General features: G+C 39.9%; 1 protein-coding gene across 1 annotated transcript; it reads left to right on the forward strand.

Moving 5' to 3' along the window:
- Positions 1 to 14,046: 14,046 nt before the first annotated feature.
- Positions 14,047 to 60,445, forward strand: LOC124605994 (ribosomal RNA processing protein 1 homolog). Its single transcript, XM_047137957.1, has 8 exons — positions 14,047 to 14,291; positions 14,501 to 14,580; positions 14,712 to 14,855; positions 35,054 to 35,407; positions 52,199 to 52,467; positions 54,455 to 55,493; positions 55,729 to 55,993; positions 60,200 to 60,445. The coding sequence occupies exons 1-8, from the start codon at positions 14,138 to 14,140 to the stop codon at positions 60,346 to 60,348; spliced, it is 2,454 nt and encodes an 817-aa protein (XP_046993913.1). The 5' UTR covers positions 14,047 to 14,137; the 3' UTR covers positions 60,349 to 60,445.
- The last annotated feature ends 3,537 nt before the right edge of the window (positions 60,446 to 63,982 follow it).

Here is a 63,982-nt window from a genome sequence, read left to right on the forward strand (position 1 = left end):
TTAGTTTATCTGTATTTCTGAGCACCATCATTTCTGTTTTTACCACATTTATTTTGAGGTCATGTTTGATGCACCAATCTTCAATATCGTTTATTATTCCATGTAGCTTTGTAAAGCCTCTTGAGCTTATTACAGTATCATCTATATATGGTTATAAGGTTCATCCTCCCTTTAGGATAGTCTTACAATTTCTTCCACGGAAAGGATAAATAACAATGGACTTAAATTGGCTCCCTGAAGTACTCTTCTTGTTGGAGTATCAACTCTAATATTAGAGAGAGGTTGTCTGAGATCCTTATTTCGTTCTAGTGAAGTATTGCGCTTATGATTCATGTTCATATTTTGCTTTTGCTGAGGGTTTCCTCTAGTTCTTCTGTCAATAACGTTTTGTTTATAAGGTCAAAGGCTTTTCTGATGTCTATAAATATTAAATAAAACTTTTCTCTCTTTGTTCAAGGACTTCCCATATGCTATTCAGCAGGAGTTTTATTGCTGTCACAGTTGATCTCCCTTTCCTAAAACCCAAATGGATTTTTGGGAGGTGTTCATCGATTCTTTTGTTTAGTCATTCCATTACTATTTTTGTGAATGTTTTAAAAGGTACAATTTCTAATGCTGTGCCACTGTATTTTTTGGGGTCCTTGGGTCTCCTTTCCCCTTATACAGCACTTTTATTATTGATTCTCTGCACTGTCCTGGAATGGAGGTTGCTTTGTGCACTTGTAAAGTTTTGTCCACACTGTTGTTTGTATTTGGACTGTGTCTTTTATACATTTGTAAACAGGCTGTCAGAGCCCATAGTTTCTTTGTTCTTGGTGCTGTTAATGGTATCTTTGACCTCTTCTATAGCCATTGGCCCCATTCCATGACACTATCTCTTGTTTGCCCTCTAGTTTGAGTTGCCTCCCATTCTTTCATATCATTGTAAAGTCTTTCAACTCGTTTCCTGGAGGTAGCACAATGTATGATAATAATAATAATAATAATAATTTTATTGTCACTGGGCCATTACAGCAATAGACAATGTCGAGCATGTACACTTGATAATGTAAGAGAAACAGTAGGCCATTATTAGGATTATAGTGTAATATTACAATTGGTAAATTTTTTATGTTGTAGAATGGGTGGGCTAGTAACCAGTCATACAACGTTTGTTGGAATGCTTGTTATGATAAATCTTGTACAATTTGTGGAAGTTTATTAAATAATTTGTGCCCCATGAGTTCATAGCTGTTAAGTGTTTTTGACAGTCTGTGGTGTGGAGTGTACATACATCTATTGCTTTTTCTGTTCAAACAACAAACAATGTAAATTACTTGTGTGTTTTGCTTCTGGTATCTTCTTCTTTGTATAAAATAAAAATTTTGAGTGTGTATTTGTGTGTTTGTGTACAACATTATCACAATCAAGTTTTCTTGTTCAAAAAAACAAAGGTTCACAGTTTGCATTATGTGAAGAACCAGTAATTACTCTAATAACTTTCTCCTGTATTATTAAGATGTCATGCACACAACTAGCGTTACCCTATAAAATAATATATTTTATTATGCTTTGGTAAAATGAAAAATAGGATGTTTAATACATATTTCTGGTATACAATCCCCAAGTTGCCTTAACAAATAGATTACTCTTGACAACTTCAACTAATCTAATTTATTATCTAAATATACTCCTAAAACCTTAAAAATAACTTGGATCATGTGATGGAAGCTTGTCTTTTAGACTAAACACATTTGTTGTGTTTTGTTTTCACTTAGCAAGGATCCATTTGCCTTAAACGAAGAGGATGCTTGACCAATTGTCTTTGCAACACAAGTTTTAAAACTACTAAAATCTTAGCTAATACTTGGTTTAAGAATCATAAAAGAAGGCTGTATGTGTGGAAGAGACTTGGAAACACCAGAAGGTTTCAAATTGATTATGTAATGGTTAGGCAGAGGTTTAGGAACCAGGGCATTTCCAGGGACAGGTGTGTACCCTGACCAGAATTTACTGGTTATGAACTGTAGATTAAAATGGAAGAAATTAAGGAAAGGTAGAAAATTAAGGAGATGGGACCTGAATAAGTTGAAAGAATCAGAGATTGTTGAAAGTTTCAGAGGAAGCATTAGGCAATGGTTGACAAGAACATGGGAAAGGAATACAGTAGAACACGAATATGTAGCTTTAAGAGATGAAATAGTGAAGGCAGCAGTGGATCAAATAGAAAAATTACAAGGCCTAGTAGAAAACCTTGAATAATGGAAGATATACTGAATTTAGTTGATGAAAGGAGGAAATTTAGAAGTGCAACAAATGAAGCAGGCCAAAGGGAATATAAATGTTTAAGAACTGAGATTGACAAGAGGTATAAAATTGCTAAGCAGGAACGGCTAGAGAACAAATGTTAGTATTTAGAAGCATATTTCACAAGTGCAGAGATAGATTCCACCCGCAGGAAAATTAAAGAGGCCTTGGGGAAAAGACAAGCAGTTGTATGAATATCAAGAGCTCATGTGGTAAACCAGGCCTACGCAGAGAAGGAAAAGCAGAAAGGTGGAAGGAGTATACAGAGTGCCTACACAAGAGAAGAATTTGAAAGCAATGTTACAGAAAGGCAAGTGAATATAGATGAAGATGAGATTGGAGATATGATACTGCAAGGATAAGCTCTGAAAAATTTGTGTCGAAACAAGGCCCCAGGGGTAGATGACATTCTGCCAGAACTAATGATAGCCTTGGAAGAGCCAGCCATGACAAAACTCTTCCATCCAGTATGCAAGATGTATGAGACAGGCGAAATATCCTCAGACTTCAACAAGGATGTACTAATTCCAATTCCAACGAAAGCAGTTGCTGACAGGTATGAAAATTACTGAACAACCTGTTTAATAAGTCATGGTTGCAAAATACTAACATGAATTCTTTACAGAAGAATGGGAAAACTGGTAGAAACTGACCTCAGGGAAGAACAGTTTGGATTCCACAGAAATTTAGGTACACCTGAGGCAACACTCACGCTACAACTTATGTTAAAAGATAGGATAGCATTTGTAGATTTAGAGAAAGCTTTTGACAGTGTTGACTGGAATACTCCCTTTGAAATTTTTAAGGAAGCAGGGGTAATATACAGGGAGCAAAAGACTATTTACAATGTGAAGAGAAAGCAGATGGCAGTTATAACAGTGGAGGGGAATGAAAGGGAAGTGATGGTTGAAAAGGGAGTGAGACAGGGTTGTAGCCTATCCTTGATGTTATTCAATATGTACACTGAACAAGCAGTAAAGGAAACAAAAAATGGAGTTGGAATTAAAATTCAGGAAGAAGAAATGAAAACTTTGAGGTTTGCAGATGACACTGTAATTCTGTCAGAGACAGCAAAGGACTTGGAAGGGCAGATGTACAGAACGAATGAAGTCTTGAAAGGAGGATATAAGACAAACATCAACAAAAACAAAACAAAGATAATGGATAAAAGAATTTAGTGGAATTAAATCAGGTGATGTTAAGGGAATCAGGCTAGGAAATCAGACACTTAAAGTAGTAGATGAGTTTTGCTATTTGGGCAGCAAAATAACTGATGACGGCCAAAGTAGAGAGAATATCAAATGTAGAATGACAATAGCCAGAAAACTGTTCCTGAAGAAGAGAAATCTGTTAACATCAAATATAGATTTAAGTGTTAGGAAGTCTGTTCTGAAAATATTTATCTGGAGTATTGCTGTATATGGAACTGAAACAAGGTCGATAAATAGTTTACAATTGAAGGGAATAGAAGCTTTTGAAATGTGGTGCTACAGAAGAATGTTGAAGATTTGATAGGTAGGCCACATAACTGATGAGGAGGTGCTGAATAGAACTAGGGAGACAAGAAATTTGTGGCACAACTTGACCAAAAAATTGATCATTTCATAGGACACATTTTGAGATTTCAAGAGATCACCAGTTTAGTATTGGCTGGAAGAGTGGAAGGTAAAAATTGAAGAGGGAGACTAAGAGATGAATACCCTAAGCAGATTCAGAAGGATGTAAGTTGCAGTAGTTATTCAGAGATGATGAGGCTTGTACAGGATACAGCAGAATGGAGAGCTGCATCAAACCAGGCTTTTGACTGAAGACCACAACAATAACAACAATATCAACAATACTGTGAAGAAAAGTAGTATCATTTGCATATAGCTCTGTACTGGATTTAATAAATGATGACAGATCATTAATCATTATTAGGAACAGGAAAGCTCCCAGTACAGGACCTTGTGGAACATCTACCTTATCTTCCTCTATACTGTACATTTCTTTCCTAACACAGACAACTTGGTTATGATTCTGTAGATAATATTTTAATAATTTAAGGCTGCCAACTCTGATACTATAGAAGTCAATTTTGTCAAGAAGTTGTGTATGTCCTTCACTCTCAAAAGCCCAGCTTAGATCAGAAAAAGTGGCTTGAGCAAAGCCTTTGTCTTCAAACACTAGAAGAAGATATTTGAATACAGAGTCTACAGCATCAACCATTGACAAGTTTCTCCTAAAGCCATATTGTGATCCACTAATTATTCCTATATTTTCAAAGTAATCATATAACTGTTGGTAAGTAATACATTCAAATACTTTAGAAAAAGCTGGAGCTATGGAAATTGGCCTGTAACTTGAAAGGTGAGACTGTATCTCCCTTTTCATATGCTGAAACTGCCCTAGACACTTTCAGCTCATCATGAAAATATCCCTCAGATATACACTTACTTATACACTCTATTCAGTGGTACACAACACAGTCGATTACTTTCTTTAACGCATTGCAAGATATGTTATATACATCTATAATAAAAACACATAAGAAATTCCTGAAAATGTCACTGAAACTCTAGAAAACCTAGATGTTTGGTTCCATCTAAATGACCTAAAGCTTAATATTTCAAAAACACAACTGATACGATTTAAGACAAAACAGTCTCGAATAAATGATGTTCACATTACACACAGAAACCAGGAGCGAAATGAAGCAGAGCATGTTAAATTCTTAGGAATGTAATTGGACAGAAACCTATCATGGTGCTCCTACATATACACTCCTGGAAATGGAAAGAAGAACACATTGACACCGGTGTGTCAGACCCACCATACTTGCTCCGGACACTGCGAGAGGGCTGTACAAGCAATGATCACACGCACGGCACAGCGGACACACCAGGAACCGCGGTGTTGGCCGTCGAATGGCGCTAGCTGCGCAGCATTTGTGCACCGCCGCCATCAGTGTCAGCCAGTTTGCCGTGGCATATGGAGCTCCTTCGCAGTCTTTAACACTGGTAGCATGCCGCGACAGCGGGGACGTGAACCATATGTGCAGTTGACGGACTTTGAGCGAGGGCGTATAGTGGGCATGCGGGAGGCTGGGTGGACGTACCGCCGAATTGCTCAACACGTGGGGCGTGAGGTCTCCACAGTACATCGATGTTGTCGCCAGTGGTCGGCGGAAGGTGCACGTGCCCGTCGACCTGGGACCGGACCGCAGCGACGCACGGATGCACGCCAAGACCGTAGGATCCTACGCAGTGCCGTAGGGGACCGCACCGCCACTTCCCAGCAAATTAGGGACACTGTTGCTCCTGGGGTATCGGCGAGGACCATTCGCAACCGTCTCCATGAAGCTGGGCTATGGTCCCGCACACCGTTAGGCCGTCTTCCGCTCACGCCCCAACATCGTGCAGCCCGCCTCCAGTGGTGTCGCGACAGGCGTGAATGGAGGGACGAATGGAGACGTGTCGTCTTCAGCGATGAGAGTCGCTTCTGCCTTGGTGCCAATGATGGTCGTATGCGTGTTTGGCGCCGTGCAGGTGAGCGCCACAATCAGGACTGCATACGACCGAGGCACACAGGCCCAACACCCGGCATCATGGTGTGGGGAGCGATCTCCTACACTGGCCGTACACCACTGGTGATCGTCGAGGGGACACTGAATAGTGCACGGTACATCCAAACCTTCATCGAACCCATCGTTCTACCATTCCTAGACCGGCAAGGGAACTTGCTGTTCCAACAGGACAATGCACGTCCGCATGTATCCAATGCCACCCAACGTGCTCTAGAAGGTGTAAGTCAACTACCCTGGCCAGCAAGATCTCTGGATCTGTCCCCCATTGAGCATGTTTGGGACTGGATGAAGCGTCGTCTCACGCGGTCTGCACGTCCAGCACGAACGCTGGTCCAACTGAGGCGCCAGGTGGAAATGGCATGGCAAGCCGTTCCACAGGACTACATCCAGCATCTCTACGATCGTCTCCATGGGAGAATAGCAGCCTGCATTGCTGCGAAAGGTGGATGTACACTGTACTAGTGCCGACATTGTGCATGCTCTGTTGCCTGTGTCTATGTGCCTGTGGTTCTGTCAGTGTGATCATGTGATGTATCTGACCCCAGGAATGTGTCAATAAAGTTTCCCCTTCCTGGGACAATGAATTCACGGTGTTCTTATTTCAATTTCCAGGAGTGTATTATCTAAAAAAATTAAAATGCCTAGCGTTTGTTACGACAATCTTAGACAATGTCATTAGTATAGACACAAAAAAGTAGTATACCATAGTTACTTTGAGTCAGTAGTGAGATAGGGTATTGTCTTCTGGGGGAATGCTAACAACATGACAAAAATATTAACTTTGCAGAAAAAAATTATCAGAAACATATGCAGTGCATAGCCAAGAGATTCTTGTCGTCCATTATTAAGAGATCTTAAGATACTAAGCGTTCCCTCATTGTATCTGTATGAAATAATTCTTTTTACAAGTAATAAGCCTTAACTCTTTTCGTCAAATTGTTTCCAGCATAGTTACGAAACTAGAAGCAAAGAAAGCTTCATGCTGCCTACACACTGGCTTAATCTTTTTGCACAGACTCCACAATATATGGGAATGTGAATATACAATGAACTGAAAGACACAAATTTTAGAAAGGTCCAAACTGGGGCAGTAAAAAGAGAAATGTATAGCACCCTAGTGCAGAAATGTTAATCTGAGCAGGATAAAATAATAACAATAACTAATATTCAGATTTTATTGTTATTATATAAAAATATAGTATTCCATGTATAATTTATCATAGTTATAAGGTGACGAGTCTCCTGTACATAAAATCAACGATTTTACTTGTATTTTATGAAACAATAAAATTCTGATTCTAAACTGTCTGATGATTCCAATTTTTTATTACTTTTATAACGCAACTAAGTGAGATCACAGTGAAGGTAAATATACTTGTATTTGTTGATGATCTACAAAAAATTTTTGAAAGTAACTGTGATGAACTGATATCATGTTTGGTGTTATTCTTTCGTTCTTCTTCAACTGATTTAATAAAGAAGCATCATTGAGTTTTTGGGAGCAGATATCAATCTTTTGTTTCTTGGATTTTTGCAACAACTTTTATTAGTTTCCTTGCAGCTTTGCACTTATTGGAGGAATTCTCCATACTGCTGCAACTGTGTGCTTTTTTGGCTTCCACAATCGCTTTTTTATACTTATTGCTACATGCAACATAGGCTAATCTGGAACAGTCAGTCTTCAGACTATTAAATCTATTGTACAACGACATAGCCTGATATTTCAAATTTGTCAGCTGCTTAGTGTAGCATGGATTTTGTTTGCTTGGAACTTTGGTTTTGAAACCATTGTCAATTAATTTGCATTTATTTATGAGGATGCTGTCATTAAAATGAATCAAAAATGCTTTAAAAATCCTATCAAATACTACCTCTGCTGACAGATCATTACTTAAAATATATTGTGTGTCATCATAACATTCTCCAAACCAGTCTCTGTTAGCAAGACTCTTACAAAGCCTTTTTCATCAGTGACAGGCCTGGTGATGACAACTTTTGAGATAGGCCCTGATACATTATTGTTGTTCTGTAAATTAAAGAGACAGAATTATGACCATAAAATGGAAACACTGTCACATCACATGATTCTTCAGTTGTTTTAAAATGGACAGAACTATTGTCAAGACAGGCTTGGTCTCTTGTTGGCTATTCTTAACAGAGTGTAAATTACACTACCTTAGTCGCTTTTTTCAGTTCTGTAACACTACATTTACGTACTGTTACATTAAAATCGGCATTGAGATCTCCACCTATTACAATGTATAATGCATCCATCTTGTCCTTCTAAAGCCATCTAACAACACATCCAATTTTTTCTAAAAATAAACTGTTGATAACCTTAAGTGATTTGTAGACGGATGTTATTGCTAATTTAAAACTGTCCATAACTATACCAGCACCCTCAAAGTTTTTCAAAAAAGATATTTTGATCCAATTTAATAACAGAGCCATGGAGAGACTGAATAACATAACTTGCCACACCACCTCTTACTGGAATTTTCTACAGTAACTCTTGACTATACTATAGTTACCAAATTTAACAACTGTAAGTTCACTCTCAGTAACACAATTTTCACTCAACCAAAAAATATCAACTTATTCTCAAGTGCAAAATTATTGACACTAAACTGTTTATCATTTACTCCTTGAATGTTCAAATAGCATTTTCTTAGATCAAAACTGTTATTCTTTTTAAGTTTAACACTTTGTTGAGGGGCTATAAAATTTTTTACACTACTATTACTTATCTTATGGGCTTCTTCTACCTGCTTCCTTCAATAAAAAAATCATTTAGATAGAGAGGAGGCATTGTTATTCATTTATCCACAACATTTGGCACTGTTTCGTCTACCTTGGATCTCTTCCTTCTGTTTGATGGTATTGCTGTTGCTGTTACTGTTGCTGCTACACTGCTGTTGTTGGCACTGCTTCTGCCACTGTTGTTGATGTTTTTACTGGAGTTAGCGCAAATGCTGCAAGTTTTGTCAGTGCTGGAATTAATGTTGATATTAATATTGATGATGTAGCCATTGGAGTCTGGTGTATCCCCAGATGATTCTCCATATGTCTCTAAGGTGGATGGTGATGTATCAGCTGCCAGATTTTGAAAGGGATGTTCTTCATTTGGATCCAATGATGATGCTGCAGGTGAGTCTGATGTTTGGTGATAATGTTGCTGTCAGTACTGCCCTTGGCATAGCTGCTTTAACTGTTTTGTAACAATATTCACAATTTGTTTGGCTATCAGTTGCTTATCTGTCTGTTGAGATGCAAGCTGTGAGCAGTATGAAACCTGTGACCAATGGAGTAGGTCATTTGAGCCCCCGCCCCTCCAGCCTATTAAAATAACAAAACCATGTTGGTTTATACTGGCACAGTCTGCAAATTTTACCAGCTTCCATACTTCTGACAATGGGGCACTTGGTTCCATAATACTGCTTGCTTTCAGCAGTGTTGACTGGTTAATAATTTTAGTAAGTCCACGCCCAAGGCCGTCTGATAACACTAGTATTTTACTTAAATGTTTTGTAACGCTAGTCCAGCGCTGTTTCGAAGTTTGTTCACGTTGGTTAACTAACAGATTTTTACCACTGTGCACTTGGGCTCTGTTGAGACGTGAAACTGAAAGACTTTCCACATTTTTTTATCTTATCACTATATGATTCACTGTTGCAGTTACTGGTTGCGTGCTTGTATTGGTAATATTTATATTTTAAAGCACGTATCTCTTGTAAAAGCACTGTAATGATTACATCTTTATGGTTCTTTTTCCTCCAGTTTTTGGCCCAGCTCAGCACATTTTGCACAAAGCCACACTTTTCTTTTCGAATGTATGCTAACATAGTTGAAGTGATTCTGCAATATAAGAACATTATATCTTGATACCATGTTCCTTACAGGAATAGGCATTTGTGTTCAGAGATTTTCATGGTTCGTTGTAAAATTGTGTATTGGGTCTAGATGTGTTCTTTTATAGACACTTTCGACATCACTGCTGCTTCTGTTTGCTACTTTTTCGATAACATAACATGCTTTGAACATGTTTTCACAGCATACATCGTCGTCTTATCGAGATGAACACTTTTGTCTGGTTTCCATATGTTCATTTTCAGACCCTACACATTCCTGAACTACAGTAGGCGCTCTCCTGAGTTTCTGTTGAGCTGTTTGCATAGTCATACGACTTTCTTCGATTTTGTTATGTTGTAGGATACTGGTAATTCAATTTTCTTTTGTTTATTTATATATTCCATATTCCATATTCCATTAATCCGTATTGTCATAAATCACAAGGATGTGGAACGAGTCATAATTGCATAACACAGATATAATACATGTATATAAAATGACAAAAATGCCCCATAAAATGATTAGTAAACTTGACAGTTAAAAACAAATCAAAGGTATAGCTCAAGTAATATAAAACAATTACTGAAAAAGAAAATATAGTACTTTGTTCACCTTAAACAGTTAAGATGAGTTACTGCAAAATACATTTAAACAAAGTTTTAAGAACATAAACACCAATCACAATATAATTTACAAAAAACATTCATTGCTTTATCTGCAGGTACTCTTCAACAGAGTAGAAGGAATTTCCCATTAGGTATTCTCTTAATTTATGTTTAAAAGTAGGTAAGACATTAATGTGAACTTTAATATCTGAAGGATGAAAGTTGAAAATTTTTGTGGTAGAACAATGGACACATCTTCTTACAAGACTTAAACGTTTCAGATCCCTATGTAAATTATTTTTTGACCTAGTATCATGATCATGACATTCACTATTGGTTTTATAAGAGACTGGTTATTAGAAACATAAATCATCAAAGAAAATATGTATTGAGAGGTGACTGTTAATATTTGTAACTTACGGAACAGATTTCTGCAAAAATATCGTAGATAAACACCACTCATAATTCTCTCAGCTCTCTTCTGTGCAGTAAATATTTTTTGGATAAAGGATGGTTACCCCAAAAAGGATGGTAACATGATAGAATGTAAATAACCAAAGTAGGCAGCTTTGATAGCGTCCACGCCACCAATGGGAGTGATTACACACAGAGCATAAGTTGCCACACCAAGCCTTCTATGTAGATCTAGGATATGAACAGACCAGTTCAACTTGCCATCAATTAGAATGCCCAAGAACTTAGATGATACATGGAGTAATATATTTAGTTTACCACAGTGTAACTGGCATACTTCATTCTCTTGCTGAGATGTATGAAATTGCATACACTGAGTTTTTCAATACTTACAGTAAGTCCATTGCACTTAAACCAGTGTAGGATGTCAACAAGTACAGCATTATATTTATTTTCTAGGTCATTGTTTGTTCGACTTTCAAGCTGAATAGTGGTGTCATCAGCAAAAAGAGTAAATTTACACTCGGTGTCTGTACTAAGTGAGACACCATTGATGAAGATAAGAAAAAGTAAAGGTCCCAAAATGGACCCTTGAGGCACTCCACACTTTAATATGTCCCAATCAGATGAGACGGGACTATCATCAGCACCATTAATTATCAATTTCTGTTTTCTTTTTGTAGATATGATTCTATCCACTGACCAAAGCTACCTCTCAAGGTATAAGAATTTGCCTTCTGTAAGAGAATGTTGTGGTCTACACAGTCAAAGGCCTTTGACAAGTCACACAAGATTCCAATAGGCGACATTTTAGTATTTATTGACCTCAAAATTTCATTTGTGAAAAAAAAAAATAACCTGATCATAAATCGGTAGCTAAGGTAGAATATTCAAAATTTCTAGGTGTATGCATTGATGAGGGGCTGAACTGGAAAAAACGCACTGAAGATCTGCTGAAACGTTTGAGTTCAGCTACTTATGCTATTAGGGTCATTGCAAAGTTTGGCGATATACATCTCAGTAAACTAGTTTACCATGCCTATTTTCATTCTCTGCTTTGGTATGGCATCATATTCTGGGGTCACTCATCATTAAGTAAAAGAGTGTTCATTGCACAAATGTGTGTAATCAGAATAATTGCTGGAGCTCATCCAAGTTCATCCTGCAGACACTTATTTAAAGAGCTACAGATCTTAACTGTAGCCTCACAATACATATATTCGCTTATGAAATTTGTTATTAACAATCCGAACGAATTCAACAGTAATAGCAGTGTACATGGCTACAACACTAGGCGAAAGGATGATCTTCACTACTCAAGGTTAAATCTAACTTTGGCTCAGAAGGGGGTACATTATGCTGCCAACAAAGTCTTTGGTCACTTACCTAATATCATCAAAAGTCTGACAGATATCCATATAGCATTTAAAAGGAAATTAAAAGAATTTCTTAATGGCAACTCCTTCTACTCATTAGATGAATTTTTGGATATAGTAACATCTACATCTACATTTATACTCCGCAAGCCACCCAACGGTGTGTGGCGGAGGGCACTTTACGTACCACTGTCATTACCTCCCTTTCCTGTTCCAGTCGCGTATGGTTCGCGGGAAGAACGACTGTCTGAAAGCCTCCGTGCGCGCTCTAATCTCTCTAATTTTACATTCGTGATCTCCTCGGGAGGTATAAGTAGGGGGAAGCAATATATTCGATACCTCATCCAGAAACGCACCCTCTCGAAACCTGGCGAGCAAGCTACACCGCAATGCAGAGCGCCTCTCTTGCAGAGTCTGCCACTTTAGTTTATTAAACATCTCCGTAACGCTATCACGGTTACCAAATAACCCTGTGACGAAACGCGCCGCTCTTCTTTGGATCTTCTCTATCTCCTCCGTCAAACTGATCTGGTACGGATCCCACACTGATGAGCAATACTCAAGTATAGGTCGAACGAGTGTTTTGTAAGCCACCTCCTTTGTTGATGGACTACATTTTCTAAGCACTCTCCCAATGAATCTCAACCTGGTACCCGCCTTACCAACAATTAATTTTATATGATCATTCCACTTCAAATCGTTCCGCATGCATACTCCCAGATATTTTACAGAAGTAACTGCTACCAGTGTTTGTTCCACTATAATATAATCATACAATAAAGGATCCTTCTTTCTATGTATTCGCAATACATTACATTTGTCTATGTTAAGGGACAGTTGCCACTCCCTGCACCAAGTGCCTATCCGCTGCAGATCTTCCTGCATTTCACTACAATTTTCTAATGCTGCAACTTCTCTGTATACTACAGCATCATCAGCGAAAAGCCGCATGGAGTAAGTAAGTGGGTAATTTCCCCAACCCCAACAAAAAATTAAAAATATCAACTATCATGTAATATTTTGTGTAATGAAAGATCTTGTATAGACACCTTTTATTAACCTGACACGTTCCACATCACTACAAAGTGTCGTATTCATGATTTATGGAACAAGTACTAATCTAATCTAATCTGTGCTTTGTTGATCTATGTTTTTGGAAACCAAACTGGTTTCTGTTGAGTATTTTGTGGTTGTTAAGGTGTTCTACAATTCTTTTATACATTAGTTTCTCCAATACTTCTGAGAAACAGTAGTGATATTGGACAGTATTTAGATAAATTGCTTTTGCCATTTCACAATGTCCTCTGCAGGAATTTCAGTCCCACAAACTTCAGAATGTTGATCTACACGATACTTATTCAAATCCAATCTTTATAAATGATTTTACTGTCTATATGCATTACCGCATCAAGTTCATACAGTTCTTTCTGCAGATCATTTTGTATTGTGTTTTGCATTAATTCGCAAAGAACAGAATACTTTCCGCCTTTTACATGAATAGTTTCACATATTCAGGACTTTTTTTTACGTTTGTCATGTTCGATACACCGCTTGAATAAGTATAAACATTACCAGCCGCCATATTGTCTTTTCCTCTAGCTTATTTCCTTCCCTTTCCCAGAAAGTTCTTTTCTTTTAAGTTATTCTTGCAGTTTTATAATTTTCCAATGGAACTTCTGAGAGTGTAGGGTTTTCCAGTACTTCTTTCGCTCGTCTCCACTATTGGAAATCGAACCATTGTTGTTTCGCTCTTTTATTCATGAGGTTGGCGGCTTATCTTAGGAGTTCTCCTACTGCCTGTGTTGCTGCTACCTTTAGTCGCGCGTTCTCTGTTAGCTTTTCAGTTTATTTTATGTTGTCTAATTTTTTCCACCTTCCCGATGCGTGTATTCTCTTGGCCTGTAAGCTCACTGGTGCTGGCATGTATCTCGCAACAGTCTCATTCAAGACTATCGACTTTGGTTACGAGTTGATTTGTTCGATAGTCAACCTGCGTGTTTACAAAGTTCTGAATTTGAAGAGTGTTTCCAAACACGTGCAAAATGGAAACATCGAAAAAAGCTCGGCAAGAAGTTTTATTAACAGCTCAGCAAATATCCCTTGCTAAAGTTTTAGCATCAAATGATAAAGCAATACGTGACAAAGGCATTAAAAGATTAAGCAAATGGATAACTGCCAGATCAGGTAGCAAATTAGGTGAGACCAGGTCGTTCATATCATGACAGTTATTCGTTAACATTCATGTTGCTTAGCTTTCCTTCAGTACGATCAATATGCATACTTGAAATATAACTTGTATGTGTAATTTACGTTCAACATATAGTTTCCGTCCATTTTAATGGTAGTGGAGTTTATTTATTGTTTCAATGTGACTTTTGACGTAAGTAGTTAATTTTCCATTGCAGAATTTACCAAACAGGATTTGATGACTATATGGAAAGGTTTATTTTACTGCATGTGGATGGCTGACAAACCGTTGTACCAGGTAACACACTTTAATGTATGGTTATATGTTTATTATATAACGAATATCATACCATATAACTTTTCATATATATGTGTGCCCAAGCACTCGATATAATACCCAACATGCCATTTACACTGATTTGTTTACAGGAGGAGTTAGCAGAACGAATTGCAAATTTAATTCATTGTTTCAAGAAATTGGAACAGGGATTACTTTATGCTGAGTGCTTCCTTCTAACATTGAGGCGGGAATGGTTTGGAATCGACCAACACCGTTTGGATAAATTCATGATGGTAAAATTTGTAAATAGTTTCTAAAGTTAGTGGCTGTGATTTTCTGGATAGTAAATTATGCGAGCTGATACATTTTGTTCATATTAGAAATAACATCCAAAAGTGAATCATAGCAGGGAAGCAATTAGTTACATGAGTTGGTCATAATTTACAAGTTTCTTTGTATTGAGTATATGATTATTTAACAATTAAGATGTAGGAACGTGGACTGACTGCATTTACTCCCAATCCGCCATTGACAAAGAGTAGTAGCTAGGCGCTACAGTCTTGAACCGCGTGACCGCTACAGTCGCAGGTTCGAATCCTGCCTCGGGCATGGATGTGCGTGATCTCCTTAGGTTAGTTAGGTTTAAGTAGTTCTAAGTTCTAGGGGACTGATGACCTCAGAAGTTAAGTCCCATAGTGCTCAGAGCCAGTAGTAGCTGCATGTGTAAACCCACAGCCACACCATCACTGAAAATATCACAAATTAAAATTTTCTGTATTTCACCATATGTAGATTATTACAGAACTCTAACATTTATTCAAGGGATATCCATGAAATTTTGAGTGCCACTATTAGCTGATAAATACTAGTACAACACAAGTCTGAATAATTGTTGTCATTAGCACTTGCTTCTGTGAGTTAAGTCAGATTTGTACAGTGCCAAATGGCCTTGTTTTTATTAACAACACCAGTTTTATTTTTAAGTGACAGCAGTAAAGCATATGAAATATAAATATGCACTGTAGAATAATCAAAGGCAAAAGTATATGTGAATGACAGACCCTGTGTCAAAATTAAAATGACTTGCATGTGTAGGCCCTAATCGAACAATATTACGAAAAGGAAAGTTGCTACTTATCATGTAGCTTGTGAGTTGTGTGTGTGTGTGTTGGGGGGGGGGGGGGGGGGTTCTCCTCTCTAATTTTGACAAAGGCCTTAATGGCTGAAAGCTATATTTGTGACAGTCTTTCTGTCGTGCGTATCTGCGACTCAGCATCACTGCAGTGTGGTGAGTAGCAGCTTTCCTTTCCACGATATGTGTAGGCTCCAGTTAGCTGCACACCACAATATGGGAGATGCTGTCATTACATCTCTGCAAGCCACTGAAGAGTGCACTGTGAAGAGAACAATGCACTTTCCTATTCTAGTCATAAGTACAGCATCCCAACGTGTCTTTATCAATCACAAATTGTTATAATGGTTATTGTGTGGGATATACAATTGATGCAATAGAATCAGTTTAGCCACCTGACATGATTGTCATTGAAGGGGAGTTGAAACACATTATCCCGACAATGTTAAATTTAGTGACTTGGCCTCCCTGTATTTCAGGAGCCACTGTAGCCATTGACATGAAACTTTTACAGGACATTAAACTGTATGTTTTGAGTCTACTGAACTACAATAATTGCATTTCAGCATTGCTTTCAGAAATACAATTTTTTAATTACACGGTTAAAATTTTGTGTACTTTTTTGTATGTTATCCTAAATAATTTTAATCATACATAACATTATGTTCTTCTTTTAGTACAGTAGACTCAGGATTTGTATGTTATTACTCCCTGAAAATTTGAATATTCTACTCGAAGTGGTTTCTGAGATTTAGGGGAAAATGTAAATTTTCAGGGACGGCTTCTAAAGTTTCTAAAGACTATAACTCACTTAATATATGCTTATTTTTTTTATTTTTAGTCACTCAGAAGCACCCTGCACCATACTGTCTATCTTCCTCTTTAACATTTTTCCATGTTTTTGCTTCTTTCTGGACTCCTTAGTGGCCAACTGTGCTTCATACTCTGCTTTATCAATGTGAATCTTGTCGAAGTTCTCTGATGCAGTTTGCTCCAGGATTAATTCCCATATGCTGTAGCACTTTCACCCTACCAATGTTGCCATCATTAAAAACAATAATAGCATCACTGACACCCCACTTCAGCATCTTCATTCCAACAAAAACAGTTTTTGGCAAGCAAGTCCATATAAGAGTATTGAAGGACTCAGGATTTTGAGTCTGGCCATGCAGACACTTCTTCAGTGATTCAGGATTTGCCAGGTCTCGGTTAATAGGTTTTATGATATCCATGACTGCTGCTTGGATGGAATGTTTCAGTTCTGGGCGTTGCGGTAATTGCACCATGAATCAGTTCCATGAGGTCAAAGGTGGTGTACTGGTTTTTCATCTGTTGACAGTCTGTGGAAGAAGGTAGCCCATACTGCCTGCTTCATTTTCAATAGTTCCTCAGTGTTATTTGTAACGGCCATGCCATAATACTGCTGTAGTTCATTAATCATTTTGTCTGTAAGCCTGCCTCCTATGGTTTTACCATCAGAAAGTTTGTCTCTCAAACTTTGCTTCAGCTTCCTCAACCTGGTGCCCATCCTCTTCTGGACATGACGAACTCTGTTAACCTTTATAACTCAGCAATCCACAGCCTTCTATATAAAAAATTACCAATAAATTAGATCTTGAAGTAACGCATGTAAAAAATTTAACATTTTCAAATGGTGTAGATTACATCCAAAACATTAAATACTTCCCATTTGAGTTTGTAAGTGATATATATCATTTTATTTGGAAAATTGCAAATTTCATAATTAGATAAAAATCCGAAAATGTGAAAAAAATATTTTTCCCATTCTAACTCCCCTTAAACTATTCTAGCAGGATTACATGGAAAGTCTCTATATTAAAGATCACTGAGCATGAAAGTTAACACTCCAGTATTGGTGGACTGACTGTCTACAATTTTAGTCATTGCATAGTTGTGAATGTCATTGATATTCTCCTGTAATATGAACAAGGGGTGCTTTCAATCTCTCAAGAGAGCTAACTTCTAGACCAAGGGCAGTGCCAGGCAGTGCATTATTCATCTGTTTTACACAGGTTGACAGTGTCAATTTTTTTTTAGCCAACGAAAGGACAGTTGTGTAATTAACCTTTGAGCAGTGACAAAACAGGTGATGTCAAGCATTGAAATTGAAACTGTTCTATATTCACTGTACATTGTTCGTGATTTCTTTCAATTTTTGGGACAGCAGCTTGACAGTTTGTTTACTTCTGTTTTGTAATAGAGGTTGTGATGATACTTGTATGTAGTGGCACCTGAGGTCACGGTTAAGTTGAAAGATGACAGTTTGGTTGTGAGCTGGCGAAACCAACAAATGTGATATAAAAAGAAGATATTTGTTAAAATCGAGGTTATGGTGACAGAGTGTTTGTAGAATCACCCAAGATCCATCGTGAAAGGTGATGGTTTGGTTGAGATTTGGTGAAGAGAACAAATGTGTTGTTATGCTGGAAAGTCTGCCTCCATTTACCAAACAATTAATGTTGTTGAAACTTCCTGGCCAAAACCACAGCTTACCTTCGTCAGTGTTCGCATGTTAAAAACATCTCTGTATTTTGTGTCAATATTTCAGTTATATTTTATGTGCCACCAATTTATTTTTAATGTTACAGCAGCTATCTTTTAAGTTTACCAATTTTTCTTCTTCTTCTCTTCTCTCCTCTTTTTTTTTCCCCCCAATCAGTTGCGGAAAAGCTCTGTAATGTGCCCACATGCCATGTGCCAACCTTGCTCCATTAAATAGGCTACATCAGTAATAACACTTATGTCTGATCAGTAGTGTTATTCTTGAGCAGGGCTGATAGAAAGTTGCACAAGTCTCTTATTTGTGGTCTCCTTTGCAACTTTATTACACCTTCCTAGATTCTTCTCAGCATTAGAAATTACACACACACACACACACACACACACACACTTGTTCATAAAGAGAGTGAAGAAGATAGAGAGACATTGAAAGAATACTATGGACAAAAAAAATTCATATTTGTAAAAGTATGATTTAAGTGAGAGGACCATAGTGAATTAGTTGGGAGTAAGAGGCTGAATGATAGCTGTAGTGAGGGAAGTAGACAAAGGCAGATGATGTGGTTGCCGGAGAGGGAGTACTGGACGTTGCAGGGAGCCATTTCATTTGCAGGACCAAGGAATATGTTAAGAATAAGAAGATCTTACTTGGACAGTTCAAAGAAGCAAGTATTAGGAGATGGGGATCTGTACGTTACCACTTCTGAAGCTCATGTTCAAGTCATCAGAGTTGTTCTCACCTGTGTTCTTGGCCAGTGTATGGTAAACCTTACTCGTGTCTTTAGTGTAACAGTGCCTATTCATTCATCTGGACCTCTGGTCATTTCCACCTAAAAGGCTGTGTGAAAGTTGTTCAGCTGGTATGTAATGTGGCTGCTTTCAGAGGTAATATTGCTTATTATGGTGTAAAAATAAAAAATACCTATTACAGGACTGGAATAAGTTATAGAGGTTGGGTGCATGGGACACACAGTCAGAGCTCTGGTAAATAATGTGATGTAGTTGTTCAGAGCATGTATATTACGTAATAAAGGAACCAGTCCTTTATAGTTGGTCTGTAGAAATATTAGGGATCTTGGAGGATACACTTCTGGACCAGGTTTTGGGGGAACACATTCCATATAATGTACTGAGTAAGAAATTGCTCATCATTGCAGATGAACAGTCTGCAAGAGGCAAGGCTGTGCTGGAGACACTTTTTGGTGCAAAAGCATTGACTGATATTTGATGAGTGGAGTTAGTCATTTCATGTATGCAGGGGCTTTTATGAGCTGGGGGGGGGGGGAGGGAGGGGGGGGGTTGACCTCAAGGAATATGGAGTGTTTAGCTAAGGACAACGAGGCAAAATTAATGGTAAATATGGAAATGCTGCAGTGAATGTGAGCCTTGGTCCTGCTTTTATACCATGAAGATATTGGAGGCTGAACCAGGTGAATAAAGGGTTGAGAATTTGAGTGTGTAGAAATGTTGCTTCTAGTTGGCATATAAACTGATCTTTGTTCCAAAGTACCAGGCCAGTGCTCATGCCATGACATCGATTTGTTTTTATATATACCCTTCGGAAGAGAAGTAGTTGTGAGTTATACAGTCTTTCATAATTATAAGAAGTGTGATGGAAAGTTTGTAATCAGCAAGACATGGGAAGGTAGTCTTTGGTTTCAGGAAAGCCATGAGCATGGGGAATGTTGACGTATATGGAGGCACTGAAAGCAGTAACAACTCAGAGGCCAGGTAGTTATGGGATAAGTATTGTGGAGAGCACTGGAGGATATGGTTAGTGGCCCTAATGTAGAAAGTTGGCTGCAAAAAATATTGAAGTTGGTCAACTAGACCATAAATTTCTTCTGTGATGTCACAGTAAACAGACACAGTGGGGTGTCCACAGTGTTTTATAATTGTAGATTTTAGGATTCTGGGGATTGGAGATCACATGAGACTACATAGCAACATTGATGGAGCCGTTGTCTGTTGGAGAATCACATGTGAAGTATCTTTCAAGTTTGTGGATTCATGCTCAGTCATCTTTAAAGATATCTGTGTTGTTGGGGCAGGGTATGGAGGTGTCCAGTGGATAGGAGGGCAGTTATAGTCTGTCCGTAAACTGAAAAGTGAGCAGTGCTTGTTGTGGAAGGAAGAGGCCTTTCCCAGAAGAATGCTTCAACTGCCATACAGGTTAGCTAAAAACGAGTTTCTCGTCAAGAAGTACAGTGTAACATGTGCTGATTTACGTATATTCTGTTCTTGTTCATTTCTCTGGACTGTAGTTGTATTAGTTATTAATTCCTTTACTCAGTATAGTGTTAACACATTTACTGGAAAATAAAACACTTCCAGGCATGTATGTGGACCCTCTGTTTTAAAAGGTGCACCACAGAAACCCGTCGGTGTAACTGTGTGAAACGGCTTGTAGTTGCTCCATGATATGTAGATGGGTAGAGGGAGTGGGCAATTGCTTGCTCATCCATCAGTTTGCAGACATTATACCAACAATCCAACCATTACCTCCCCCTTATTACTCAGTATTGCCACAGACTGTAGCAGCTGCATTACATCCTATGCTCAGGCTTTGAGTACTGTTTTTCCTACCTTCAGATGAGGATTGTGCTCCCCAAAATCCTTCCCACTTCTCCCAAATTGTTATTGTCACCCTCACAATGTATGAAACATCCTAAACCATGGCACTCCTATCTCAAATGCCATGTCACGTGGGTCATATGCAGGTGAAAGACCATTGCGCAAGAACTGTCCCTTGCACTCACTCAGCACACCTTCACTTCACTTATCACTAGAGTCTTCCCTTCAACAACTCTGCCTTTCTCCAGGTGGCTTTTTGTTTTCACTTCTGACTCACTCACCTCATCTGCACTATTTGGATTTCCTCTCGATCCTATACTGCTCCTTCTACATTCAGTCTTTCTCCTATGTGTGTTTCTAAAAATAAAAATATCAAGCTGAGCTACAGTGTTTCAGGTCTTGTTTAAATGCCTATTTACTGCTCAACTGACTAGTTACGTTTGTTTATTCCATTGTTTTTATCCCAAAAGTTTCATATCTCTGCAAACCCTACACTCAGAAATAGCCATTTAAGTGCTAATTTAAAGCATTATAAAGTAGCAAAATATAATAAATTACAAACAGCATTCCTGTTAAGTCACTGTGTTAGGAATCGGCAGTGCCAAACAAAATGTGGAAGTTTGCTGTGGCTTCCTTTTCGCTTGTGACTTTTAAAACTATTTACGCATTTAATGTGAATCATATTACAGTGTTATATAATGTTAATGTGTTTGTTGGACTTGAATTATATGATGATGCTCATGTAAGACCCACCAAGGTGTTAATTGACAAGGCAAAAATAGCATTCCTTTTTTGGGGGGGGGGGGGGGGGGAGAGGGAAATCCCATACCTTGCTGAGTTTATACCCCTGTCTCTGTTAAATAAATTCAGTACCTACACTTATTATCAAAAAATTTAACCATATAAGGTGTATCAAATGAAATTTGTAACTGAATTGGAGATTTATTGAAAATTGTGTACTTCACAAAATAAAAAGAATAATATAGTGGAAGCTTCTAATACCAAGTCACATTTATAATCGGACAACTCATACAAACACCTGAGCATAAAAATTTGTAGGCATATGAAAATAAATGGTCACATAAATTCAGTGGAAGGTAAGGCAGGTGGCTGACTTTGGTTCATATGCAGTATACTACGGAAATGCAGTCAGTCTACAGAGGAGGTTGCTTACGAAAAACTCGTGCGACTTGTTGTATAATACTTCTCAAGTGTTCAGGACCTGTACCAAGTATGACTAACAAAGGATATTGATCATATACACAAAAGGGGGGGGGGGGGCAGCACAAATACTCATCTGATAAAGGAGCTGTTGAGTTGCAGACAGACACAACAAAAAGACAGCTATACATTTGACCTTTTGGCCAAAAGGTCTCTTTCTAAAATAGAAAACACACATTCACGCAAACACAACTCATACACACTGACCACTGTCACCAGCCACTGAGGCCAGGTTGCAACTGTGCTTAATGGAGGTAAGAAGGAAGCTGGGGAGGTGGAGGATGCAGTGCTGATTGTGGGAGCATGAAGGGACACCGTGGGGACACAGTACAGCTGCTAGATGAAGTTGAAAGGTTTGAGGGGAAGGGGAATGGAAAAGGAGAAAAGTAGAGGGAAAAAAGAGTAGTTGGTGTAATAGAAAGCTGTAGTTGGTGTAATAGAAAGCTGTGTAGTGCTACAGTGGGAGCAGGGAAGGTGGCAAATGGGTGAAGTACAAGAACAAGCAAAGGTTGAGGCCAGGGTGGTTGCAGGAAAGTAGGATGTTTTGCAGGGAGCGTTCCCATCTACACATTTCAGAAAAGTGGAGTGTTGGTGGGAAGGGTCCAGATGGAGCAGTATGTGAAGCAGTCATTGAAGCGAAGCACATTGTGTTGGGCATCATTTTCAGAAACTGAATTGCCCAGATGTCTCTTGGCCATAGTTTGTCAATGGCCTTTCCTGCGGAAAGACAGCTTGGTGGTTGTCATGCCCACATAGAAAGCAGCACAGTTGCTGCATAGTTTGAAAATCACATGATAGCTTTCACAGGTAGCCCTACCTTTGCTGGGATAGGTGATGCTTGTGACTAGAATGGGGTAGTTGGTGGTGGGAGGATGTATGGTACAGGATGATTGCTGCTTAGTTTGTAAATCACATGATTGCTTGCACAAGTAGCTTAGCCTTTGATGAGATAGGTGATGCCTGTGACCAGAATGGAGTAGTTGTTTGTGGGAGGATGTATGGGACAGGTCTTGTATCTATGTCTATTGCAGGGATATGAACCAGCTGGGAGCAGAGCTGGAGTATGGATGGCCAAGAGTATTATGTAGGTCCTATGGGTGGTGGAATACCACTATGTGAGGGGTGGGAAGAATAGTGGGTAGGATATTCCTCATTTCAGGGCATGATGAGAGGTAATCGACACCCTGGTGGAGAATGTGATTCAGTTGTTCCAGTCCTGTGGTACTGAGTCACAAGGGGAGTGCTCCTTTGTGGTCGAACAGTGGGAACGTGGAAGACAGTAGGTGACTGGAAAGACAAGGCACAGGAGATAAGTTTCTATGCAAGGTTAAGAGGATAATTTCAATTTGCAGAGGCCTCGGTGAGACCTTCGGTATATTTGGATAGAGGCTGTTGGTCCATACAGATGTGACAGTCACTGATGGCTAGGCTGTATAGAATGGACATGCTGGTACAGAATGGGTGGCAGATGTCAAAGTGGAGGTATTGCTGGTGGTTGGTCAGTTTGATGTGGATTGAGGAATTGACGTAGCTATCTTTGAGATGGAGGTCAACATGGAGGATGGTAGCTCATTGGGTTGAGGAGAATGAGGTGAAGCAAACGGGGGGAGAAGTGTTGAAGTTCTGGAGGAATGTGGACAGGGTATCCTTATGCTCAGTGCAGATCACAAAGCTGTCATCAGTGAATCTGAAATAGGTGAGAGGTTCTGGATTCTAAGTGGTTTGGAAGGATTCCTCTAAGTGGCCCATACCATGCAGGTGTCCATTGCCATACCACGGATTTGTTTGTAGATAATGGCTTCAAAGTAGAATTAATTGTGGGGATCATGGTGATCAGGAAGGAAATTGTAGGTTTGGAGTCTGTTGGGCATTTGGAAAGGTAGTATTCAGTAGCAGCAAGACCATGGGCATAAGAGATGATAGTGTAGAGAGAGGTGCCATCAATAGTGACAAGGAGCATGTTATAGTGTAAAGGAACAGGAACTGTGGAAATTTGGTGGAGGAAGTGGTTGCTGTCTTTTATACAGGGTGGTCAGAAACAGTCTGAAAAGCTTGTAAGGGTATTTGGCGGAGGGAAGATTGTGCTGAGAAATAATCGTCAAGAAAAAAATTCGAAACATTGTACTTTTTCAGAGTTATGTAGTGTGAAATTTAGCCAATCAAGTTTATGTGTGTGCAAATTCAAGCACTTGCATACACCAACATGTGGTAATGCACCAACATCTGTGGGTCCTTGAGGTACCATTTGTTGAAATGCTCATTACTAGTTAATATGTGCCTTTTTCAAAAGTTATTAATTTAAACCAGGTGAGCAAAAGTTACAATTATCCAGATTGGGGAGAACTAATTTGGCAAGACTGCCTCTGGCAGGCTGCTTCAATTTGCACCTGTGATGGCCTGATTGGTTAACTTCAGTGCTAAATAACTCAGAAACTGCACATGGTCACAGACTTCTTTCTTAACTCTTATTTCTCTGCGCAACACCCCCTACAACACCCTTACAAGATTTCCAGTCTGTTTCTGACCTTCCTGTATTGTAGGGTAGATTACAGGTAATGGGCTGAAAGTGTTGGGCCATGAGAGCAGAGTTGCTCTCAGTGGGGACACAGTAACCAGCCACAGTGGGGCTTCTGAGTTGTTGGGTTTACAGACTTTAGGAAGCATGTAGAAGGTAGGAATGTGGGGAGTGATAAGGGTGAGGAGAGAGTGAGTTTCAGAGGAGAGGCTCTAGGATAGCTGTAAGGATTTGAGAGACTGAAGGTCCTGTGGGATTTCTGGAATATGGTCACTGTGGAAGGGTTTATAGGTGGATAAATCTGACAGCTGGTGGAGTCCTGCCATGTAGTCCCTCTGGTTCAGAACACGGTGGTGAAGCCTTTGTTGGCAGGTGGGATGGTAAGGTTGTGATCAGTTTTTAGGTGGTTGAGTGCAGTTCTTTCTGTGAATGTAACATTAGGTTCCATGTTGAAGGATTTGGAGATTGGCAAGGTTTGTGATTAAGAATTTCTGGAACGTTAACAGGGGGTGATTAGGGGGGCAGTTGGGGTGAATCATAGTTGGATGGAGAAGTGAACTGAATCAGGCATGGTTCAACATTAGCTTTGGGTTGAGTCTCATTGGTAGGGTTGTTGGTGAAAAAGGCTTTCCACTGTAGGGACCAGGAGAAGGAGAGATGGTCTTTAACAAGTCCAGTGTGATTGAATTTGGAAGTGGAACTGATACTTCTGTAGGGCTAAGGTTTTTGGAGGAAAGGTTTATGACTGTGTTTCAATTCCATTTTGGTTCTGCATTCTGTATGGTGGTAGGAAGGAGTTTCTGAGGGAGTGGTAAATGTAGTAGGTCTGCAAGGCGGGGTTTATTGGCAATAAGGGGATGTTGGGGAGGTTCAGAGGCTGTCGTAGAGATGGTGGAAGAAACAGCTGGACCACCTAGTTGCTGAACATACGCTGCCCAACCTGTTGTGTTCCACTTCAATGGCTACTTGACAGCCTGCGCCATTAGGGTCCATCCTACTAATGGCAGCTTTTCTGTACTGCACTGGTGGGAACTCTCCCTGCAATATATCCTTCACCCACACCCACAGATTGCTTCTCCCGTTAGGCATAAGTGCTTGCAGTCCTGTCTTAGTGGCTGTGTGTGTGTGTGTTCTACACATGCATTTGAGGTAAACATGCCCAAGAATCCACATATTTTTCTGTCAGAAGCACATGCATACTGATATTTGTCTTCAGGCATTGTCATCCACACTGGAGAGACCATAGCATTTAGGGTGCCTGTGCATGTAATTCTGAGTTATTTCATATGTGGAATATTTACAAGCAGACCTGTCAGCCATAGACCATTTTTCGTCTTAATTGGCGTGGTTGCAAAATCTGCACATGCAATGATTTAGTTGACAGGCATATGACATACCTTTGCATAGTGAGGGATCCATCACTGGCTTACTAAAAACATATCAGTTGGAGAGTATGAAGGAGCAAGAAATTTTCGTCATCCATCTTCTGATTGATTTGATCTCCTCAGCACTGCTATCTCTCCCTCCCTCCCTCCCTCCCTCCCTCTCTCTCTCCCTCCTTCTCTGTCTCTCTCCCTCTCCGTCTCTCTCCCTCTCTCCTGTGCCAACCTTTTCATCACAAGGTAGTGCTTATGCCCCTCAATTATTTGTTGGGTATATTCCAATTTCTGCCTTCACTTCTAGTTACTAACCTCTACAGCTCCCTCTAATACAAAGGAAGTGATTCCCTGATGTCTTAACACATGTCCTATCATCCTGTCCCTTCTTCTTGTCAGTGTTTTCCACATGTTTCTTTCTTTGCTGATTCTGCAGAGAAACTCCTCATTCCTTATCTTTTCAGTCCACCTATTTTTCAACATTCTTCTGTAGCAGCACATTATACACTTCGACGCTCTTCTTTTCCAGTGTTCCCGCAGTCCATGATTTAACCATACAATGACATGCCCCAAACATACATTCTCAGAAATTTCTTCTTCTTGAAATACTAGTAAATGTCTCTTCAGCAGCAGTGGCTGTGCTGATCTGCTTTTTATATCCTTGCTTTGTCCATCATGGATAATTTTCCTTTCAAGGTAGCAGACACTATTAACTTCCTGTACTTCGTGATCACCACTTTCGATGCTAAATTTATCACTAATATAATTTCTGCTACTCCTGTTTAGTTTCGTCTTTCTTCGTTGCACTCTCAATCCATATTCTGTGTTCATTAGCTTGTTCATTCCGTTTAACAGATTTTGTAATTCTTCATCATTTCCACTAAGAACAGCAGTATTATCAATGAATATTGTTTCATGCTGAACTTTTTGCTCACTCCAAAATCTATCTTGTATTTCTTTCATTGCTTCTGAGATATGCAGATTGAGCAATATAGGTGAAAGGTTGGATCTCTATTTTATGCCCTTCTTAATCTATTTAATTCTCGGGCTTCCATCCTCATTGTTACCTCTTATTTCTTGTACATCATTCCCAATAGCTTACAACTATTTCTCTGAGAATTTCAAACATCTTGCACCATACAATTACAGTTTTGTTAGCGGTAGGCATTGTAAGACATCCTGTGAAACATTAGTAATGCCTCCTCTGAAAACTACCTAGAACAGATAGTTCTGAACCCTACTCATAATGGAAGTATATTGGATCATATGGCAACAAATAGACCTGACCTATTTAAGACTGTCCACATTGAAAACTGGCATCAGTGATGTCCACATTGAAAACTGGCATCAGTGATCGTGACAGTAATCGTGTGCAGTAATCATGATGCGGTTGTGGCAACAATGATTACCAAAGTAGAAAAGACGACTAAAGCAAGCCGAAAGATATCTACATCTACATCCATACTCCGCAAGGTGTGGCGGAGGGTACCCTGAGTACCTCTATCGGTTCTCTCTTCTATTCCAGTCTCGTATTGTTTGTGGAAAGAAGGATTGTCGGTATGCTTCTGTGTGGGCTCTAATCTCTCTGATTTTATCCTCATGGTCTCTTCGCGAGATGTACGTGGGAGGGAGCAATATACTGCTTGAAGGTATGTTCCCAAAACTTTAACAAAAGCCCGTACCGAGCTACTGAGCGTCTCTCCTGCAGAGTCTTCCACTGGAGTTTATCTATCATCTCCGTAACGCTTTCGCGATTACTAAATGATCCTCTAACGAAGCGCGCTACTCTCCGTTGGATCTTCTCTGTCTCTTCTATCAACCCTATCTGGTACAGATCCCACACTGCTGAGCAGTATTCAAGCAGTGGGTGAACAAGTGTACTGTAACCTACTTCCTTTGTTTTCGGATTGCATTTCCTTAGGATTCTTTCAATGAATCTCAGTCTGGCATCTGCTTTACCGACGATCAACTTTATATGATCATTCTATTTTAAATCGCTCCTAATGCATACTCCCAGATAATTTATGGAATTAACTGCTTCCAGTTACTGACCTGCTATTTTGTAGCTAAATGATAAGGGATCTATCTTTCTATGTATTCGCAGCACATTACACTTGTCTACATTGAGATTCAATTGCCATTCCCTGCACCATGCGTCAATTCGCTGCAGATCCTCCTGCATTTCAGTACAATTTTCCATTGTTACAACCTCTCGAGACACCACAGCATCATCCGCAAAAAGCCTCAGTGAACTTCCAATGTCATCCACAAGGTAATTTATGTATATTGTGAATAGCAACGGTCCTATGACACTCCACTGCGGCACACCTGAAATCACTCTTACTTCGGAAGACTTCTCTCCATTGAGAATGACATGCTGCGTTCTGTTATCTAGGAACTCTTCAATCCAATCACACAATTGGTGTGATAGTCCATATGCTTTTACTTTGTTCATTAAACGACTGTGGGGAACTGTATCGAAAGCCTAGCGGAAGTCAGGAAACACGGCATCTACCTGTGAACCCGTGTCTATGGCCCTCTGAGTCTCGTGGACGAATAGTGCGAGCTGGGTTTCATACAACCGTCTTTTTCGAAACCCATGCTGGTTCCTACAGAGTAGATTTCTAGTCTCCAGAAAAGTCATTATACTCAAACATAATACGTGTTCCAAAATTCTACAACTGATCGATATTAGAGATATAGATCTATAGTTCTGCACATCTGTTCGACGTCCCTTCTTGAAAACGGGGATGACCTGTGCCCTTTTCCAATCCTTTGGAATGCTACCCTCTTCTAGAGACCTACGGTACACCGCTGCAAGAAGGGGGGCAAGTTCCTTCGCGTACTCTGTGTAAAATCGAACTGGTATCCCATCAGGTCCAGCGGCCTTTCCTCTTTTAAGCGATTTTAATTGTTTCTCTATCCCTCTGTCGTCTATTTCGATATCTACCATTTTTTCATCTGTACGACAATCTAGAGAAGGAACTACAGTGCAGTGTTCCTCTGTGAAACAGCTTTGGAAAAAGACATTTAGTATTTCAGCCTTTAGTCTGTCATCCTCTGTTTCAGTACCATTTTGGTCACAGAGTGTCTGGACATTATGTTTTGATCCACCTACCGCTTTGACATAAGACATAAATTTCTTAGGATTTTCTGCCAAGTCAGTACATAGAACTTTACTTTCGAATTCATTGAACCCCTCTCGCGTAGCCCTCCTCACACTACATTTCGCTTCGCGTAATTTTTGTTTGTCTGCAAGGCTTTGGCTATGTTTATGTTTGCTGTGAAGTTCTCTTTGCTTCCGAAGCAGTTTTCTAACTCGGTTGTTGTACCACGGTGGCTCTTTTCCATCTCTTACGGTCATGCTTGGCACATACTCATCTAACGCATATTGTTACGATGGTTTTGAACTTTGTCCACTGATCCTCAGCACTATCTGTACTTGAGACAAAACTTTTGTGTTGAACCGTCAGGTACTCTGTAATCTGCTTTTTGTCACTTTTGCTAAACAGAAAAATCTTCCTACCTTTTTTAACATTTCTATTTACGGCTGAAATCATCGATGCAGTAATCGCTTTATGATCGCTGATTCCCTGTTCTGCGTTAACTGTTTCAAATAGTTCGGGTCTGTTTGTCACCAGAAGGTCTAATATGTTATCACCACGAGTCGGTTCTCTGTTTAACTGCTCAAGGTAGTTTTCAGATAAAGCACTTAAAAAAATTTCGCTGGGTTCTTTGTCCCTGCCACCCGTTATGAACGTTTGAGTCTCCCAGTCTATATCTGGCAAATTAAAATCTCCACCCAGAACTATAACATAGTGGGGAAATCTACTCGAAATATTTTCCAAATTATCCCTCAGGTGCTCAGCCACAACAGCTGCTGAGCCAGGAGGCCTATAGAGACATCCAATTACCATGTCTGAGCCTGCTTTAACCGTGACCTTCACCCAAATTATTTCACATTTCGGATCTCCGTCAATTTCCTTCGATACTATTGCACCTCTAATCACTATAAACGCGCCTCCCCCTTCACTGTCCAGCCTGTCTCTGCGATATACATTCCAATCTGAGTTTAGGATTTCATTACTGTTTACGTCTGGTTTCAGCCAACTTTCTGTCCCTAGTACTATATGGACGTGGTGACCGTTTATTAAAGAGAGCAGTTCTGGGACCTTTCTATAGACGCTCCTGCAGTTTACCATTAGCACATTAATATTGTTATTCCCTGTTACATTTTGCCTACTCCTACCTTGCCGCATCTCAGGGGGCGTCTTGTCGGGCCTAGAGAGGGAATTCTCTAACCTAAAAAACCGCCATGTGCACTCCACACGTACTCCGCTACCCTTGTAGCTACTCTCACAATTAAAGCTTTCGGCCATTAAGGCCTTCGTCAACAGTACACACACACACACACACACACACACACACACACACACACACACACACACACACACACACACACACACGACTGCAGTCTCAGGCAACTGAAACCAATGGCCTTCGTCAACAGTACACACACACACACACACACACACACACACACACACACACACACACGACTGCAGTCTCAGGCAACTGAAACCACACTGTGAGCAGCAGCAGCAGCACCAGTGCATAATGGGAGTGGCGACTGGATGAGGGTAAGGAGGCAGCTCGGTTGGAGAGGGGGAGGAATAGTATGGTGGGGGTGGCGGACAGTGAAGTGCTGCAGGTTAGACGGAGGGCAGGGGAGAGGTGGGGAGGGAGGGGCGCAGGAGGTAGTGGAAGAGTAGAGAAATAAAAAGACTGGGTATGGTGGAATGACGGGTGTGTAGTGCTGGAATGGGAACAGGGAAGGGGCTGGATGAGTGACGACAGTGACTAACGAAGGTTGAGGCCAAGAGGGTTACAGGAACGTAGGATGTATTGCAGGGAAAGTTCCCACCTGCGCTATTCAGAAAAGAGGGACTGTTCATCACTGCAGATGTGACGACCATGGGTGGCTATTCTGTACAGAAGGGAATTCTTGGTATGGAACAGGTAGCAGTTGTCAAAGTGGAGGTATTGCTGATGATTAGTGGTTTGCAGAGTATTGATGTAGACATAGGTACAGTGTAGACTTTCATGGCCACTATTTACAATCTTGGTGATTTTATTTGTATGGTCCTTAAACCATAGTTTAGGTATGTTTGTGTGCTTAATGTTTTGTCTCCAGAAGGACACAAAAGCAATTATCATCTGGGCAACACAGATAAATTGGCAATAGCAGTTGATGCACTGGGACCAAGGAACCACTAAATTTTATTTTCTGTTGCTGGAGCTTTACCAAGGTCTATTCATTATAATGCTAGGAAGTATAGAGAAGGTATAGAAATTCAAAAACACAAAATGCCTTCAACATAAAAGCAGGACTGAAATTAGACAAGTTGTCATCCGTAGTCCTAAATAAACCAAACAGACCAACTCTTTAGCAGAATAAGTTATGTATCGCACATTGGTGCGAATCTGCATTCTTAAGCAGTGGCATGGTTTCATATAGATGGTTTGACTTTGAGCTTCTTTGTGTTAGTACACCATCTAACAAACTCTTTATAATCTCTGAGGTTGTCTCCAGCATTAGCCGTTGTTGGGCACCGAAACGTGCCTTAGACCACATCCTAATGCCCATCCGACTAAAATCACAAATAACATCTAGCACATTTTAAACTGTCAAACACTTCTCTAGGTCAACAAATCCTATGAAAGCGTCTTAATTTATCTTAAGTATTGTTTCCATTATCAAGTGCAATATCCAAACTGCCTCACTGATTCAAACCAGTTTTCATCTTACAGATCCTTAGTTTTATTTCCCATTTTCTGTATATTATTCTTGTCAATAACTTTGGTGCAAGAGCTGTTAAGCTGATTGTGAGATAGATCTTGCTCTTACCTGCTCTTGCTATTTTTGGGATTGTGTGACATACTTTTCCAAAAGTCTGGTGGTATATCTCCATGCTCATATATTATATACATCAACATGAATAGTCACATGGTTGTCAGTCCCCAAAAATTTTAGACCTATATCTTCCAAATCCACTCCCATTTCTTGTGCCAACATGTGACTAGACAATTCCTCCCCCTTGTAGAGGCCCTCAAGTTTCTCATTACACATATCTGCTCTCTCTTCTGCTTTTAACTGAAGAATTCCTATTGCACTTCTGATGTTGACACCCTTCCTTTTAATTTAATCTGTGCTGATGACATCTTTTTCAGTTTTCTTCACATTTTTTGGAGCTGTTTCACGTCTCTTCCTTGAATTTCCTGTTTATTTTGTTCGTAAGTTACTTATATTTGTGTATTCCTGTCTTTTTGTGAACATTTCAGCACTTCTTTCTTTTGCTGTTGAAGTGAAGTACTTTATCTATTACCCAAGGTTTCTTCATAGTTACCTTCCTCATACCTATACTTTTTGTTCCAAGGTCTCTGATTGCACCGGTAAGAGATGTCCATTCCATTTTAACTAAATTGTATAGTGTGGTTATTCCTCACACATTATCTACTGCCTTAAAGAACTTCAAATCAACATGTTCATTCTTCTACTTCTTTACACATTGATACTTTGTGACAACTCTCTTAAATTTCAGTTTACTCTGGCAGTCCAAGGCCAATGTGTGTTCATATTTAGCATACAACTGATAGCCTATTTTCACCGCTGGACCCAAAGATTATTTCTTGGGACATGTACATACTTGTTTTTCCATGATAATTAACACCATGCTGAAATTTCCCCCAGTCAGAAGAATCATTGCCTCATAATTACAGTAGGTTCTTTAGCAAGATGTTGCCAAGATTCAATGACGACCAACTGGCAAAGTGTGCAAAAGCCCCAGAAAAAAAATTATTTTGCCCTAAACAATCTACTTTTATTATTTTGATTGTTGTCGGCATTACTTAAGTTTAAAAAAAACGTGACTGACAGCATTTATTTATCACATATAGAACTGTTCCAATTCTAAACAGCTTGACTTTGCTTTTACAGGAGTATACTTAATGGTGTTTCTGTCTGTAGGCCCATATAACCTGCAATATTATCTTACAAATAATAGCAGATAAACAGCCGCATTCATTTTGTCAGTCCAAATGATGACTATTGTTTTTCCCACCTTATAAGTAGTTCAAACAAAAGTTAATGTAACAAATGATAGTCATTCCATAAGTCATGGTAACTATGGTATATCTTGTGATAATGCAACTACATGAGAATTCCATGATGTGCATTGAAGCGGTATACAGTGTGTATGTGAATGCCAACACAAAATAGGGTTCCAGTTCAGGAAGTCTTGATAAAGGTTGAAATGAAACACACGCATTGGAATGCTGTGTAAATTTATTCTGCACAAGTACAAATGGAACAAAAATGAATGAAAATTAACTACTGTGCTTCAAGATAGTCCCCCAGTGCATATACAAACATTGTTGCCTGTGTTGAATGTCATTGGCATTCCCATCAGTGTGTTGCCAAAATGCATTGAGAACATTTGTCCTGTTGCAAAGTGCGTCCCATGCAATGGTTTCCTCAGTTGTGGAATGAGGTCAAAGTCGCGTGGACTGAGGTCTGATGAGTAGAGAGGGTGTGGGAGGACCATCTTGTAACACGGCCAACCTGACAATAAATGTCCCAGGTGATGATACTGAGCCATATTCACATGTGGTCACAATGTGTTGGCTGATTTAAGTAATATTTTACGTGAGCTTTCAAATGTATTTATTGTGCTTACAGTGATGCCATACTTCTGCGCTATACCATAGTTGCCATGACTTATGAAATGATCCATGTATATCCTCATCAGTCATTTAAGATTCAGTGCCAGATAAAAGCCTCCTCTAGACTTTTCCATATATTGTGATCTTCAACTGCACACAGCCATGTTTCTCTTTCCATTAGGTTATCTTGGAGTTTTAGAGTCTTTCTGCATTTAGCAAAGAACTTCCTTTGTCCAGCTATTATCCAGTTGCCCACAGTGGGGTGCACATAAGAAGGAAGCAGCACAATGCATTCGGAGTGGACAAGACAGAGAATACTTTGTGGTGTCACCAGTGTCCTCTTTGTCTCTACCTCGCAGCTCATGCTCCAGCCATTGCCTACCTTGGTAACTGGCAACGCAAGAGTGAGCATTACACCAGGTCACAGTTTCTGCTTCTGACTCTGCCTAACAGAATTTATGTACTCAGAGAACTGTCACTGTTGCTTCTTAATGTAGTACTTATCCTGTTTCCTTTATGACACCCATAATGAGCACTGAAGTTGCTAAGTAACATCACAACACCTGGACTAAAACAAAAATCAATGCTCAATGTCCTACATTCACACCGATGTATCTGCTACAGGCATACACACCAGAATGACACTATTGGCTGGAGTGTCATGTGATGCACTGCTCCTTGCCACTGAGCGTTGCCCACGACCCGTCATCTTACGGCCAAGCGAGGTAGCACAGTGGTTAGCCCACTGGACTCACATTCGGGAGGATGATGGTTCAAACCCGTCTGGCCATCCAGATTTGGATTTTCCTTTATTTCCCTAAATCGCTTCAGTCAAATGCCAGGATGGTTCCTTCGAAAGGGCACAATGATTTCCTTTTACCCCCTTCTGTAATCAGAGCTTGTGCTCCGTCTCTAATGACCTGATTGTCGATGGGATGTTGAACACTAATCTCCTCCTCCTGCGTCGTCTATGCATACCACTATAAATACATGTACTGCTCACCTTTATCTCATTTTTATTAGGCAGTAGTCCATGTCTCTCTGGCATAAGACAAACAGGTAGTATGCATTAATTTTTTAAGCTTTCCATTTCACACACATTGGAAGCTTAGTTTTAAAAACTCTTGTTTAGTTTACGGGAAGAACTCTTTTACTCTGACATTTATTTATTCCCCAGGCCACCAACTCATTAACTTTAACAGCCTTAAATACCAAAACTCCACTACTGACTCCGTGACTTCATTGTTAAATTACACTGTTTTCTTTTCAGTGTGTTGGTTATACGCTATTTTAGTTCTATTGCCAGGTCCACTTTTTATATATTTCTGTTGATAGTGGTTTCTGAGGTATGTGGTCTGAATATTTATTTACTTGTTTTATAGCTATATGCTAATGAAATAAAAGTAATGAATTCTTCTGAAATTTTTTCAGCTTGTTCGTCGATGCATACGTCAACTGTTTGCATACTGCTCGTCACACTCATGGCCCAGTGAAACTTGTGAAGGTATTTCAGGCTTGTTGGAACGGGGCATCACATCGTCTGCTGAGTCATCCCCATCGCTGGGTTTGTTATTTCATATGGCTGACATAATACTCGAAGAACTGGCAAAAGTGGAAAGCCCTGAAAAGGGCCTTCATGCTGTTCTCTTGCCCTTTGCTGCATTAATTGCTTGCAGTAAAGATGGGCGGATTCGGCAGCATGTTTCAGAAAGGGTGTTTCATCACTTGATCCAGCAGTCTCCACTTGGTATTGAATTTCAAGAAAAATTTGAAGCCTGGAAACAGGTTTGTTAAATCTTTATCATGATTTACTACCACCTCTGTGTGTGTGTGTGTGTGTGTGTGTGTGTGTGTGTGTGTGTGTGTGAGAGAGAGAGAGAGAGAGAGAGAGAGAGAGAGAGAGTGAGTGATTTGAAGCAGCTGCAACATTATGGCCCAGCAATTTTGAAAACCAGCAGATTTTCAGTGGCAATATTTTTTTAAAAAAAGACATTGCTCAGAATTTGACTTGGATTCATACAATATTGTTCATTATAAATTCTCAGTGTGATTGTTTCAAAGATGATGGTAAAATCCTTTTGGTGCATCTTTTATACTTTTTTCCTAATGACATTTCCATCAACATGATATGAAACTAAAATTCTCAATATGCAGCATTTTGCACTTTCTGAACTTGTCATAAAATGTAGTTGAAGACAATGATATATTTTATGGAAGTTATTGAAGTGCTGAAGTGTTTGCTCAGTTTAGTTTCAGGCCTCAATGATAAAACAGTAAATTCCTCAACAAGTTATGAGAATAAAAATTACGGTTGCAGTCATGTAAATAAGGATTTTTGTCATATAGTTGAGGGACTAAATAAAGGTACTAAGTCATAAATGAAACTCTCGCTGTATTGAGTGGGTCAGCAGAGTTTTACAGGTCATGACAAAATTACTGCTTGTTTGTACGAGACAAATTGAAAGTGTTTGCTGGACTTGGAAAAAGCCTTTTGTGGACGATGCACTAATCAAGCTATTGAGTGTGCCTCTAGCACCAATACAGTATTTGTTGTGGGTTTGTCCCCTCTCTTTCCAATCTCTACAAAGGTTCTCTCAAAATACTGTAAGATTAAAACCTGTGAAACACATACACAGGATATAGTATGGGGTTAGGCGTATCGACATTTTCAGGGTTGTTGCTGAGAATGAATGCTTTTAACATATGCATATTTGCTAGTTTCACAGCATTGTGGGAAAGCCTCTGCAGTATTTAAAAGGAAAGGAGATGAACCTATGAGAAGCTGGTGCTCAGAGTTGGTGTATGAGGTGTTCTTGCACTAGGTAATCATTAGCGCATTACTCTAAAAAGGCAGAGATCTGAGATCTAATCCCAATTTGGCTCTCATTTAAAAACTTCTCATGAATCAACGCAGCATCTTCTTTGCATAGAATGATAATTCACTACCAGAAAGTGTTGCTTGTTTAAATATGGGATACTTGGTCATCTTTACTGTATTACATCACCTTGCAGTGTTTAACAATTATAATAGAGTCAGTGCAAGATGATCCCTGACAGCTACACACTGCAACTGTCAGGAACAATTTATGCCAATCCCCCTGTGGGTCCGAAGGTTAGAATAGGCTTGAGGCCTGTTGTAGGAGGTGACTAAAAGGTGTCTGTCACTTTTCGGCCCTATAAGTTCAGGTCCCATTTTATGGTTTGACCTGCCACTTTTCAAATTCTACAGAAGTAGGGCCATATGAGAAAGGAGGCCTTACGTGGGGCATGAGTTATCAATTTAGATTCAATCTCCTGAACCTCTTGTCATCACTTAGCGTCTCCACCCGCAATTCAACTATTTAGGCAAGGACACTTCCGGGGTATGTCATCTTCTTCCGTTGTCTCCTGTCCTCTTTTGCCCCATGACAGTATTGGATTTCTCTGCGCCCAATGTTCAGCACAGTAGCCAGTCTGTTGTGGTGGGGCCATCATGTACCCATTTGGTGGTTGGCCCCCTGACAACACAGGGATTGCACTGCTGATGCCTGAGCTGTAAACTCCCCACGTATGCCAAGGAGTAGATGCCTGTCTTCCTGGAGCATCAGGACTCCCAGCAACGGTCATCATGCCAGGTGGCCTTTGCTGTGGCTGGGTGGCACCCGTGGGGAGAGCCTGTGATCCGAGTGGATGGCATCAGGGTGGATGACCCGCATTGAAGTGGACTAAGTCATCTCTTCCTGGTGACTGTACGGTGCCAGCAGTCTCTGAGAAGGGCAAGATTGAGTTCAATGCTGATAGATATGACCCTAAATCGTTTCCCTTCCTCGCTACACCATGGTAGGAACGTAGGGCTACAGAAAGAAGAGAGGCATATTCACTTCGGTGTGGGGACTCCTTTCTACCTATGAAGCCTCAATCTTTTGTTGAACATCTTGAGGATAAGTTTGGGGAAGTGACAGCACTGTCCAAGATTAGAAGCGGTACAGTCTTGATTCAGACAGCATCCCCAGCCCAGTCCCGGTCGTTACTCACTTGTGACTGGCTGGGTGATATTCCCGTTTCCGTCACTTCCCATAAAAGCCTCAACATGGTCCAGGGATTATTTTCCATTGCGACTTCCTCTTTCAGCCTGATGAAGAGCTCGGTGCCAATCTAGAACAGTGGGGTGTTCATTTCATCCGTTGCGTTTACAGGGGACCCAAAGACGACAGGGTTGCTACCGGTGCCTGAAGGCCTTTGTTAGGGTGATTCATTGCCTGAAAAGGTCAAGGTGATGGTTTACTGCTGTGACGTTAAACCATATGTCCCTCCTCCCCCTAAGCGGTGCGTTAAGTGCTGGAAATTCGGGCACATATCTTCCCGCTGCACTTCCAATGCCACGTGCCGAGACTGAAGACGTCCACTGCATACAGATACTCCCTGTGCGCCTCCTCCCATGTGTATCAACTGCAGAAAGCAGCACTTCCCCTGCTTGCCAGACTGCATAGTACTCCAAAAGGAGTGGAAAATTATGGAGTGCAAGACCCTGGACCGGTTGACTTACCAAGAGGCTAAACGTAAATTTGAACGATTACACCCCATCCAGTTGACATCCACATATGCTGCAGCTACATTACCATCGCCATCACAAATACCAGTCATACCACACACTGTGCCACGGACAGTGGGTCCTCCGGGCCTCCAGAATACATCTTCCCCCTTGGTGGTAGGGGGAAAATCTCCTTCCATTGCTCCAAAAGAACTTACTTTGGGAGCAAGGCGCCCCCCCCCCCCCCCCAAATGCAGGGGACATCGGTCCCCTCCCCTCAGTCGGAGAAGCAACAGGCTCCTCTCGTGCGGTCCCAAAGGACCCTCTCTCCCAAGGTCTCCACTAATGCCACAGCAGACACTCACCAGTGGCTAAAGGAGCCAAAAGCTGCTTGATTAAGAGCTTCAGTCTTTCTCCTTGCATGAAGCTACTTCAGAGAAGTCCGCCCAGCAAGCCCCTAAAGAGAAGCGAGAGGACAAGCAAACAAACAAGTTTGCCAAGGAAAAGGACCATCCGGTGGCCCCAACACCATCACTCCCTACTAATTCCGCACCTGTGGATGAGGTGGAGATCTCAGCATCCCCTGAGGACCTGGAACTCACAAATGCCTCATCCACAATAGGAATGGATACAAATACTCACTCGGTGGCAGCAGGTGACCCTGAGGCGTAACGTACCTCTTTGCACACTTCCATGGAGTTGCATCTATGTCCTGAACTCAGTATGTAGTGAACCTGTGCCCCTCCAAACCCCTCTTGAAGCTGTAGCTGTCAGGATAAGGACGACCCAGGAAATAACTGTCTGCAACGTATACCTTCCTCCAGATGGTGCAGTACCCCTGAACGCATTGGCTGCCCTGATTCAACAACTCCCTAAACCTTTCCTACTTTTGGGAGATTTTAATGCCCATAACCCCTTGTAGGGTGATACTGTGCTTCGTGGCCGAGGTAGAGATGTCTAAACTTTCCTTTCTCGACTCGACCTCTGCCTCTTAAATATTGGGGCCCCACGCATTTCAGTATCTTATGTCACTTATTCGGCCATTGATTTATCCCTCTGCAGCCCAGGACTACTCCCATCTGTCCGCTGGAGAGCCCACGATGACTTGTGTGATAGTGACCACTTTCCCATCTTCCTGTCAATCCCTGAGCACCATTCACCCAGACATCTACCAAGATGGGCTTTGAACAAGGCAGACTGGGAAGCTTTCACCTCTGCTGTCACTATCTCCCCCACATGGTACCATCTATGTGGTAGTTGAGCAGGTCGCTAGAATGATCGTTTCTGCAGCGGAAAACACAATCCCTTGTTCTGTAGGATGCCCGCGGCGAAAATCAGTACCTTGCTGGTCACCAGAAATCACTGAGGCCATTAAAGAGCATCGGTGAGCTCAACACTGACATAAGCGGCACCCTTCTCTAGCTTGCACATTGCCCCGATACAGCTTCTGGGCCATATCAGATCTACAGTCAGATGATCAAACCTCTCTCATCCGACTACAAACGACATCTCCTCATCATCTTCAACCAGATCTGGTGTGATGGCGTCTTTCCATCACTATGGCAGTAGGGCACCATCATTCTAGTGCTCAAAACCCGTAAAAACCCACTTCATATGGGTAGCTATTGGCCCATCAGCCTCACCAATGTTCTTTGTAAGCTCTTAGAACGTAAGGTAAGTTGGTGGTTGTGTTGGATCCTGGAGTCACATGGCCTACTGGCTCCATGCCAGAGCGGTTTCCGCCAGGGTTGCTCTACCACTGATAATCTAATTTCCCTTGAGTCTGCCATCCGAACAGCTTTTTTCAGCCGCCAACACTTGGTTTCCATCTTTTTTGATTTACGAGAAGCTTACGACATGACCTGGCGACGTCATATCCTTGCCACATTATATGAGTAAGTTCTCTGTGGCTCGCTCCCAATTATTATCCAAAATTTCTTATTGCTCCGTACTTTCCGTGTCCAAGTTGGTGCCTCCCATAGTTCCCTCCATATCCAGGAGAATGAGGTCCCTCAGGGCTCTGTATTGAGTATGTCTCTATTTTAGTGGCCATTAACGGTCTAGCAGCAGCTCTCAGGGTGTCCGTCTCACCTTCTGTGTATGCAGACGACTTCTGCATTTTGTACTGCTCCTCCAGTACTGGTGTTGCTGAGTGGCGACTACAGGGAGCCATCCACAAGGCGCAGTCATGGGCTCTAGCGCACGGCTTCAAATTTTCAGCCATGAAGTCGTATGTCATGCACTTCTGTAAGTATTGTGCCCTTCATCCGGCACCAGAACTGTACCTTAATGATTATTCACTTACTGTAGTGGAGACATATTGATTCTTAGGACTGGTTTTCGACACCCGATTGACGTGGCTTCCTCATCTTCATCAGCTGAAGCAGAAGTGCTGGCAGTACCTCAATGCCCTCTCTGAGCAACACCTACTGGGGTGCAGATTGCTCTACACTGCTGCAGCTCTACAGAGCCCTTGTTCAATCCTGCACTGACTATGGGAGTCTGGTTTATGGCTCAGCAGCGCCCTCAACATTGCGTTTACTCGACCCAGAGCACCACTGTGGTGTTCGACTGGCAACAGGAGCTTTTAGGACGAGCCCGGTGACCAGCATTGTTGTGGAGGCAGGGGAGTCCTTCCATTGAAGGTTAGGTGTGCACAACTGCTCGCCAGTTACATTGCACACATTCATAGTTCTCATGAGGATCCAAATTACTGTCTTGTTTTTCCCATCCATGGTGGTTCATTTTCTGCATTGGAGGCCCAGGTTAGGGCTTAAGAGTGGAGTCTTTGCCTTTACCACCTATACTCGAAGTCCATTCACATACAACTCCCTGGTGTACACCTAGGCCAAAGCTTCGCCTGGACCTTTCACATGGTCCAAAGGACTCAGTTAACCCAGCGGCTCTCTTTTGTCACTTCCTCTTAATTCTTGACATGTACTGGGGCCAGGAAGTGGTTTACACTGACAGCTCAGTGGCTGATGATCACGTTGGCTTCACGTATGTTCATGGAGGACATATTGAACAGTACTCCTTGCCAGATGGCTGCAGTGTTTTCACTGCAGGGCTGGTGGCCATTTCTCATGCTCTTGAGCGCATCCACTCATGCCTCTCTACACTGACTCCTTGAGCAGCCTACAAGCTATCAACCAGCGCTACCCCTACCATCCTGTGGTAGCGACCATCCAGGAGTCCATCTATGCCCTGGAATGGTCCATTTGTTCCGTGGTGTTTGTGTGGACCCCAAGCCACGTTGGAATCCCAGGAAATGAACTTGCCGACAGGCTGGCCAAACAGATTACATGGACATCTTCAAATTATATATTTTTTTTTCCCCCCCCTCAGTTGCGCGTAATACTACGGTATGTTGATGATTTTCACTTATGGACCGTCTGACAGCAACTGAATAAAACACAATTTTAGTTCCATACGCATTTCGCCTTTATTTTCTGCAAGGCATCATCAGTGGCAGGTTGCGTAGACAGTTTCTTACATATTACGCTCCTGTTGCATTTTTGGTCTTGTTCGTCTTCCAATGAGCGCCAATTTGCTGTTTATTCTGCATTCCACAGCACTATGCACTGAATCATCAACATACCGTAAGATTACGTGGAAACTGCTTCAGTAGCATGGAAACTGCTTCAGTAGATCGGCATCCCTGTAACTGACCTGTGATCATTATTATGCCACAAGGTTTTTCAGCTTTGGGAGATGGAATGGCATAATCTCAGTACACACAACAAATTATATGCCCTTAAGGGGACCATGAATGTGTGGAAGACCTCCATGCAGGCCTCTCACAGGGACTCTGGTTCTCTGCATTGATCATATGTGGCTAACACATCGCTACTTCCTCCATCGTGAGGACCCACCTTGGTGTCACTGTTGTCCACATCTTGCTGGACTGCCCACTTTTAGCCGCTCTGCAGTGGACTTTTAACCTTCCCAGCACCATACCTTTGATAATGAGCAACAATGCCTCAACAACAGATTTAGTTTTACATTTTATTTGTATGTGTGTGTGGGGGGGGGGGGGGGGTGGCGTTATTGTACCATCTAAGGGTGGGCATTTGGCCTTCTCTCTGATGTCACCACCCTCCCTCCATTTGAACTCTGTCACACTTTCTTTGTATATGTTTGTTTTGGTAGTTGTCTTTTCCCTACATGTGTTCATCTCAAAATGGCTCTGAGCAGTATGGGACTTAACATCTGAGGTCATCAGTCCCCTAGAACTTAGAACTACTTAAACCTAACTAACCTAAGGACATCCCACACATCCATGCCCGAGGCAGGATTCGAACCTGCGACCGTAGCGGTCGCGCGGTTCCAGACTGAAGCGCCTAGAACCACTCAGCCACACTGGCCGGCTGTTCATCTCACCTTGTCTTTTTGGTGTGGACATTTTAATGTGTTGCAGAGTGGTTGGCTCATCCTCTTTTATTATTGTGATCAGCCAGCCCAGACCGTATGCTCTATGGTTTTAATACCGTCTTCTACTTTTCCTTGTGTTGTATGTTTCCCCCAGTTTTTTTGTTTGTTCCATTTGTTTTCTTTTTACGTATGGTGTCGGGTGTTTTTGTACCTTGAGCCTTGCTTGCGTCAGGAAAAAGACACTGATGACCCTGTAGTTTGGTCCCTTTATACCCAAACCAACCAACCAACTTATGCCGAGTCAACATGTTCCACTATCACTTTTCATTTCCTTCAAATGCATTTGCAAATGGTATCTATTAAGAAACACTGTTGTAAACTTCTGTATAAACTTTTGTTTTTCTTATTTTACTGGCCTGGTCATTTTGTAGGATTTCTATGAGTGGAACTAGTATATTTGTGTCACACTCTGTTTAAATGCATTTGTTCTTGGAATTTTCAAATTCGACTTCTTAGTGTTGCTTAAAGCCTCTTGTGTCCACTGCTGACTCTGAGTAAGTATCTCTGTGACACACTCACACTGACTAAAAAAGCCATGATGAAATGTGCAGGTCTTCCTTCAATCTCTTCTATCTCCTGTATTAATTTTAGGCTGTTTAGTAAGTCAAGTTCTGGTCAGACACGAAGATTTTGTAAAGTATCTCTGTCATAGGTAAATCCTTCCTTATAATTCTTCCATTGAATGGCTGGCAACTGTTTGAGCTACTGGTTTTGTTTGACTATTACATGTTGTATCACTCTGCTTACATACTCTCAAATGTTTTATGATTTTAGTTGATTTATCATGAACAGTGTAATCAAACAATAGTGTGTCTTTGTAGTTGTCTTTCATAGGTATCTACAAACACCTGTACATATGTAGATTTTTCTGGCCCTCTGAATTTGAAACCACATTCAGCAAGTAACAAGGGCCAACAATGAAAATGTCTCTCAGCCGATAACAAAACATTCTGGTTTTCCAAACAAAGCATGGAAGTAGAAATGGTTTTGAATGATATATGTGACTATAAATACCAACTATATTTTGTATCTTCTTGTGCCTGGCTTTATATCTACTACAAATGGTCTCTACTAGCCACATTATATGAAAGGAAGAGTGTACTTTCGTACCACTTTCATTTCTCCCCTTTCCTGTTCCATTCATTAATGATGTGTTAGAAGATTAACAGTTGGTAAACTTCCATATGAGCTTAGAGTTCTCTGATTTCACCCTTGTAGTCATTTTATGAGATACATGTGATGGCGCAGAAATAATGCAGGAATTTCGAACTACTGTGATTAGGTTTATTTTGGTCATTATAAAATGTATTTACACAAATGCAGCCTGTAAGTTAACCAATTTAAGAATTGCAATTATTTTTTAAAAATGATATCAGAAAGAGATTGTCCTCTTTTGTGTACAGACATTAAAAGTATTTCCTTAAAGTTCTGCTTAACTTTTGTCAAAGTATCCTGTGAAACAGCAGAAATTTCTTCACATATTGCAGCCTTTAGAACATTGAGAGTCAACAAGGTTTGCAGCCATATTTTTGTATTTCGAATGACCCCCATAAGAAATAGTCAGAAACCAACAGACGTGGCATGCCGGACAGTGGAGACCACCAAAATGTGAGATCAAATATTGAGGAAACATTTCTTGTACAACTTCCATGAATGAATTAGTCATTTAGACTGGTGGCTCCATCTTTTTGGAACTACATTTCTGCCACGTTGATCCCCAAAGCCTCAAGTTGTGCCCACAAAAAATTGTGTAGTATTGTGACATAACATTCAGAATTTAATGTTGCACTCATGCCACTGTATTCTTCAAAACAATTGCATGATTACAGGCTGTTTGAAATATACCTTTATTATACCTTTATTATAAATTCCAAAAGTTGCATAACAATAGCTTACTCTTCCACAAACAGTAGCTATAACGCAGTTTTTAGGCAGCACTGTTGCCCAAATACTAGTGCCTTCAGTGGAAATTTAGCATTGTTTCCACTGTCAGTGCAAGGTTTCCATTCAATTTTCTTCCTTCCCTTGCCATACAGTTTGTCTGTTACGATTCTTGTAAGTGGCAGTGTGTGTGTCACATTAATATTAAACATACCCTGTGATAGGCAGTCACAATTATATTTTGCAAAAGAGCAGATAACAAATATCAGAATTGTTGGAAGTGTCTTCATGTACTACATTGTCATAGCTAGAGGTCTGCGCGGATAAGAAAAGTGCGATCCTCATCCACAAGGTCCCAATCCGCAGCAATTAATCCGCATCCGCTAGTTCCTTATTCGCATCTATTTAAGTTTTGAATGAGTAATTAACAGTAATAGACAGTAGTACTTAGAATTATGGTATGTAATGGCATAGTTATTGTTAGGGTGCCATTTCTGTGACAACTTAACTATTTTTTACTTCATAAATCACAGGAAATGCTCTATACCTACTCTAAAGCTGACCATTCCAAACAGGAAAGCATTGGCGCTCCGGATCTCGTGAGATTGGAAACGCTATTTAAAAAAATAAAATTCAATGTAATAGTATTAAATGATGCAAATAAGTGTATAGAAACAATTATATTTCGCTGCTCTTGTGCCAAGGCAGCTGAAAATGACGATGGTTTTAAACTATTACTAGCACATTGGATCATTTACCGACAGTTTTTTTTGTACTCACTGCTTGGATGTGTCAAATTTTGAAGCCATTCATGTCCACTGATGATTATATTATAGTTTACATGTTCAGGCCTCGTCATTTACAGGTGAAAATATTTACAGTATATTAGGCCTACACTGCAAAACACTGGCGCACCTGTGAAAAAGTTAAACTGCCAGCAATAATTGACATTGTCTGGAAGAAATAACTCGTCTTCCGAAGAGTGACAACAAAATCAGTGGTTATAGAAATTAGGAGTCCATTTAGCTTTAGCTAAAAGTATGATTGAAATCTCGAACCTAACCTTTTGGCTGATTTATCGAATTAAGACCTAGCGATAAATGAAATGTCTGTTTCATTCTCAACTAAACAAAGTTTTTCACACTATAAAACATCCTCAACATTGGTCTAAATTACTAAGACAAAATTTGCAGTAGATTTCGCAGTTAATACTTTCTATGTTAAAAAATAATTTTTTTCAGAGTTTAATGGTACTGCAAACGATTTCAAGATGTCTATATAAAAACCACTGTCCCATAACTTCAAATATTAGGCACTGTTCCCTGTTAAGCAATACCGAGTTACAGTTAAAATGTTCAATTTTGTTACGAATTTCAGCCCTTATCTTTACTATCTGGCTGGAAAATTAAAAGACACATTATTATTTTGGATGATTTGAATATTTTGTAAGTTTTCAATGTGATCAGAATAATCTTTCATGGGCTATCGCAGTCACAGCTTGTTGGTGGTCGTGAGCCGTAGTTTGAAGTCCCACTTGTAATTAATTACAAGGCCCGCCGTGCCACCGCTCCGGCCGGGCTGTTTCACTGTTCACAAAGAGCGACAATGCTCGGCGGCTGCAAATGTTACTGTAGTGCATGCTAAAATTTAGGTAGGCACTTATGAGATCATCATTACCTAGTTTAATGATATTGACGTGTTAGCTGTTGAATGTTCTTGTTGCGAAGAGTAAAAACTTAAAATTGAGCTCTTTAATATGAAAATTACAACAAAACAAATTGCTTGTTAAATATTTCCTTCTTTTACCTAATGCAACTTAAATGTTCTTGTTGGGAACAGTAAAAATACTAACAATATCTCACGGAAATTCTTTACTATAAACATTACAATAAAAACTCACAGGCTTCAGATTAAATATTTGCATCTTCTGCTTGCTTCTGATTCAAAATCTGTAAAAGAAAGAATCAGATGAAAAAAAATTGTAACTAATTCAGATAAGCCCAAAAAATACAGTGAAGTAAGAGAAGCTGTACAAGTACCTTTTACTTTGGAAGATTACTATGCAGGAACATGATGTCATCAATCGTCTGTGGCTTCAAAGACATGCGTCGGTCCTGCTGTATTTGTCCCGCAGTAGAGAAGCTTCTCTCAGATGGCGCGCTGGATGCTGGAATGCAGTGCACAAAGTATGCGAGTTTGGATAGACACGGATAGACGTTTTCACGTCCATGCCACCAAGCTATCAGGTCGATGCCTTCGAAAATTGGACTTTATCATTCGTATATCTGAGAATTTCATCTGACGCAAAGTCAAGATCTCTTGTCGATTCATCTTCTGAGGGATCTTTAAATTCATCAAAAAGTACGTCAGACTTCTGTTTTTTGCAGGAATTCCAGATGTTGTTTCCTCCTTATCTTTTAACTGTGGACAATTTCTTGCAACATAATTTTTCACTTCCTTTACAACTTCATCTTTTTCGGCACTGCTAAGAAATTTTAGGTTTTTATATTTTGGATTCAAAAACATTGCGAGTTTATGGGTTACTGCTATGTCCCATTTGCTGATTAAAATAGATTTGGCTGTACTCTTTAAATCTATCAGAAATGGGCTGTCGCCATCATTTTTTTCAAGGAAGGAGAGAAGTTGTAACTTCCGCAACACACATAAATAAAGCGTAGGGGTTTTGGAGGCTTCGAGATCACAAGAAGCTATTTTGAATAGTGTCAGAAAGGTTATTATATCTTCCAACATCCTCTTGTCTATAGAATCAATCAAATTATCTTGATTTTTCTCTGACAGAATTGACAGAACTTCAAACCATTGTGAATTAATAGACTCAAACATATCCAATTTACTGTTCCATCGTGTGTCTATATCTCCTTTCAATGACTTCTGAAGGCGATTCTGAAGACCAGATCTTTTAAAGAAAGTTGTGATAGCTCGACAGGAATTTATTAGTCGCTGCACATCACTCTTCTGATCATTCACGTCTCCTTGAGTCGTGTGCTCCAGCACAGTATTAAGAATGTGTGCTGAGCACGAGAGCCTCTTGTATTGGCGAAGTGCTGCCACAATATTTGGACCTCTCTCCGTAACGAACACGATGTTATTCACAGCACTGAATAAGTCGTACGACCGTAGTATCTTAATTCATTCAAGTTTAATGTTTTCTCCTGTTTTTTTAATCTCACTCTAAAAATTTCTGGTGCACAACACTCGATCCTCAAGTTTCACTTCTTCATAATTAACATAATGTGCAGTCACTCCCATATAGTTTATTTTACGGTACGAATCAATTCATAAATCTACAGTTAGTGCTCCACCTATATCTCTGAATATATTCTTCACTTCTGCGGAGACAGTTTCCTGCAGACGATCGGCCGTTTCCTTCAAATTTCTGGATATGGTGGTTGGATGAGGTAGCAGTTCCTTAGCACTCACTGCACGGTACTTGGCCCCCACATCAATAAGAAACTGTGCCGTCACGAGAAACCCAGATCCACACGCAGCTTCGAATGGTAAAATGTTTTTGCTGACAAGATTGATAAGTTTTTCTGTCGCGGCTGTCTTCAAATTTGGCGGAACTTCAGGAACTTTCACGTCTCTCATGGTATTTAAATAAGTAATTATGCTACTTTGTCCAGCCTCACACGAATGTTTTTGCAAATTTGAAGTTCCACTTTTGTGTCCAGTGTAGGAATATACTTTTTTACATGCAAAACAAGCCACTATATCTTTTATCTTTTCATTGCCATCAAATATGTATCCGAATTTTTTCCAGATTGGCGATTTCAATTTGTTTTCCTTCACTAATGTAAAATCACCTTTTTTCACCTTACACGAAATTGTATACATCGATATGGTGTTCATTTGAAGAAAGAACTCTCACTGATATTTGCTACGATGCACGTTGTCACTCGGTCACTACAAAGCGCTAACTGAAGGCAGCGGAAAATTGCAACGGGCACCTGTCTGGTAGACAGTGGGCAGGTTTGCCACCCAGAGAGCACTTCACAGGCCACACAAAAGACACGGTCATGGAAACAGATTAGGCGCAGGTCTCTTGGGTACAGCTACATCGGTCGTAGCCAGGGGCTGAGGACAACAGACATCGGCTCTACCCGGGACCTGCAAGATTCCAAGAATGTCAACAGACTTGAAGTTTTCAACTAACAATACAACATACTTACTGGGCAGATGCCTTGCTCATTATCCGCAGATGACCCGTGGATATCCATGTCGGTCATGATTTTATCTGCCAAGTAACAAATACCACGGATATCCACATCCGCACAGACCTCTAGTCATAGCATATACTTGAAACAAACATAGTGGTTGATGGTTTCCATAGGTAACTTAATTTGTGTGATTAAATCTTGTCCTTCACCTTGCAATATCTAGACGGTTTTACATTTGGGATCTTCCTGTATTATCATCTAGAGTAAAAATTAATTAGTGTGGAAAAAGTAATTCAATTTTTAACACTATTACTGCAAGTTTGTGTATAGTATAACGCTCTATTGCAATCTAGCATTACCGTCTGGGATGATTTTTTGAAGTTTGACCATGTGCTAACCTAATAGGAAGAGGGTATCAAACAGTATTTTCGTTTCTAATAGAAAGACTAACAGACTGAGTTTTGGAGGTAATGAAAGTAATAAAATGCATACAAATAAAATAATCTACGGTCACCAACCTAATTAGGCATAATACTTTGAAACATTAAGTTTAAAGAAAAATGAACATGGGTTGCTGAAGTGACTTTCGTTAATGCTCCTTTTCAATAGTACAATGGATACACACAACTAACAAACGAACTACATAGTGGCTAGCAATAGATAGCTTTTACACAAACCAGCAAACATAGAGAACTACAGGGTGGCGCATGAAATGTGTTACCAATTGTTTCTTTCACAATTTACGACTCACATTAGATATCCCGCTGGGATCTCTACAGCAGTACCAGCAGAGCTTGGAAAAACAAATGAGTTATGAAATGACGTGTCATTCACGATACTGCCGGTAGGAGACTAGTAAGCAGCAATGACTGACAATGGAAGACTGACAACACAGCAACGATCGGCCATTGTGTTACTTTTTCATGAAACAAAAAGCCTTGTTGTGACTCAGAGGCGTTTTCGACAACAGTTTAACACACAATGGGTCCCTTGCAAGAAGACCATCCACAGGTTGTACGATAAATTTGTACAGGAAGGAACAGTATTGGAAGCGAAGCGACCTCGGCCTGAGCATGTTTGTGCATCGAAGAATATTGAAGCAGTACGAGTTGCTGTACAGATAAGTCCCGGGAAATCGTGTAGAAAGGGAGCAGTGCAACTGGGAATATCCAGGTGCTCCGTTCAACGCATTCTTAAAAGTGACCTCCATATATACAAGATGACCTGTGCACAGAAGCTCACTGAAGAACACAAACAGTAGAGACTACTGTTTGCTCAGTGGGCGGAGGATAGGGAAGAAACTCTCAACAACGTTTGGTTTTCAGACGAGGCGCATTTTCATTTAGACGGTGTGGTTAACAAACAAAATGTACGCTTTTGGGCCACTGAAAACCCACAAGTGCTTCATGAATGACAACATTATGTTCCCTGGATTACAGCGTGGGCAGCAATTTCCAGTCACGGACTTATTGGACCCTTTTTCTTTGAAGAAACTGTGAACAGTGAGCGTTATTTGAGCATGCTTCGCAATAGCTTCATTCCACAGCTTCTTGCTACTGGCTTGCCCTTCAACATGCAGTGGTTCATGCAAGATGGAGCAAGGCCACATACTGCAAACACTGTGTTGGAGTTTTTACACGAGCATTTCGACATGCAGATCGTTTCACTCAGGTTTCCGGGTCGCTTCAATAATGAACAAAATCGGCCCCCCAATAGTCCAGACCTCAATCCATGTGACTCTTTTCTTTGGGGGTACCTAAAGGAAAAAATTTTCCCAAAATATCCACGTGATTTAATGGAGCTCAGAAGACTTATTCATCAAGCTTGCAGTGAAATTACGGAAGACATGTGCTGTAGGGTAATCACTAACTTCAGTGTTCGTTTGAAGGACGTTAGGAAATGAAATGGTGGACATATTGAGCATGTGCTGAGTTAGAACAAATCTCCATGGACGGCTCTTCATTGTAGTATATGTTCCTTTCAGATTGTATTGGCAATAAAGTTTATATTCAAAAACAAAATGGTAACACATTTCGTGCGCCACCCTATAAATAATACTTCACTCATAGTAATAAAAGTTACTATTGCAATCATTAATTGATTCAGTACTAATTCAACATTAAGATGTTACTAAAGACACACTGGACTGAAATTGGGCATGGAAAGAGTTCTGATTTCAGCTAACACATACATACCACAAATGAAATTAAATAATTTTACACCTATACTTATTATGCCTTCATTATTAGCAATGTCACAGATTTCTTTTAATAGCAATGAAAAACCCAATTATCTTTCAATTTGAGAATAGATTACTGTGGGGGGTCATAAACTGTTACTTTCTCTACATGCAAACTCTGGCACCAGTTGCAGTTTAATAACATTAAATTTTTAGCTCCACTTGCAGTAATTTATGTTTTAAAGCTTTAACACAAGTTAGTCAAATATTAAGCTCAAACAATTTCAGAAAATAGTTCATAATACTAATCAATTCACGTTACTTTTCACCATAGTCAAATATAAGTGCCTTTCTCACCACCTGTGAAGCAGGTAGCTTTGATAACATTCAAATATTTTAGCACTGAACTTTAACACCTTTAGTGCAACAACAAACCATTAGTTTTCAGAAACATGATGCTTGGTTATCTGTACGTTAAGGGCAGGACCCTGCATTGGTTTGTGATTAGGACAAATTTTAAGGTGCAAACACAGTTTTATGTCACTGGAATTATTATTGAAGGAAAAAACAAAAAAAGGAAAAAAAAACCACTCACATCAATATACTGGTCCATACTGTGATACATATCTGAATTCCTGCAGTTGGTGGAGCAATGGCGCAATAGTGGTGGCAGGGACATGATGGCTAAGTGGTCCCATGCTCTTGAAGTTGAATGCTCTTTATAAATTCTTCTTGTCAACATATTTCCTTCATTTCAGAGCCATTCCATGAAAACAAGAGCACCATACGCCAGCCAAAACCACATCCGAGGCAATTTCAACATAAATTTGCTTCCCAATGCCTTACTTGGCACCTGCATTGGTAACAGTACAACATCTAGCCACTGACTGTGTAACATGCTCTCTCTCTTGCCGCCCAGATTGACTGCCAAATCCATCTTTTTCCCAGGTGCCAAGCCCTTCCATAGTACAGGGGGGTTCACTACGTCTTTTAAGTTACACGGTACAATTTCCCTAATTATGAACCAGTATTCAAAGCACAATTTCTCTTTTACGAGCACACACATTTTTTAAAGTTTCATTATTTTTAAACATTATTAAGTTTTTACAATAGATATACTTTACAAACTTCCACTTCCATCTGACAATTCAAAGATCTTAATCAGTAAAGAACAACTACTTCATAGTTACATACACATAATTACATTGTTTAAACTACTTACAATCGATACTGGTGTTACAAGGTGGGGGAGGGGAACTTGTACATACGCAAATGGGGGAGGGAGTGACAGCCTGCATCCACATATTTACTTCTGTCGGCCAGGTAAAATATCTTGACGAGGAAAACGTAGCCATATAATAACTAATGAAACAGTTGTGTTTGTTGTGTCATTTCAGGCTGGATTTCCAGGGAACAGTTGGCGTGACATGGTACCAGTGGATGTCAGTGATAATGAAGGTGATGAACCAGATGAAGAACAGGATGAAAATGAAATTTCTTCTTCAGTGACTGGAGAGAAGCTTCTTGACCCTAGAGCTGGGAAGGTTGATATAGTGTTGCCAACTATAGACTTTGATGCTGTTGAAATTGCTTCATTACTTAAGTCACAAATGCAGAAGGCTGCTAATGTGAAACAGAGGAAGGCATTGAATGTTCTTGTATCACAGTAAGTGCACGGATGAAATTCTAGTTATGCTACCCCTTTTTTCCTGCTTTGCTGTTCATGTACAACAGGCTACACAATCTTTTATAAAACTTGAAATAATCTAATTACCATGAAAGATAATAAACTAAAAGTATTTGATTACATTGTACAATATAGCTTACAAACTTGATCAAATGGTTTGTGTACTCTGTTTAATTATACAGGCCAGTATGACCAAAGATGATGCCCACTGATTTCTATTACTTGTTTGTAATTCTTATTTTTGGTTGTAAGATTGCAACTTTCTTCCAGAAGCTGACGGTATAGTTGTAATTGTATGTACTATTAGTGGACACTCTGATCACAAGCCTTACACTATATAGACAATAATAATCACACCACTAACTTCATTTGTTGCACTTCCCAATTCATTAGCCAAAATTTGGGAAAGATAGCTCAGTGATTAAAACAGTGGGCTCCAAGCTAGGAAGAATGGGGTCCAAGTCCTCAAATGGCCTTTATCAGATATTATATTGCTTATGAGCAACAGAATTAGTAGGGTATAATGGTTGTTTTCAAGCAGGTAACAGAAGCTATGCATCTTAGGATGGACACTGAGAATGAGCCTGCTCCACGATGGCTCAGCCATTGGCTACAATTCAGGGCGACTGCTCAGAGCAGATTTCAAGATGAGCATATCTCTCTCCTACCTGACCTGCTCTACAAGTGCCATAATATCTGTTAAATGTGCCTCAAACCATTCTGACAGCTCAGGGGTAACGGACAGGCGCAGTGTGTTTTTGAAAGTGCAGATACTTGTGTGGTGCTGTAGGCAAACAATTAGATGGACATGATTCACAGTAGTTTCCTGTGTTTCTCCCTCCATGAAGGCAGGTGTATCTGGGGTCCAGTTTCTTCACACACAAATGTCCTTCACAGTGGAATATGTCCACTGTTTGTTTGACCAGTGTCTGTCAAGTAAAATGAACTGCCTCATCTGTTTTTCAAAGTATTCTTACCACTTCATAAGTTGTAAGGTGTACTGTAACTCATTAATCCAGTTGAAATTGTGAGCATAAAAAGTAATTTTCCTGTGTCCATAAAATCTTTGTCCCCTGTGGCATGCAGTTAGCAGAGATACACCTGTTGTACAGTGGCTTCTGTATGCTACAGGGAGGAGGTGAATTTTTGCTTGGTGTGGCTGTTCACGGTTTGTGGTTATTCAGTATTAGCAAGTGATTTCCTGCACTGTGACCTGTCTATCCACTGATACGATATATGATAGTGGTGGCCCCTGACATCAGCATGTTGTCTCCTGTCGCAGTTGACTGATTTGTTTTGTCCAAAACTGAGGTGCACCTTTGACAGTTTGATACTTGAAATTCCCAGTGCCTACATGCCTTACATGTAATGTTACATGCTCAGTCACCCACAATGAGCTGTGTGTTTACCATGTGCATCGACCACATTGAAGTTGACTGTCACACTTATGCCCAGTCAAGGGACATCCCAGTCATAGGGAACTGCCAACTGTTCCATTTTGCAGGGTGGGAGGAGTGCTCTCTCTCTCTCTCTCTCTCTCTCTCTCTCTCTCTCTCTCTCTGTGTGTGTGTGTGTGTGTGTGTGTGTGTGTGTGTGTGTGTGTTTTCTTCTTCCTGGTCATCTTGCTGTAGCAGAAAGTGTTCCTGCTGAGTATACTGTTTCCAATCTTCTTTAAAGATATTTTATTTGTTGACTGGTAGTACTGCAAATTTATATTCAGTATGCAACAACACTGAAAATTGTGTGTATTCATAAACCATACTACATCACCACAAAAAATAAAGCAACTTATGATATTGTCTCTGCTTTGCGGTTGGTTCTAAAATTATGAATTTTGTATTCACTTACACAATCCTAGTTAACATCTTTCATTTGTGCTCTGTATAAGGTGCGTAATTTTTTTTATCTTTTGAAACTAGTAGAATCTTTCAAGCATTTTTACTAACTTTTCCAATTCTCTTGACAGATTTGTTACTCTTTCTAATGGCAAGTATCCACTTGGGTTTAAGAAACCACCAGGATCCACAGATCGTCCCAGTCGCGCTGACCACCAGGAAGAACTCTGGCAAGCAGCAGAAGATCTAATTGGATTTGAAGAAGATCTGCTGCGAAAGGACCCTAATGATGAAGGTGATGATAACAGTAGTTCACAACCACTCAAGAAAAGGAAGCGTCCTGATGCTGATGCTGAAATAGTTCAAGGCAAAAGAAAGAAGCATAAATTGTCTGAGGAAAATTCAGAGCACCCACATGCTTTGCAGAAAAGCGGTGGTGACCTAAAGAAACCGAAGAAAGGCACCCACAACTTGAATAAAGGAAAGAAGTCTTCCACAGTTGTTAAAAAAGCTGGGGAGGAAAACCAGGGAAATGAATTAACATCGGAGGATAATGATAATGTGACATTTAACAATAGTGTTGCAGACTCAAAAAGATCTAACAGAATAGTACTGTCTCAGAAAAGAAATGAGAATGATGATGTACCAAGTAAACAAGTTAATGCTGGAGTGCAGTTATCTGACAAACTTCTGAAGGGGAAGAAGAAAAGGAAACTTAAGGCTGCCCCTGTTGAACTGCTCACACATACAGTTAGTAATGCCAATCAAACAAGGAAAACTAAAAAGAGTAAACAGAATAGTAAAGCCTTCAATGTAGCACAGAATGATGAGAACCACTTCCAACATTCTGATCTGGATTTAGTTAGTGGTGCATCAGATTGTAATCAAATTAATAATGTGCGTACAACAAATACTGTTACAGGCGGTAGCAACTTTTTACTTGCTGCTAGGCAGAGTCCAGAAACACGTGCAAGAAAGAAACTAAATGGCTCAATCCATGGAGAAGAAATGGGTTTGTGCATAGGAAATACCCTCCAATCTCTCAGAAATAATGTAAATGTAACTAAGATGGTCACAAGGAAGAGCCTGCCCTTACAGCAGACCTCTTCGCCATACATTCCAAAGAAACGAAACAGTCTTTCATCGTGGATTGTAACAGAAGTATCACAAGTAAGTCAACTACGTCTGAAACATTAATAAAATTATGTGGAACTTCTTTCAGAGTCTTATCTCTTCCAACTAATTTGTGAAAATGAAATTAATGTCTGTGTGTATCTACTTTATTGTTTTTTATCTTATAGGTTTATAATGTTGTAGTTTTATATGGTTTATTTAGACTGATAGACTTTACTTGTGTAATTTTTTATGTAAAAAATTATTACTAATGAGTTTTTCACCTCAACAGCCATTTAGTATGAATGCAACTACAAAAGAACTTCCAGAATCAACCACTTGCACTGCTACAAATTCTTTGCCAGGAACCGCACCAGAAATCATGAAGAGTTCTGTTAAAACACCGAAGAAAGAAAAGAAAGCAGAAAATGAATATAGTACCAGTCCAAATGAAAATTCTTTGCTAACAACCACACTGGACTCCAACAGCAGTTGTGCCAAAACACCAAAAAGTGCAAAGAAAGTGAACATAGTTCTCAATAAAAACATAGCACATGGTAAAAATTCTCAACTAGTCTAATTTTATTGTATGCAAAAAAAAATTCTATTTTTACTGATTAGATATGTGGGTACATCAGGGTATGAACATAAGGTTTATTTTTCACAGGTAACGATCTGAGACATTTTTGACTGTAATCAGGTGGAGGGGGGGGGGGGGGGCTAGAAATAGCTTAGCAATAGATGGAGACTGCTTTGTTCATGGATTTGTGGCAAAAAATAGAATGTTTGCTTCACCTTTGTGATATTGAATCTGGATTACAGTGAAAGGCCATTTTGTACATGGCTCTAGTATTATAGCAACAGAGATTTAAATTATAGAGTTTTAATAATGAGCTGTAGACAGTTAGAAAGAACTAGAACTTGAAAAAAATCCACATGCTTGTAGAGGGAGTGGTAAAGAGAAAGGTGTAGTGATGGTAGTGGAAGTAGTAGTAGTAGTAGTAGTAGTAGTAGTAGTAGTAGGTCAGAAACGGAGAAAATTCTGATAAAAAATACAGAGATATGCTAAGAAACAGAACAAAAAAAGAAAAGAAGTTGCATATATTTAAAAAATGAGATTTATATTGGAGGGCCTGTAGCCATCTCTGTAGCTTGGAAGTACTTGTTGAGGAATTGGATGGGATCCACATTTTTTCAAATCATTAATAATGGGAGGCCCTGCTATTGTAATGCATTCCATGTTCAGCAACAGAATGTTGTTAGGTGGTATTATTAATTTACACAAAGCACTTTGATGCAGAGACTGTAAATATCTAAAGAGATTGTCTGTAATAAGGGTTTTCCTATAAGCCATTTCTGCATGTTAAACTATGAAACTGTTTGTTTTTAAGACATTCTTGCATTTGAGTGCAAAAATACATTTCTTCTCTTCCATATCATATTCTACAACTGCGAAGCCAGCCATCTTGCCAGTTGGTGGAATGTTCGTTGGAGAATAGGTCCAAGACTGGCCCTTGGATGTTAGGAGATTTTCTCCCATGCTTGGGTCATCTACGAAGCAAAAGGGAAGATTAAAATTTGATGTGCTGTCAACAATGAGACCGTTAGAGACAAAGCACATCTTCAGATTGGCAATGATGGGGAAGGAAATTGACCGTATACATTTTAGAGGACGCACCCCGTCAATCACCTTTGATTTAGGAAAACCACAGAACACTGTTTCTTAATGGTTTGATGAAGATTTGAACTGTGGTCTTCCCAAATGCACCTCCTTAATCACTGTTACCTCACGTAATGAGCATCTACGAGTTGAGTATATAGGATTTCCTCTGACATGTTAAACTGGAACTTGGTAAATCCTATTCATTTCCTTGTTGTGTACAAAACAACATAAATAGGACTAGCATGTGGTGTGTGAAAGCGTAACTTTTGTACCAGTTTCCTTAATTCTTTATCTTCACATGTAAGAATATTTGAGTAGGGGGGGGGGGGGGGGGAGTAATTGCCAGTGTATAACCCAAACACATGCACAACAATACAGGCAAGATAGGGCACTTGAGCAAAAACTACAGTTGTTTAATGGTTGACCCTTACCATTGGATACATGAAATCATCAGCCACAAATTTAAATTTTAATCGAAGTTTAGGAATACTAGAGTAGAGTCACAAAGACAAAGGTCCTTGAAGACGGTTGTCCTTGAAAGTAGGTCTAGAACTATTTCAAGTATTACAGGAAGTAGTAAATGTCTTAAACATAGGATGAATGATACCAAACAGTCAGTTGTATGTGTTGTTAAAACAAGAAAATTGTAAAACTATAGATGATTTTGTATGCATATCTTTAAAAAGCTGGTAGAAAGCAAAAGTGTGGGAAAGGAAGCCCTTTGTAATATAGAAATTGCAATGAAAGCATTTGTATTGGATAACTGGCCAAATGAATGTAATTATTTGAAAAGTTACTAAATCCATTAACTTGCACTAGTGTTCATTGGTAGAGAAAAACTGTAATTATTTTTCTGTGTGCTAATGATTTTATCTGTGGTTTGATGAATAGATGATTCAAATGTGCTATTAACTGCAAGTAAAATACTGTCGCTTCATTACAGAAAGTTTCTCATTGAAATAACTGCATAGTTGGCTATCTTGACAGCACACATTTTTATTCTTTGTTTTCTTCAGTCCAATATGAATTTACCAAAGCTTTGTTAACATCAAAGTGATTTTCCTCAATCAAAGGCAAATGAAGACCTGAATTGCTGCAACTGTTATTACAGTACTCTGTGATATTCTTTCACAGTAAGGCATACCACAATATGTCCTTTTAGTGAATACAAAGTGAAATTTGAATCATCATTGTCCACACAGTACTAACACTTTAAATAGCCTTTTTGTTTAACAGGAAGAAACAAAGAAAATTGATTGGTATTTCAGGCTACACTGCAGAAAGTTGTGATATGCATATAGATGGCTAGCTTTGTTACAGTTTACCATATCTATAGGAATACTCATGCTATAGTGGTCACTTTCCAATGAGTAAATGGCACTCATATTACATTGCCTTGTGTTCTAAAGAGATTGGAAATGGTATTGACACATGGCTAGATGCAGTGAGAGCCTGAAAGAAGAGATGTTCAAGAAAAATGAAGGATAAGGTTCAGTGCTGCTGTTCTCAATATTGGGTTAAGTTTAGTCATATGGGGGGAGAGGAGATGGATACGTGCTGTGTTATGAAAAATAATCAGTCCTTGACAGGAATAGTTTGATGAAACTGGGGGCACAGTTGGAGATAAAACTTTTTGCCAGTTCTGAGAAGTTGCAGAAGCAGAGTTTCAAACTAAGGGAACTGTTTTGTTAGAGCTGTGACTGGTCTCATTTGAGTCTAGACATTAGAATCCCATGGTTAAGCTGGATTCGTGTAAGAAGAGAAAACTGTTGATGGCAGAGCACAGAGTAATTCCATAGGGGAAAAAAACTATTGAATTTTTGAAATTATGCACAATTTGTTGCTGCACCATATGGAGGATTAGGACTTAAATATGGTTTACACGTCAGCAAAAGCTTGAGGATAAAAAGTTAACCAGTTGTGAAACTTCGTTCATTCGTTGTTCTTTCGTGGCACTCTGTCATGCTATTTTGCTGTATTGATTCATTTCTGTATTTTGCATTTCATTCTGCAATCCCTTTTTAAGATATTAACGTTAACTCATTCATTGTCACTAGCTTGGCAAACAGCATTTCTTACAGCCATTGAGTTGGATCAGGCATTTTCTTCCATTGTTTACCAATTTGTCAGCAGGGTAAGTGAGAGAAGCACAATTTAATACACGAGCTTTCCAAAGTGCTCAAGTCTCTAGTTGATTTGATGACCAAGCCCATATGTGGATATGCACTTTAGCATTTTTTGACTGTGGTGCCGTGAATCACACCACCACCCAAGATGGAGATCTGACAGCTGCCCAATAACTGGCATTGGCCGCCAGACAGCACCTCTACTGTCACAGCTGCCTTTTAGTTATGAATATGGACTCTGCTTGTGATTAGTTTGCCATGTTAGCAACTGTTAAGTTCTCTCACAGAACTTATGGCTCTAAGCTCTATTGCTGTTGTAACAACACAACCGTGTCTACGAGCTGATTCCAGTGTGATTTGTTTGGTAATTTCATGTTGCGTTCCTTGGTCTGATTGTAAAGATTTTACATACATATAGGAAAATGCTTGATTTTTGGTTTAATGCTTCATTCAAGTTTTCCTTGCTCTTAACTTTCAGATATCAAGTTAAATGAAACAGCAGAGTATTGAGAAAATAACAATAAGATTCCTTCATATTATAAAGTTAGTAGTTGCTTGACTTTCCTTCCTTCTTATTAGGAACACAGGACATTGTGTTGCACTGAATGGAATATTTACATTTCTTCAAATAGCATATTCAGTGTTTATATGTGCTGAATTAGAACTGTGTTCTACCTGGTCATAGGAGATTGCAGCTTTGATTCAGTCTCTAAGGGGGAACAAAAGGAAGTTGTACATTTTTAAATTCCAGACCAACACTTAATTTTAACTTGTGATATAACATTGTTTCACATAGCCTGTTATAAAAAGCATGAGAGTGGATGTATTTCATTGTAACTTTCAAAATAATATTCTTGTACTTAACTGATTAAATTGGACTGTGTAGAGAAAAGGGCAACAAGCAATATTAATTTAAGTGCTTCAATAAAGAAAAAGTTTATTACTGAAATATACATCACTTTATCTTGTTCCAGATTTCCGTGACTACCCCAAAGCTGTCAAACAGAGTCCCAGTATTCCTTTTGATGCCAACAAGAAACCAGTTCAGGGAGTGCTTAAAGCAGGTCATTTACCAAGTCCTATCAATCCTTTCTATAGAAAGTCACAAAGACTTAAATTGTAACTGCTGAAATTGTTTGCACTTAACAATGTTTTCTTGTAATTGTAAATACTTTTGTAAAGGACCTCAATGTAATAAAGCAATATTTTTATTATTTTAATTAATTTGTTGGTTCTTTATGGGAGACAGTAGTTATAAATTCCTGAGAACAATTATATATGTAAACAGATAGATAAAAACCTACTCACCAAGTGGTGGCAGGAGAACACACACACAAAAAGGTTTCATTGTTATATTAGAACAGTTGCAGTGTGATTTACAGTTGTTGGCATCTGATGTTTAAGGTCCAATGTTGTTGCAATAAGTACTGTCTGCAAACAGCCACCACAATGACCCTCTCTGCAGTGATAGAAAATTGTCGAAAAATCTACCTCCTAAAAAAATAAAAAATAAAAAAAAGTCAGATATCAAATAATGGAAACTCCAGGTAGGAAAATCAACAATGTAGCAAAAGACAGATTTCTACTTACCATAAAGAAGACACATGAAGTTGCAAACAGGCACAATTAAAAGACGTTTACATAAAGCTTTCGGACACAACCTTCATTAAAAGAGAGAGAGACACGCCAGTCATGTGTGCTTCCTTGTGTATGAATGGTGTATGTCTCACTTTTGAAGTGCTGATGAAAGCTATGGTCAAAAGCTTTATGTAAGTGCTTTTTAATGGTAACTGTCTGCAACTTAACGTGTCTTAAAAAGTTAAGTATCAATCTGTCTTCTCTTCGTACATTGTTAAATTTTATGGTATACATTTTTATAACATCTCTAAGCATATCAAAAATCTGTTCTTAGTTTTAATTTTGGCCAGAGTTTTACATTTTTTATTGAAATGCGCAAAATGAATGTGTTCAGGACTGTTTCCACATGAGATCTGGCAGGCACAATGCTTTGCACTGTGGAAATGGCAACACAACACGGGCTGACGATGGCACTATTGCTCCCAGTGATGTATTGGTGGTGAGAGCTATCCAGCTGAATATTTTACTAATGCAAGCTACTTTATATCAAACTATAATGTCAAGTTACTGAAAGAAGTGTTCAACTACATAACTTGAACTCCAGTTTGTAGGGCCATACAGGGATACAGTTGAATCTCTAGATTTCAAGATACACAATTGATTACAAAAGTAACAATGAACTAATAGTTCTGACATTGTACAGTGTAAAGGGTGTTCAAAGGGAAAGATACAAAACAACACTAGGGTATAATTGAGGTCTTTATTCAAAAGTAATCACCAGATGCCTGAGTATAACTATCCCACTGTTTCACAAGCTGAAGGATTCCATGTTCCAGAATTCGTATGGCCCTGACAGGAGCCAGTCCTCCACTGTGTCCTTCAGTTTGCTGTCCAACATGAAGCACTTCTCTCTGAGATGTTTAGCAGCCAAACACATCGAAGTCACAGGGCAGATGCTCAAGCTGCTCCCACTTGAACTTGACCATTACATTGGGTGTGACCACAGAGATGTGTGGAAACACATTATCATGGAGCAGACTCAGTCCCTCTGTAATCAGCCCAGGCTGTTTGCTCTTGATGGACTTTTGTAGGCTACGGTGTGTCTCTCAGCACACATCACTGTTAATGATTTTTTCATGCTCGAGGAATTCGAAGAGAATCAGACTTCGAATGTCGAAAACGACAGTGAGCATGATTTTGCCTGCTGAGGGCACAGCTTTGAATTTTTTAGGGAGAAGTGACAACACATATTTTCACTGCATGCTGCCCCGCTTTGTCTCTTGCTCAGGAGGGATGGCACCAGCTCTCAAAACCAGTGATAATCCGCTCCAGGAAAGCAGAGTCTTCGTGATACCAGAGCAGGTATTGCAGTGCTAGCCCTGTATGCAGTGCCTTTTGCGGTTCACTGAGCTGCTTCAGAATCCACTGCACACACACTTCCAGTAACCGAACCTGTTGTGCACAATTGTCCACACTGTCCCAACACTGGCCTCCACCATTACTGCCAACATTTGCATTTTGACACACCAAACACTTTCTACCAGGTTATTCACCTTTTCTATGAGTTCGACCATGATTACTGTGTGTGCCTGGCCTGGTCTCAAGTTGTCACTTCACAAAAATGGGCACGCCACTTTCTCACTGACCTTTTGGACACACTGTCTCCCCCCCCCCCCCCCCCCCCTACACAGCCACCATAAGTTGAAGAATATCGGTGGTTTAACCCCTTCCGCAGTAAAAAATCTGATGATGCTTCACTGCTTCTCAGTTGTTGAATTTTGCAATGAAAACACTGTCTGCTTCCCTCCTGCATCACGTGCCTGTGCATATGCACAACCACACTACATTTGCTCCCCTAGATGTGTCGCTCTGTTATACCAAAGTACTGTCAGTTACGAAGAAAATGAAAGAGAAAAGGTTATGATAAAGGTTTGCCTGGAGGAGGAGAAGCAGGAGGAAATATGAGGAAAGGTAAAAGAAATGAAAAGAATGGTATACCATGAAGGAAAATGGTGCAGAATTTGAATAAAGGCTAAGGAAAGTATGTGATATGAACATTCTGGTTCTTATCAAAGGAAAGATACAATGACAGAAATCTAAAGGGGAACATCTGGACTAAATGCTGCTGAACTGATACTAAAGTATTTCAGTGCCTGTAGTACACCGTATGTTCATCAAGCTATCGTTCTTATGTGAGCTTATTTTCAATATGGAAAAGTGACTCCCGTAGATGAAGAATGGTGTGAGTGCATGGTGGCTGTTGGATACGTCTTAACATTACTGTAACTTTTCAAGTGGTGATTCTAACCCTATGTGCACATGCAGTTAAGACCACGTTAACAACTTTGAAATATGTCAAATCATTAGCGTGGTGGACATAGCAGCATCATATCTATCACCCAAGACAGTTGGCTGTAGTGCAATGACTGCAGAACATTCCCTGGCCTCGTAACAACTGTATTCCAGAAGAACTACACCACACACGGACAATCCTCTGTCACCTTTAGGCCTGATACACATACTGAGCTCTTGGGCTGCTGTGTCATGTGACACCACAGCAGTGCTCATAGCACATGTCAAACTTAGTGTTCATGATGTTAATGTTTATAGATAAAACCACTGATATGAATGGCACCCCTTTTGCAACAAGCCAAGCCGACAAATTATACCTCAAAACATGCATTTTATGTTCACGCACTGTGAACATTGTTTCTTTACTTAAGACATTTTACAGTACCTGCCTTAAAAACTTCCATTGCAAAATTCTAAATGTACTATGTTCATGACATGACAATAATTGTAAACATCCAAATATGGGATACCAGGCATCTTGAAATGGCACCACGGAAAACGAAATGCCCTCAAAGCCAACTGGTTGCAGCTAATTCACTGTAAGTTACCCTCAGTTTCAACAGTTGTAGTGTTCTAGTATTTCTTAGGCAGGGTGCAATTCGAGTGCCTTGCTTTACGTCATACGAATTTCTTCCATGTGTCAGATTGAAACCAATTGCGGGGTGAATCCTGTGGGTCCCCTGTTGCTCATTCGTGGACTACATCGTGAGAAGATTGTAGCTTTGTTTAGTTGGCTCTAACAATTAGACTGATGACAACACCTCAGATCTGAGCAGAGCTTACACGCAAAATGACACCATGAACAGAGTACAGCAAAGTGTGTTATC

The sequence above is a fragment of the Schistocerca americana genome, chromosome 3 (assembly GCF_021461395.2).
Source record: "Schistocerca americana isolate TAMUIC-IGC-003095 chromosome 3, iqSchAmer2.1, whole genome shotgun sequence".
NCBI lineage: Eukaryota > Metazoa > Arthropoda > Insecta > Orthoptera > Acrididae > Schistocerca > Schistocerca americana.

Coding starts and splice junctions, on each gene's coding strand:
- LOC124605994 (XM_047137957.1), top strand. CDS start 14,138: ATGGAAACATCGAAAAAAGCTCGGCAAGAAGTTTTATTAACAGCTCAG. Junction 14,856..35,053: donor GTTTGGATAAATTCATGATG/GTAAAATTTGTA, acceptor AAATTTTTTCAG/CTTGTTCGTCGATGCATACG. Junction 35,408..52,198: donor AATTTGAAGCCTGGAAACAG/GTTTGTTAAATC, acceptor GTGTCATTTCAG/GCTGGATTTCCAGGGAACAG.